The sequence below is a fragment of the Lichenostomus cassidix genome, unplaced genomic scaffold (genome assembly GCF_008360975.1).
Source record: "Lichenostomus cassidix isolate B80296 unplaced genomic scaffold, HeHo_3.0 HiC_scaffold_46, whole genome shotgun sequence".
Classification (NCBI taxonomy): Eukaryota; Metazoa; Chordata; class Aves; order Passeriformes; family Meliphagidae; genus Lichenostomus; species Lichenostomus cassidix.
Genome location: NW_028147597.1, coordinates 3731690 through 3802430, shown reverse-complemented (window position 1 = coordinate 3802430; position 70741 = coordinate 3731690). Strand labels below are relative to the sequence as shown.

Below are 70741 nucleotides of genomic sequence, written 5' to 3'. Positions count from 1 at the left end.
TTTGCAGCTTTTTCCTTATATCAGGTGTAGATTGGCCTACAAATATGTAAGCTAAATGAGACTGCTGCATTGGGGAATCCAAGTCCAAGTTTGTGTACTTCCGTGCAGCCTCTTTGAGCTTGTTCAGGAAATCTGTGGGGGTCTCAGTTAGACCTTGCCTAATTTCATATACTTTGGCCCAATTAATTGCTTTAGGAATAGCACATTTTAGTCTAATAACTATCCACTTTTGATACTGTTTTAATTTGGCCATTTCCTCTGGCACATTGGGATCCCAACCTGGATCTATCAAAGGAAAAATATTACCAACAGGTCCTTGAATGGTTCCAGCTGCAATTTGAGTTTCCACAGCATTTACAGCAGCCTTGATAACCATTTGCTTTTCTGTACTATCCAGTACCTCATCTAACATTACATTCAGGTCACTCCAATCTGGGTTTTGTGCCTTGATAGCTAATTTAAACCGCATGGCTACTTTCTCTGGATTGTCTCTGTATGTTTCAACTGATTCTTTCAATTGTCGGAGTTCTCTGAGGGAAAAAGGAGTTTTGATATAAACCATCCCCTGATTCCCGACAGCCTGCCTTAGGGGTGCTTCCAGGACAGGCTCCCCCTTGCTTGAGTCATCCGTCTTAGATCTGGTACGCTTTGCCACTGGACTGACAGCTCCGATAGCTTCCCGGGCTATTTTCCCCCTTTTCTTCTCAACAGGTTCGCTGCCTGCAGCTTCAGCCTCCGTTTCCCCTTCTTCTTCTGAGCTATCTGCATCTGCACTGGATTCATCTGACTCACGCTTGATTTGGATTTTTTCCTTCTCAGCTCTAGTGGAGCTGTGGAGGGGGTGCCGCCCGCCACCCCCCTTTTCCCCAGTCTGCGAGGGGCCAGCGGTAGACGTGCTTCCCTCTCCGTCCCGGTCAGTCCCGGTTCCACCCTTCCCTCCACCCCGGTCCCTCCCTTTGCCTCTGCCCCTGCTTCCACCCCTGTCTCCACCCCTGTCTCCGCCCCTGCTCTCGCCTTCATTCTCGTCATCAGACCGCTCCGGGGATGGTGGCAGGGGGGGAGGAGGCGGCCACACCTCCTCTCTCCCCCGTGCTGTATCAAGTAAGTGAAGGGGAGGAGCAGACGGCCAGGATGGCAGTGGGGGAGGAGGAGGAGGAGGGAGAGGAGGAAGACGGGGGAGGAGAGGGGGCACTGGCCCCTGTTGCGGCTGGGGTGATGCTCCCCTTCGTAAATTTGGTGCCACCAAGTCTGTGTCTGTCATGTCTATCTCCTCATCTTTTGTCGGAGGCTGCTTCTGTCTATCTTTCTTCTTTTCTAATTTTTGCAAAGCCATCTCAAAGTGGTTCTTTTTCATTTGCTTATACGTTTTTTCTCGATTTAGAAATATAGAAAACAATTCTGCATATCTTAACTCCTTAAACCTGCCCTGAACTCGGAGTTCACGAGTAACTTTGTAATAAGTTCATTATCTAAACTGCCTAACCGAGGTCATTTACTCCCCCCTTCCAGCTTCAACGCAGGCCACACCCACAGTGAAAGTCTAGTTAATTCACCAGAATGTAATTCAACACTTTGTACTGTCAGCATATTCCAGCTTTTTAAAATCAAACCCAATGGGGAATCCTGCGGGATGTTTGGATTGGTAGATAACACACCGCCCATTCTCTTACTTATAAACAGAAAGAAACAGTAGGATAAAGTTTCTAACCTATAAATTAGCACAGAACTAGCAGAGCAAAGAAAGCAAGCCTGAAAACCACGCGTGTTCAGCTTAGAAACCCTGGTGGGATTCGAACTTCTGTTCGAACCCACACCCCAACCTGTGGGCTGCAGCCCCCTCTGAGCCACAGCCCCCTGTGAGCCCTATGCAGCTCCCTGTGAGTTTTACGAGGAGCGTCCCCCTCTTCTCACAGTCCCCTCACCCTGTGGGAGCAGAGCGGTTAAAAAGCCCCCTTTATGGCCCCCCTGGCCACGCTCCCACCCTCGGAGATCTCCCGACTGCTAGCAGTTATCTATAAAACCATAAAACAACCCCTTTGATCTTACCTCTCCAGCTGTGTTCCTGCAGTCTTGGGAAACTCCCGGATTCCGATTCTGAAATCGCTGCCTCTCTCCCCAGTGCCGGCAGTGGGAGATGCGGCGGGGTGTTCTTCGGTCCAAAATTGAAAACCGGGTTTCCTGCTCCTGGCTGGCTCGCCAGAACTGATGCCTTAAATTGCTAGGAAAAATTTTAGATGCAGACACACAGTATGGGATAGGGGTTTTACCTTGGTTTAATAGGATCCCAGATGCGCACCTGTTGGAAAACGCAGTTTTCCAGCAAAACTCATGCTAACTGAGCAGAGTTGAGCAAGGCTTCAGTAATGTCAGGCCTCAGTAAAATTCCAACAAGCTGCAGTGGTTTGTTTGCCTGAGAATGTTCTGTGGGAAGAATGCCATGAGAAAGATTAGGAGTCAGGAGTGTTATGAGAAGAATAAGGGAGTTAGCAGGAGGATCCCTGAATGTGTGAGAACAGCTGCAGGTGTGCGTGTGTATCTATAATTAGAAATATCTGTAACAGTATATAAGTCTCTCGTTTGGTGAAATAAAATGGAGCTTACTTTATATCTCATATTGAGACTGCCTGTGAGTTCCCTCTCGTCGTTTCTCTTTACGCACCGACGAACAAGCCAGCTCCAAAGGCCAGCCAAAAAGCCCCCCGCCCAAAGCCCCCATATACAATTTATGGACAGCCTAGATTAGAATACCTATCTAAAATTGTCCAATAAGAAGTCTAACACATGAAGTAACTGCCCCCTTATTAAAATTGCCCTCCCCCCAAAAGATTGCTACTTCGTTTACAAAAAATATGTCTCAGTGGTGGGGGCCCTCTTCAAGGTTGTGCGTCATGCTTTTGAGATTGAGGGTTTGTTTCGTCTTCCCAAAGGATTCTGAGCAGGGCAAGGGGTACTAGGGTGATAGAATGCAGGGTTAAGATACAGGGAGTAAAAAGTACAGGAACGGGGAAGCGTAAAAGGTTATATATAAAGGATATATATAAAAAGAGAGTATAAAAGTAAAATAAAAAATCCAAAAACCCATCAGGCATCACTGCTGGCCACACCATTCCTGATCCAGGCCACGTGCCATTGACCTCCTTGGCCACCTGGGCACACTGCTGGCTCATGTCCAGCCTGCTGTCCATCAGTGCTCCCAGGTCCCTTTCTGCCTGGCCACTGTCCAGCCACTCTGTCCCCAGCCTGTAGTGCTGCAGGGGTTGTTGTGGCCAAAGTGCAGGACCTGGCACTTGGTCTGGTTAAATCTCACATTTTTGGATTTGGCCCCTGGATCCAGCCTGTCCAGGTCCCTCTGCAGAGCACTCCTGCCCTCCAGCAGATCCACACTTGCAGCCAGCTTGGTGTCACTACTGTTCCATGTGGTCCTAAAGTGTAACAATGGTCTCTGTGATTCCTTGAGGCTCTGTAGTTTCACAATCCCTTGCTTCCCTGGGCTCATCAGAGTCACAAAGGCCCCTTGGTTCCATGAGGTCTCACTGTGCAGCAAAGTTCTCCTTGCTTCCATAGTTTCACAGTGGCCTCATGGTCCCATGGGTCCCAAGGTGTCAAAATTGTTTCCTTTATTCCACGGGTCCCGGCAGTGTAGCAGTGGTCCCTTTTTTATACAAGGTCCTACACTCACACTCATCTCTTTTGTTCCATGAAGCCCCCCAGAGTAACAATGGCTACTTGGTTCCATTGCGCCTCACAGCATCACAATGGCCACATTGTTACAAAAGACCCCACAATGTCACAATGGTCATCTTGATTCCATGAGGCCCCATGGTGTCACAGTGATCCCCTGGCTCCATGCGGCCCCAGAGTGCCACAATGGACTCCTTGGTTGTGCAGTGTCACAGTGGATCCCTGGTTATACAAGATCTTGCACTGTCACAATGGCCCCTTAGTTCCATGTGGCCCTGCAGTGTCACAAGAGTCCCCTTTGTTCCATAAGGCTCTGCTGTGTCACCGTGGCCTCAAAGTTAAAAGAGGCCCTGCAGTGTCACAATGGCTCTTTGGTTCAACAAGGCCCCACAGTGTCACAGTGGCCTCCATGATTCCACGAGGACCTAAAATGTCACAATGGCCCCTTAGCTCTATGGTGCCATGCATAATGCACTGTCACTATGGTCCTCTTAGTTCCACAAGGCCCCACAGTGTCACAATGGCCTCTTGCTTCCCTGGGGCCCTGCAGTGTCACAATCATCACAGAATCAAACAGGTTAGAGAAGACCATTCAGATCATCAAGTCCAACCTGTGACCCATCAGCCCTTTGTTACCCAGACCATGGCATCGAGTTCCACATCCAGTCTTTTCTTAAACACCTCTGGAGATGTTGACCCCACCATCTCCCTGGGCAGCCCATTCCAATGACCAATCACTCTTTCGGTGATGAACTCTTTCCTAATGTCCAGCCTGAAGCTAATCCTGATATCTGGGGTCACAGGAACTTGATCCTACACCCTGTGCAGCATCTGTTCCTTGGGTCAAAATCTGTCTGCATGGCAAGGCCCAAGGAGTGCTGGGCAATGGAATCACATCCAGGGGTGTCCCCAGGGCTCAAGATTGGGGCCACTTCAGTTAAATCTCTTTATTGCTGATCTGGATGAGGGCACCGAGGGCACCCTCAGTCAGTTCCCAGGTGACCCCAAGCTGGATGGGAGTGTGGCTATGCTGGAGGGCAGGAAGCTCTGCAGAGGGATCTGGACAGGCTGCAGCCATGGGCTCAGGACAATTGGATGAGGTTCAGCAAGGCCAAGGGCAGCGTCCTGCCCTGGGGTCACAACCACACCAAATCCACCTGGACACAGACACTCAGCGGGGAACTGTCCAAGGCCAGGGGGCTGTGGCACAGCAGGGACACCCCCAGGGCACCCCTGGCCACCTCCAGCTTGGTCACAGCGAACTCAGCACTGCCAAGGGCAGGGATGGCCCTGGTCACCCTCAGGAACACAATGGTCACCCCCTTTGCCCACCCCTTTTGCCCACCCCTCACCACAGTGTCCCCAAGCCCTGCAGGTCCCACAGTGCCCAGGGGGTGGGATGGGGATCTGCCCCTCCCGGGGTGATTCTGTCACCTCCCTTCCCCTGTCACCTCTGGCTCGGGGCTGCTCAGGGGACCCGGCACCCCCTGATGGCCCCGTGGCACTAGTTTGCCACGTCCCCCAGGAGCCGGGAGAGGTCACCTCCCTGCAGAAGGAGTGCTGGGCATCCTCCCTCAGCCGGGAGTGGCCATCGAGGAGAGCCAGGAAGGAACGAGCCTCCTGCAGTGTGGGGAACTCCCTGTCCTGTGCCAGGCGTGGGGACAGCCCCATGTCCCCCCGAGTCCCCCGGGGTGCCCAAACCCCCCCAGCTCACCAGCACCTGCCTGTCCACCCTGGGGAGGGTGAGGAGCTGGTTCTCCTCTGGGCTGCTGATGGCAGCGATGTCGGGGAAGTCGCACAAGTGCTGACGCTTCTGTGGGGACACCGCCAGGGTGACACCACCGTCACCCATGTCCCCACGCTGTGGGACCCCTGCCACAGCCACCGCCAGCACCTCGGAGCTGCCTGGGACAGGAGGCAGAGGTGGCTGGCAGGGTGTCACCAGGGATGTCAGACAGTCCCCAGGGATGATGGGCTGTGTCCAGGGATGTCAGAATGTCCCCGTGGGTTTCAGGCTGTCCCAGTGGCTGCCAGACTGTCCTGATGGATGCCAGGGTGTCCCCAAGGATGTCACACAGTCCTCATGGGTTCCAAGCTGTCCTGATAGATGCAAGGCTGCCCCATAGCTGTCACAATGTCCCCATACTGCCAGACTGTCCTGATGGATGCACGGCTGTCCCCTTGGGTGCCAGGCTGTCCAGTGGCTGCCAGGCTGTCCCCAGTGATGCCAGGCTGTCCCTAGTGATGCCAGGCTGTCCCTATGGGTTCCAGGCTATCCTGACAGGTGTCAGGCTCTCCCCAAGGATGCCACACTGTCCTCATGGGTACCAGGCTGTCCAGTGGCTCCCAGGCTGTCCCCAGTGATGCCAGGCTGTCCCGTGGGTGCCACACTGTCCCACCAGCTCCCAGCTCACCTGCTGTGGCTGCAGATCTGTCCAGGCCTCTGGTGCTCCTCCTTGGCAAAGGGCAGCATGTCCAGCACTGCCAGGCTCAGCCCCATGGCCATGCAGCCCCTGAGGAAATCCCTGTGGGACTGGGAAGGGCACAAGGCTTGGGGGATTCTCCCATCTCCTGCTGTGCCAGGACACCTGAGGCACCCCAAGACCCCTGGTCTGTGCTGGTATCCTCTTCATGTCCCAGTGCCCACGTGAGTCACATCCTGCCCTGGGCTCTGGTTTCCTGCTGCTTCCCTGGCTCTGTCCCTGGGCATGTCCCCCCCAGGGGACACAGTGACCCCATCTGGGCATCCTGGGGTGCCCTGTGCCCACTGTGGGATGGCCACGAGCAGCTCCAGGTGAGCCAGGTAAGAGGATCCACATCCCCCAGGCACTGGTGGGTGCTGGAGGATCTCGTGCCCAAAGCAAGGACCCTGAGCCATTGTTGGGATTCAGAGCTCACAGCCAGGAGCCCCTGTTGAGAACAAGCACAGAACCCCAAGCCCAGAACCAGGACCTCCAGGGAACAGATGCTGCAGAGGGTGTTGGATCAAGTTCCTGTGACCCCAGAATATTGGGATTAGTGCAGCTGTAGCTCTGCACAAGAGAGCTCTTCATCCACTTTCTCTCTTTTCCTCCCTCTGGCCATGCAGGGAGCTCATGACTTCAGTGTGTGACTCGTGTGTGCAAAGAGCAAATCTGGACAGAACTGGGGCAGGGAGGGTTTGGGGGCATCTTGGGATCTGTGCTGGGCACAGAACGTGTTTTCCATTGGTCTGAGACTGCCTGCTATGGAAAGTGGATTTAATATCCTGCAGACTTTGTTTGTTTGTTTTGGTTTATTTGGGTTTTTTTTTGTTTGTTTGTTTGTGGGGTTTCTGTTTGTTTTTTGGGTTTTTTTGGTTTTTTGGTTTTTTTAATAGAGCTCTGCATTCCTTTGGTTCAGTTTGCTGACAATAAATGAACATCCCTCTGTGTCTCAGGCAGCTCCTTCTCCAAGGAAAGCAGCTGGGAGTTTGTGCCAAGGAGCTGAAAGCTGCAGGTGCAGCCTGGAGTGGAGGAAGGTGAGATTTGCACAAGGCTGCTCTGAGTCCCAGGGCTTGGATGAGGGAAATGGTGGGGTGGGTGTTAGGGACAGAGTCTGATTGATTGTCAGCCATAAAGGGTCTTGATGTTCATATCTATTCAGACTGCATTAGGAGGTGCTCTGGATCAATATCAATTGGAAATTGTTGATACTGATTCGCCCCAATCGAGCCCAGAGACACTTCAGAGACCAAGTCAGAGCAGTGGGTATTTGCTTTATTCAGTGCACCAGGTGTGTGGGGAATTCTCTCCTCCAAACACACACCTCAGTAGCTCCAAAGGCACACTGTTGTCGGTAAAATTCATGAATATTCATTACATTCCCCAGGATAGGAGTGGTTATGCAAATTACTTCTCATAAGTCATTAATATTATTAGTGATTTCTTGTGCTCAGTTTCAAAAGGATTCCTTTTGCCCCCTTTTATCTTGATAAGATTAAGGGAATCCACAAGGCCAGAACTGTTATCAGCCTTCAGCCCTGGACGGGCGCCGTGCTGGTGGAAGGGCAAAAGATCAAAGAAATAAGGATGGTTGAAGTGTAAATATGTAGGATTTTGTAGGTCTGTAGGATTTAGAGCCTGAAGGATTAGAGGGTCTGTTTGTTGGTTTTGGACGGTCGGGACAGAGAGGAGAGATCTCTGCAGTCAGGTCTGAGAGCATGGGGTTTGTTGTGAAAGTGTGGGTGTAGGAGAGCTGCCAGGGGCTGCCAGACACAGCCCAGAGCAGCTCAGAGCAGTGAGAGAGAGAGAGAGAGATGCCAAGAGAGCGAGCTGCTGTTTACAATACAATAAATCATCCTCTGTGTTGAATATTCTAATTCTCCTTAACCAATCTAGAACAAGCTACAAACCCTACAACATTTACACACAACCTATAAGAATTATCACATTACCCTATGGGGTTATATTTTAAACCCTAAAAACTGCTTTTTGGCCCCTCTGCCATCAGGCAGGGTCTGCTCTGACCCTTGGAGCTGTCTGCAGGCAGAGGGGATTGTTTCACCAAGAAGGGGATTACCTCCAGTCAGCCATACCATTGTTTTCTAGCTGTTCAGGAACTCAGAGCTTGTCTTCATTTCAATCTCCATATTCTCAGCATCTTTTGCCAGGTAATCATATTTATAAGGCTTTCCTATTCCATCTTCCCCAACAGCAGGTGACAATGGCAGTGAACAGATTGACAGGCAGGGCACTGGGGGACAGAGTGACGTCATCAGAGTGACGTCATCAGAGTGACATCATCAGCAATCAGCGCAGGTGACAATCACAGTGGAATGGATTGCTGCAGGTCACTGAGAGGGGACAAGGTGACATCAGGGTGGCATCGGGGTAGCATCAGGTGGCATCAAAATGGCACCAAAGTGGGAGAAAATGGCATTAAAGTGACAAAAAATGGCACCAAATGGCAGTAAAAGGCATCAAAAGGCATCGAAGTGACACCAAATGGCAGTAAATGGCAGCAAATGGCACCAAAGTGGCACTAAATGACAACACATAGCAAAACATTACACTAAAGTGACATTAAATGGCACTAAATGGCACTAATGTGGCAGAAAGTGACATTAAGTGGCACCAAATAGCTCTAAATGGCATTAAAGTGACACTAGATGGCACCAGATGGAGCCAAAGTGACACTAAGTGGCACCAAACTGACATCTAGTGACACTAAATGGTGTCAAAGTGGCACTAAATGGCACTAAATGGGACCAAAGTGACACTAAATAGCACCTGAGTGACACCAAATGGCACTAAATGACACCAAGCAGCCCCTGGGCACACAGTGACATCACCGACCAGCACAGGTGACAATGACTGCAGAACGGATTGCTGCAGGTCAGTGAGGAGACAGCAGGTGACATCAAAATGGCACAAAAATGGGGAAAAATGGCATTGAAATGAAAAAAAACTGCATTAAAGTGACAAAAAATGGCACCAAATGGGACTAAAGTGACACTAAATGGCACCAAAGTGGGAGAAAGTGGCATTGAAGTGGCAAAAAACAGCACCAAAGTGGCAAGAAATGGCACTTAATGGCATCAAAATGGCATCAAATGGCACCAAAGTGGGAGAAAGTGGCATTGAAGTGGCAAAAAATGGCACCAAAGTGGCATTGAGGTGGCACTTAATGGCATTGATGTGGCACTAAATGGCATCAAAGTGGCATCAAATGGCACCAAAGGGGTACCAAATGGCATTAAACTGATAAAAATGCATTAATTTTTTTTAAATGGCATTAAAGTGACAAAAAATGCCATTTTAAGTGGCAGAAATTGGCCACAAGTGGGACCAAAGGGACATTAAATGGCACCAAAGTGATACTATATTGCACTAAATGGGACCAAAGTGGCACTAAATGACACTAAGTGGCACTAAAATGGCAAAAAGTGGCACCAAAGTGACATCAAATGGCACCAAATTAGCACTAAATGGCACCAGAGTGACACTAAATGGCCTCAAATGGCACTAAATGGTATTAAAGTGGCACTAAATGGCACTGAAGTGACACTAAATGGCACTAAAGTGACACCAGGAGTTATTAAATGGCACCAAAGTGGCACTAAATGGCACTAAAATGACACCAAATGACATCAAAGTGACATCAAATGGGACCACAGTGACACTGAATGGCACCAGAGTGACACCAGGGGTCATCAAGTAACACCAAATGGCACTAAGTGGCATTAAAGTGACACAAAGTGGCACCAAGTGACACAAAGTGGCACTAAATGGCACCAAAATGGCACTAAATTGCACTAAAGCGCAGCAAAGTGGCAAAAAATGGCACAAAATGGCACTAAATGGGACCAAAGTGACACTGAATGGCGCTGAAATGGCACTACATGGCATTAGTGACACTAGATGGAACCAAATAGCACTAAAGGGCAGCAAAGTGACACTAGATGGCGCCAAAGTGACACTAAATGGCACCAAAGTGACAAAAAATGGCATTAAATGGCACCAGAGTGGCACTAAATGTCACTAGAAGTCACTAAAGTGACACTAAATGGCATCAAATGGCACCAAAGTGGCACTAAAGGGACATCAAGTGACACCAAAGTGGCAAAAAGTGGCACCAAGTGACATCAAATGGCACTGAAATGGCATCAAGTGGCACTAAAGGGACACTAAATGACACCAAATGGCACCAAATTGTCACCAAATGGCACCAAAGTTGCATCAAAGTGACACCAAAGTGTCCCAAACACCCCCAATGTCCCCAAATGTCCCCTTTCCCCCCCAAAACTCCCCAATTTCCACTCAAAACTTCCCAATTTTCCAGCACATTTCCCCCAAATATCCCCATTTTCCCCAATTTCCCCCAAATTTTCCCAATTTTCCCTAATTTATTCTCATTTTAACACCAATTTCCCCAAATTTTTCCCATTTTCTTCTATTTCCCCCATTTCCTCTCAATTTAGTTCCCTTTTTCCCCAAAATTCCCCCACTTTCCCCCAATTTTCCTAATTTATTTCCCATTTTTCTCAATTTTCCCCAGTTTTCCCCCAAATTTTCCTTTTTTCCCAATTTTTCCCCAATTTTCCCCATTTTCTCAATTTTCCTCCATTTTCCCACAATTTTCCCCATTTCCCCCCAAAAATTCCCCAAATTTTACTCCTTTTTCCCCATTCTATTTGCATTTTTCCCCATTTCCCCCAAATTTTCCCCAAAATTTCCCAAATTTCTCAAATTCATTCCCCAAATTTTCCCCAATTCCCCCAAATTTTCCCCAAAAAATCCCCCAAATTTTCCCCAAATTTTCTCAGAATTTTCCTTCAAAATTCCCCCAAACTTTCCCAATTTTTTCCAAAGTTTTCTCCCAAACTTCCCCAAAATTTCCCTCCAAATTCCCCAATATTTCCCCAAATTTTCCCCCAAACTTCCCTAAAATTTTCCCCCAAACTTCTTTGAAATTTCCCAAATTTTCCCAAAATTTCCCAGAATTTTCTTTAAAAAATCCCCAAACTTTCCCCGTTTTTTCCCCAAATTTTCACCCAAACTTCCGGAAAATTTCCCCAAATTTCCCTCAAAGTTCACCCCAATTTTTCCCCAAAGTTTCTCCCCATATTTCCCCTCAAATTTCCCCCATAGTTCTCCAAATTTTCCCCAATTTCCCCCAAGTTTCCCTAAAATGGCCCCAATTTCTCCCAAGTTTTCTCCCAAATTTCCCCAAATTTCCTCAATTTCCCTCAAATTTTCCCAAAATTTTCACCAAAATTTCTCCCCAGCCTTCCCCAAAATTTTACCCAAATTTTTCCCCATTTTTCCCCAAAATTTTCCCCAAATTTCTCCCCAAACTTCCCCAAAATTCCCCAATTTCTCTCAAATTTTCCCAAAATTTTTCTCTGAACTTCACCCTCAATTTCCCCAATTTTCCCCCCAAAATTTTCTCCCAAACTTCCCCAACATTTTCCCCCAATTCCCCAAAATTTCGCTCAAACTTCCCTGAAACCTCCCCAAAATTTCCCCCAAATTTCCCTCATTTCCCCCAAGTTTTCTCCCCAAATTTCCCAGAAATTCCCAAAATTTCCTCAAATTTTCCCCCAAAATTTCCCCAAAATTTTTTCCCAATTTCAAATTTTCCCAACATTTCCCCCAAACTTTCCTCCATTTTCCCCAAAATTTCTCCCCAAACTTCCCCAATATTTCCCCCAATTTTCCCCAAATTTTTTCCCCAAACTTCCTCAAATTTTCCCAAAATTTCCCCCAAAATTTCCCCCAAAATTTCTCCCATTTTCTTTAAAAACATCCCGAAACATTCCCCAATTTTCCCCAAAATTTCCCCAAAACTTCCAAAAATTTCCCCAAACTCACACAAAATTTCCCCAGTTTCCCCCAATTTGCCCCAAAACCTCCCCAAAATTTCCCCAATTTCCTCCAAAATTTTCCCCTCAAACTTCCCCAAAATTTCTGCCACTTCTCCCAAATTTTTCCCCAAAATTTCCCCCAAATTTTCCCATTTAACTCCCAAAATTCCCCCAATGTTATCCCAAATTTCCCCCAACGTCCCTAATGTCCCCAAATCCCCCAATGTGTCCCCAATGTCCCATTAATGTCCCCAACATCCCCAATGTCCCCAGTGTCCCCAATGTCCCTGTGATCAATCCATGTCATCATGTTGGCTTTTCGCAAAGATCCCAATGGATACTCTGTGTATTGTTTGAATTCTTTTCTTACAGAGGTAGCCTGGCTGGGAAAAGTTGCTGTGCAATGATGACTAAGGTCTTTCTTTCTAGTACCAGCTGAGTTTAATAGCAGTAAAATAGCTGTTCTGGTTGGATTCGAATGCTTGAAGTGTCTGCTTGAACTGGATCCCATCCCCCGGCCGGACCCTGCCTCTGACACTGCAACTATCAGCTCCTGGCGCTGCAGGAACCACAATCTGGGAGTGAGAACAGATCAGTGACAGACGACTGCGCATGCTGCCAGGAGGCGGATCAGTTCCCAGAACGTGCAAAAGAGTTTGGAGAGAAATAGGAATATGTGTAACTGTTTATGAATATGCATTAGGCTGAAGGGTATGGAAAGGGTGTCTCTGTCCATTCCAGGGGTGCTTTTCTGGCTGAATGCCAAAGCACCCAGCGCTGACCTTTTGCTTTTATCTGTCCCCTATTGTCTTTTATTAAACCTTTTTAATCCTAACAGGAGAGTGAACCTCGTTTTTCACAGTTCACTGGAATAAACTTACGAGTTTGGGTTTTCATTGGACAGGTTGTTTGGCAATAATAGCCTCTTTAATTCTCTGTCTTGTCCTTTTCAAAACAGTTAAAAACAGTTAAAAACGTTAAAAGTAAACCAAAACAAGTCATGGTTTCCTTAGCTTTATCCACAACCTCAGTAAAAACAGAAGGGGCACATGTGGGGTTGCAGAGGAAGAGGCCCCCATGATCCCATGAGAAACCAAAGAACCTGAAAGGATGCAGAAAAGTATTGATCAGCACAAGATCTGAAGCAGATCAGCAGATTCTTTCTCTCTCCTGGAAAGAATAACAAGCTGTATTGAGAAACTGTGAAAAGGCTGAGAAAACAACTAAGAGAGAACTTATCACACTGAAAAGTATATCTACTGTATGGCTTTGTAATAAAATCAGAATTTGCATACAGTGAGTGATTCTCATTCCTACGCTAAATGGCACCACGACTTTCCATGTCAAACCCTGCAGGGCAGGGACAGCTCTTGTGGCACAATCCCTCCTGGCCAAGGACACAGTGCTGGGAAGGTCTTTCTATGCCAGCAAAGGAAAGCTCCTGGCTCAGGGTCACCTTTCCTGCTCAGCCAGACACCCCAAGTTCTCCAGGAGCAGAAGAGAATTCCAGCATTCCCACAGGCTGTGTGATGTCATAGCATGGACTGTGACATCACAGGGCACCTGTATGACATCACAGAGCAGGCTGTTACATCACAGGGCAGATGAATGGCATCACAGAGTGGGCTGTGAGGTCATGGGACAACTGTGTGACATCACAGAGCAGACTCTGACATCATAGAGGCAGGCTATGTCAAATCACTGGGCAGCTGTGTGACATCAAAGGGGGCTGTGTTAGGTCACTGGGTAGGTTAATGTCTTGGTTTAAAAACAGATGTGTGCCCAGGAAGGTGGGAACATTTCTGGAGTGGAAAGATAACGCCCTCCCTCCACATTATCGCTTTGTGATAACAGGACATCCTTGTCAAATATATGGAAAAGGAACAACAGTTCTTCACTAGCAAATATATACATATATAGAACAGAACAGAACAGAACAGCAACAACCGAACAATGCAGGAGTTTCCCACCCGTCAGGCCTCACTTTCCCCTTTGGTGCAGTTCTGGCCAAGCCCGGCAGGGGGCGCTGCAATGACTCGCGCAGCCGGCAGGGGGCGCTGCGGTCCCGGGGCAGGACCTTCCCAGGCGGTGATGGCACAGAAAGTGACCCGGCGGGGACAGCCCTGGCCCCAGGCAGCACCGCCCGCGCTGGCTCCGGGCTCCGGGCGGCAGGGGAGCAGGGAGGAGCAGGCAGGCTTTGGTGGCAGAGCTGAAAACCCCAGGGCAGCAATACCCGGGGCAGCCACACTCACTCTGTCACCCATGTGGCTGCTCCTCGATGGAAGGGGAAGGGGAAGGGGAAGGGGAAGGGGAAGGGGAAGGGGAAGGGGAAGGGGAAGGGGAAGGGGAAGGGGAAGGGGAAGGGGAAGGGGAAGGGGGGGGGGGGGGGGGGGGGGGGGGGGGGGGGGGGGGGGGGGGGGGGGGGGGGGGGGGGGGGGGGGGGGGGGGGGGGGGGGGGGGGGGGGGGGGGGGGGGGGGGGGGGGGGGGGGGGGGGGGGGGGGGGGGGGGGGGGGGGGGGGGGGGGGGGGGGGGGGGGGGGGGGGGGGGGGGGGGGGGGGGGGGGGGGGGGGGGAAGGGGGGGGGGGGGGGGGGGGGGGGGGGGGGGGGGGGGGGGGGGGGGGGGGGAAGGGAAGGGGCTGCCCCAGCCCCACAGGGTCCCTCCTGAGCTCACACCTCTGGCAATGTCCCCTGACAGGAGGTCTGGGGGCAAAACTGACAATTCCCAGCACAAACAGCCATGGGATACCCTGAACACCATGAACCAACCCCTAAGACAGGGTTGGGGCTGATGGGATTTGGTGTTGGATCTGTTGGGACTTTGTATTGGATCCGTTGGGATTTGGACTTGGATCTGATGGGATTAGGGATTGGATCTGATGGGATTTGGGGCAAAAAGGGCAAATTCTGGGTGAAAACGGAAGATCCTGACAGATCGCAAGGGAAGGAAGCTCCTCCCAGTCATTCCTCAACTGCCCTGAACCAGAGGCATTTATTGATGGCTCCCGAAGATTCCCGGAGATTCCTGGAGATTCCAACCTACTCCAGAGGCTCCTCCAGCACTGGCCAGAAGTTCTCGTTGCTTGTCCTCATTGTCTTTGGCCTCACAGGGCTGGGCGGGGGCTCCTCGGGATCAGGATCCTCAGGAATGCTGCAGTCAGAGCTGGATGCTGACAGCACGGCGATCACTGGTGTTTGGAAGATCCAGGGATCCTGAGGACTGATCAGCTTGGATTTCTCCTTCTTCTTCACCTCTTCCCCATCTCCTTCTCCTCTTCCTCCTCCAGCACACAGAGTTTTGGCTGTGCGTGTCCAGCGCTGGCGCCGAGAGCAGCCCTGGTGCTGTCTGGCCTTTGGAATCTCAGGATGATCCCTGGAAGGATCCAGTGGGAAAGGTCATCCTGAGCTGGGGGACACTGGATTTTCCCCAAGCCTTTGGCCTTACCTGTCTGGGGACTTTTCTGACTTCTTCTTTCTTCCCTTGGTTTCCAACTTTTCTGACTTTTCCGGCTTTTCCTTCATCCTTTTGGATACTGACTTTTCTGACTTCTCTTTTTTCCCCAATGCAGTTTCTGACATTCCCGATTTCTCCTTCCTTCCCAATTCTGTTTCCAACTTCTTTTTCCCCAATTCAGTTTCTGATTTTCCCAATTTTTCCTTTCTCCCCAATTCGGTTTCTGATTTTCCCAACTTTTCCTTTCTCCCCAATTCAGTTTCCAACTTCTTTTTCCCCAATTCGGTTTCTGACTTTCCAGACTTCTTCCCCAGCACCATTTCTGACTTCCTCTCTTTCTGCTTCTTCCCCTGAGTTTTCTGGTTTTCCAGAGTCTCTTCCTCAGGTTGTTCCTCTGCTCCCGATATTCCAGAAAGTGCCTCTGGAACCAGGAAAGTGACTCCATGTTGGAGGTGACGTCACTTGTCCCATTTCTTCCCTTTGTTTCCACATTTCTTCCCTTTATTTCCACATTTTTTTTTTCTTCTTCCCCTTTTCCCACACGTTTCTCTGCTCTTTCCCGTTGCTTTCCACCATTTCTTTCCCACTTTTTACCCATTCCTTTGCTTTTTCCCTCATTTCTTTATCCTTTCACTCTCATCCCCCTTTGCCCTTTCCTCAATTTTTTTCTGTTTTCATTGTTCCTTGATTTTTCCCCAATTTCTTTCCTTTTTCCCATTTCTTGGCTTTATTATTGCCAGAATTTCCTGTTTTCTTCATTTTTTGCTGTTTTCCCTCTTTTCTTTGATTTTACACAATTTCTTTCCTTTCCCTCCACTTCTTTTCTTTATTAACCCAATTAATTTCCATTTTCCAATTTTTTTTGCTATTTTTCTCCCTTTCCTTTATTTTCCTCATTTTTTTGCTATATCCCAAAAATTGCCATTACCCCTTTTTTTGATATTTTATAATTTTTCTTGATTTTCCCCCAATTTCTTTCCTTTCCCCTGATTCCTTTACTTTATTATCCCAATTAATTCCTGTTTTCCCCTTTTTTTTGCATTTCCCCCATTTCTTTGCATTTTCCCCCATCTTTTAAAATTTTACCTTTTCCATCTCTCCCAATTTTCCTGCCTTTCCCATCTTTCCTGATCTGTGGCCCCAGTTCCTGCCTGGGCTGTGGGATCTCCTTGGGGAGGTTCTGGAGGCTCTGTAGCAGCAGCACCCTTGGAAGTGGTGCCTGGACCATTTCCCTCTGGAACCTGGGGAGGGAACTCCAGATCACCCCAGAATCACCCTGGAATCACCATGGTTTTCCCCAAATCCAAGATATTTCCCTCTCAATTTGCCACATTTTCCTTAATCCACCTTGTTTTTTCCCAAGTCCACCATAGTTTCTCCAAAATCTACCACATTTTCCCCAAATCCATGTTGCTTTTTCCTTAATCGACCCCACTTCTCAGAAATCCACCATAGTTTTCCCCAAATCCACCCCATTTTTCCCAAATCCACCATTTCCCCCAAAATCAACTTGGTTTTTCCCCAAAGCCACTATGTTTTTCCTAAATTCCCCCTTATCCCCAAATCCTTCATATTTTCCCCAAATCCATCTTGTTCTTCTCTAAATCCAACACATTTTCCTTAATATACTGTTTTTCCCCAAATCCACCATTTTCCCTAAATCCACCATGTTCTTCCCCCAAATCCACTTGGTTGGTTTTTTTTTCCCCAAACGCACCATGATTTTCCCAAATCCATCTTTTTTTTCACAAATCCCCTTTTTCCCCAAATCCACCCCATTTGCCCAAACCCACCACATTTTCCCCCAATCCCCTGTTTTCTCCCAAATCCACTGTATCTTCCCCAAATCTACTCTTTTCCCCAAATCCACCATATTTTCCCAAAATCCACCATCCCCCAGACCCACCCAGTGCAGAATTCCAGCCCCCTAAATCCATGGAATCCTGGAGCAGGTTGGGTCAGACCCTGTTCCGGTCCCACCCCGGTGTCCCCCCATTCCCAGAGCCCCAGGATCACCCCAGACACACTCGGGGAAGATGATGACAGAGCCAGACGAGGTCAGGGCAGCCACAGGGACCTCCCGGGGCACCACCATGTCCAGGAGCTCTGGGATCTGCAGTGGAGGAGAACAGGGATGGGACCTTCTCCATGGATTGGACCTTCTCCATGAGGATGAGGAACTCAGCATTAGAAGGCCCCAGAGATGGTGGGATCATCATGCATGAGGAACTCAGCATTGGAGGAGCCCCAAGATAGCTGGAGTTTCCTACCATGGATGAGGGCCTCAGCGATGGAAGACCCCAAAGATGAGAAACCCAACGTTGGAGGAGCCCAAAAAGGACCCCAAAGATGGTGGGACCTCCTTAACATGGATGAGGGAATGTTGGAGGAACACAAAGATGGTGGAATCTCCTCAACATGACCAAGGGACTTGAGGACCCCAAAGATGATGGGACCCCCTCGATTTGGATGAGGAACCCAACATCAAAGGAGTCCAAAGATGGTGGGATCTTCTCCCCATGGATGAGGAACTCAGCGCTTCAGAAGCCCAAAGAGGACCTCAAGGATGTTGGGACTTTCTCCATGTGGATGAGGAGGTGGTGAAGCATTGCAAAAATGGTGGAATTTCCTCAACATGGCCAAGAGACTTGAGGACCCCGAAGATGGTGGGACCTTCTCCCCATGGATGAGGGAATTTTGAAGGACCACCCCACTCTCCTCCCCCCATCCTCTCAAGCCCCTTACTTTGAACACTCCCTTCTGCAGGTTCTTCTTCCCAGTCACTGCCTCCAAAAAGCTGTGGTAGAACCTCATCCGGACCTTGCGCCACTCCACCAGCAGGACTCTGATGTCCCTCAGGGTCAGGGCCACATCCTCACCTGCCCCCAAGCACCGTGACAGGAGGGACATGGTGGCCTGGAGGGCACCCTCCACCCTGCGCCGGGGCAGCCCCAGCGCCGTTGCCACCGCGAATGTCTGGAGGGGATCCAGGTTCCCTGGGAGGACATGAAAAATGGGGGTTGGGGTGTCTTGGAGGGGGTTTGGGGTTTTCTCATGGGGTTTTGGGAGTTTCTCAAGGTTTTATGGGGTCTCGTTGTGGTTTTTGGGGTCTTCTTGGGGGTTTTGGGAGACTTTTTGTGATTTTATGGGATTTTCTCATGCTTTTATGGAGTCTTCTCATGGGTTTTGAGGCCCTCTTGTGGTTTTTTTGAGTCTTCTCCAGCGTTTTGGGGGTCTTCTTCTGGTTTTATGAGGTGTCCTTGTGAGTTTTGGCGTCTCCTCATGGGTTTTTGGGGTCTCGCTGTGTTTTCTTTTTTTATCTTGTCATGTATTTTTGCTTTCTCAGCAGGTCCTTTTGGGGTTTCCTCATGTTTTATTTTGGGTTTCCTCATGATTTTTTGGTTTCTCCTCACATCTTTCAACCTCAAACTCTCCATTTCCCACCCCATTCCTCAACCCTCCCACTCCAGCCATGTCCATCCCAAAATCCTCCCCTCTCACCAGGCAGGAATTCCCAGTCATCCATCAAATTGTGCCCCTGGACCAAATTCCTGGCTGGGCAAAAAATCGGCCTCCGCGTTGTCACCTCCATGTCCCCAACCCGTGCCTGCCAGGGCACCACAGCCAGGGTACCGAGGGTCGGGATCCGCACCCCCTGCAACTGCAGCTTTTGGGGTTTGGGGATCTGCAGCCCCTGCAAGTGGAATTTTGGGATTTTGGGATCTGCACCCCCTTGAAGCAGAATTTTGGGATTTTGGGATGAGCCAGAGGTGGCCTCGACCCCCGGGAGGGGACATGGGGGCAAGTCCAAGGTGACCTTTCTCTGCGGCAGGAGCTGGTCCAGGACAAAGTCAGCCACTGCATCCCAAATTTCCTTCCGCTCTGGGAATTGAGGGAAACTGAGTCAGGATCCTGACAGATCCCGACATTCACAGGGGTCCAGGGGGTGCCAGTACCTTCAGGGGTGGTGGCTAAGGCCACCTCTGTCCAACCCCAGAGTTTGACCTTGGTCCTCCTGGTGGTGGGAGGGCAGAAGCTCATTCTGCACTCCCTCGGGATTTGGGATTGGGATGTGGAATCGGGATGTGGAGTCTGGGATGTCCCACCACCAGACTGGCTCCCATTGTGTCCCCAGGACACTCTGTGACACCACTGGTGGTACCAGTGGTGGCACTGTGACCTCAGTGGGACCTCTGTGATGTCATGGTGACACCACAGGGACAGAGGCTGGGATATGGGGATGGGGGAGGAGGGGGGATGGGGGATGGAATATGGAATGGGGACATGGAATGGGGGACATGGGGGCTGTGGGATGGGGGTTGTGGGGAGGGACATGGGGGGTGTGGGACAAATGAGATGGGACATGGAATTGAGGACAGGGGATGGGGGATATGGGGGATCTGGGATGGGGCTCATGGAATTGGGACAGGGGGGATATGGGGGGTGGGGGATGGAGGATGTGGGATGTGGAACAAGAGGGACACAGGGGAACAGACATGGAAGGGGGATGTGGGATGGGGGCATGGAATGGCAGACAAGGGGCATGTGGGAGATGGGACATGGAATGGGGACATGGGGGATGGAGATGGGACATGGAATGGGGACCACAGGACGGGGACAGGGAATGGGGAACATGAGAGATGTGGGGGACATGGAATGGGGGAATGGGATGAGGGACATGGGTGACTTGGGGGATGGGGGAGATGAAATGTTGGACATGGAGTGGGGCCTTGGGGGATGTGGGATGGGGGACAAGGGAGACATGGGGGACATGGGGAACATGGGAAAAATGGGATCCATGGAAAGTGGACACGTGTCATGGTTTGTCCCTGGCCAAATGCCAGGCACCCATGACATCTACTCACTCGCACTCCCCTGTCACAGCTGGGCAGAGGAGAGGAACAAAAGTTAATACACACAGGGCTCATGAGTTGAGATAAGGACTGGGAGATGCTCCAAGGACAGAACAGGCTCCTCTTAAAGTTACAAAGTGAAATTTATTGCTAACAGAGTCTAAGCACAGCCCCTGGAGATCCATGGGGATGCAGAGATCCACCTGCAGCTCCTGGAGATCCATGGGGATGCAGAGATCCACCTGCAGCCCATGGAGGAGGAGCCCAGGCCGGAGCAGGGGGATGCCTGGGAGGAGGCTGTGACCCCTGCAGAGAGGGGCTCTGCTGCCCAGCTGGAGCAGCCTGTCCTTGAAGGACTGACCCCGTAGGAGAGTGACCCACGCTGCAGCAGCTTTGGGGGACTGTTGCCCGTGGCATGGACTCACATTGCAGCAGTTCACAGGGAGCTGCTGCTGGTGAGATGAACTCACATTGGAGAAGTTCCTGGAGAACTCTCCCGTGGGAGGAACCCCACAGTGCAGCAGGGGAACAACTCCTCTCCCTGAGCAGTGGGAGAAATCTCAGATGATGAACTGACCAGAACTGACCATTCCTGTCTCCCTGCTCTGCTGGGGGAGGAGATAGAGCTGGGCAGGAGGGAGAGGTGGGGGGAAGGCACTTTTAAGGTTTTATTTTACTTTTCCTGCTCTGATTTTGTCAGCAATAATTCAGTTAATGTCTCTAATTTGAGTCTGTTTTTCCCATGACCATATTTGATTAGGGATCTCTCCCTGTCCTTATCTCAACTCATGAACCCCTCGTTCTATTTCCTCTCCCCTGTGCAGCTGCAGAGGGGAGTGAGAGAGAGGCTTTGATGGGTGCCTGGCATCCAGCCAGCATCAACACACTACACCCTGTATCTTGTACATGTCATGTATACCTGAAAAATGTTTTGAAGAGAAAAACACATTTATTTTTTAAGAAAAAAACATATTTATTATGGCTTTCAGCCTTTGTAAGGTAACCTGGGGTTGTTTTGTTTGGTTTTGTTACTTCAGGCTTCAGACCCATTAATTGCAGCCTAACTGAAGATGTGTTTCATGGCATAGAATAGAAGAATCTACCACAGAGAATGAAGTGTCATGGTTTAAAATTAATTCTCTTTGGTTTGTGACTTGTGGTCCTTATAAACCCACTGTCCAAGGGCTGGGTTTGCAAGTTGGAGTGTGAAGCACAGGAAGTTTCTCTGGATAATGCTGCACCCCCATCTCTCCAGATGCAGAAATGGGCCAGAATCCAGCATTTTGAGTATGATTTTGGGCTCCTGGCCTTGCCCCAAAGGAGAGACGGGATTTTGCCTGCAGTGTCTACCTGGAGCAGAGAGAACAGGTGGGAAGTGTTTGCAGAGCCCCTGGGAGGGAATATTGGGGTTCCTGTCAGCAGGATCCTTGTGCAGCTCAGGCTGGGTGGGCAGCAGTTCCATCTGCAGCTTCCATGTGCTGCTCCAGCTGCTGCTGCTGGGGACTCTGAGGGAAGAGGCCATGGGAGGGATGGAAATGTTGCATGGACAACACCATGTCAATCCTTGCAAAAAGCCTTTCCAGTTTTCCCTTGGATCTGAGATTCCAGGGCCCACAGCTGGGCTTCAGAGTTCTACTGATTTTTATTTTTCAGGTTTTTGAACAGAGCTCTGAATTGGGCATCTCTTGTCATTTTTGCTGCTCTTCTGACCTGAAAAAGGATCTGTGCTCCTGTGAGCCACATCCTGAAGGGTGGTTGGCAACCATGGAATCCTCTGGGAAAGCACTTGATTGACTTGAGTGCCCTGGCTGGAAAGCTCAGCCTGAGGAAAGAACTGTTCCAGCTGCCTCTGTGTGTGTCCAGTTCCTCACAGCTGAGTCCCTGAACAGACAGACTGGTTTTTAGGGGTTTATCTTCTCCTGCTGTTTGCTTGGAGGTGATTTTGGCACCCTTTAGAACAACATCTGACCAGCTCCTGCCCCCATCCTGTTTTATTCTCTCTTCTTTAGAGTTGACCTGCTGGGTTTGACATGGAAATTGGTGGTGTCTCATTCTTCCCTCCACCATCAACTGTAACTTATATTAAACAGTGAAAACTGCCTCATTTATCTGGGGGGAGGACATGAGTGGAGAAAGTGAACAGGGTTTGTTTGCATGGGCCTTGTGACAGTAAAGAAAAATGAGGTTTGTCATTTTGGTGTGATGCTGTGTATTGGGGTTTGTGGGATTATTTTGTGTTGTTGTTATTTTATTAGTATTACTTAATAGTATTATACTTCTAAATCTTACATTATTAATTGTGACTGGATGTCTGTCAGAGGCTAAAATAGTTCATGCCTCAAACATTGATATAAAGTTTTGCTCATTATAACAAAAACTGTATAAAGAAACTACAATCAAAGAAGCCTCCCTGGAGATACCTGACTAGGACTTTGGACTGGAAGTCAAACTGCTGAGATTAGATTAAGGGAAACCCTATTGTTCATTCATCTCAGGCTGAGGGAAAGGAATGCATCCACAAAGGCCAAACCCACCAGCTGCACTGAGAATCATCCCTGGCTGAGTTTGGGGTGTGGGAGAGCACAGCTTACAGAAGCCAGGTTTGCACAGACTTCCCCCCCAGGTGAGAAGGAGGGGAGAGAAGGTTTGGGGTGTGTGGTGTAACCTCTGGTCACCCATGAACACCCATCCATCCTCTGTCACACAAACTGCCCAGCTGTGGAACCCCCAACCCCACAGACCACATCCATGGGACTTTCACGTGAGAGGAGCTGAGGAGAAGTCACAATCCATCAAAGACCCCCAAATGCTAGGCCTTGCACCACAGGAGTGCAGGTGATGCAAGCAGAGTCTGCTGCTAGAGACTGTCCCCTCCCCTGGGGGGACATGCCTGGCCATTGCCCCTGGCCTGAGTGTATATTAACCCATGGCATTCTGTGCTTTCTGGGGGGACCATCATCAGCAAGAAGACCAGCTGGAGAGGATCAATGCAACATTGTTGGGATCCACGAATGGTGATATTTTCTTTATTCTGTCTCTCTCACCCTCTTTCTGTCCCCCCCCCACCTCTTTTCCTACTTTTCCTTTTCTCTCTTTTCCTCTCTCTCACTCATATTTACTATCAAATAAAAACCATGCTATTGACTGGCATATGGTCTTGTTTGCACCCTAATTTAGGCAGAGGTATTTCCAAAGAACCTTAATAACTGGATCTTAAAAGGGCCTCGTGAAGCTAAGAGAACCATAGTGACACTGCATGGCACCATAGAGCCAAGGGGCCATTGTGAGACTGTGAGGCTAAATGGAACCAAAGAGTTAATTCTGACACAGCCAGGCCTTACATAACCAAGGGGACATTGTTATACTGCAGGGACTCCTGGAACTTGGGGAACAGTTGTGACACTGTGGTGCCTCAGGGAACCAATGGGCCATTATGATCCTGTGGGGCCTCATGTACCTCAGAGGCCACTGTGACACAGCAAGGCGTTGTGAAACTAAGGGGACAGTTGTGACACCGAGGGGCCACATGGAATCAAGAAGACTGTTGTTACACAGCAGGATCTTGTGTAACCATGGGTCCATTGTAACACTGTGCAACCAAGGAGTCCATTGTGGTACTCTGGGGCCTCATGGAATCAAGAAGAGCATTGTGACACTGTGTGACCTTCTGGACAAAAGGAGTCAATGGTGACACTGTGGGACCTCATGTAAAGATGGGGCCATTGTGACATTTGAGGGCTCCATGGAACAGAGGGGCAAATGTTACTCTGTGGGGCCTCGTGGAACCATGGAGATCACTGTGACACTGCAGAACCTCATAAAACCAAAGGGTCTTTACTACACTGCTGGGAGTCATGGAAAGAAGGAAACAATTCTGAAACCATGGTGCCCCATGGGACCAATTGGCCATTTTGGCCCTATGGAACCAATGAGACCATTGCTGCACTGTGAGACCTCAGGGAACCAAGGGGCCTTTGTGACATTCTGGAGCCTCATGGAATCCTGGAGACCATTGTGACACTCTAGAGCCTCATGGAACCATGCTGACAGCAGGTTGGCTGCAAGTATGAATCTGCTGGAGGGCAGGAGGGCTCTGCAGAGGGACCTGGACAGGCTGGATCCAGGGGCCAAATCCAACAATGTCAGCTTTAACCAGACCAAGTGCCAGGTCCTGCACTTTAGCCACAACAACCCCTGCAGTGCTACAGGCTGGGGACAGAGTGGCTGGACAGTGGCCAGGCAGAAAAGGACCTGGGGGCACTGCTGGACAGCAGGCTGGACATGAGCCAGCAGTGTGCCCAGGTGGCCAAGGAGGCCAATGGCAGCTGGCCTGGGTCAGGAATGGTGTGGCCAGCAGGAGCAGGGCAGTGATTCTTCCCCTGTACTTGGCACTGGTGAGGCCTCACCTCGAGTGCTGTGTCCAGTTCTGGGCCCCCAGTTTAGGAAGGACATTGAGGGGCTGGAGTGTGTCCAGAGAAGGGCAACAAGGCTGGGGAAGGGTCTGGAACACAAGTGCTGTGAGGAGTGGCTGAGTTTGGAGCTGGGGTTGTTTATCCTGGAGAAGAGGAGGCTCAGGGCAGACAAGGTGCTGTTAGGTCACAGTTTGGACTTGATCTCAAAGGTCTTTTCCAACCTCCTTGATTCTGTGATTCTCTGAAAGCACCCTTGAAGCAGCTGCAGGATGAGCCCTGGGCCTCCTCTTGAGAAGGTCCAGCAGCCCATGGCCCTCAGCTTCTCCCCACAGGCCCCAAAGCCCATCCTGTCAGTCCTGCAGAGCCTCTCCAGCTCGTCCTCACTGCCCCACAACAGGGAGCCTCACAGCCACACACAGCAGTCCAGATGTGCCCCCCTGGGCTGTGCTGCCTCTGGCAAGGGAACAGCACGAGGCACTGCAGGACCCTGCAGACAATTCATGAAGCACTTGTAGGATGATCCTGCTCACCAAGGGATGTTCCCATGGTGCCAAGTCAGGAACTGAAATGGGGAGTGGGGCCAGAGAGGAAAGGGCAAGCAGGGATGGGCTGTTTTCAGGAAAGGGGACAGGGATGGGCAAGAGGAAGAAATGTGGAGCAGGAAAGAGGAAAGAAAGCAAAGGTGAAGCAGAAGAAATGCTCAGGGCTGTTTGGGGGTGACTGCCAGGCAGCCCTGGCTCTGAGAAACAATGTCTGCAGTGGGACAGGAAAGTCACAGCTCATGTGAATAAACTTTCTGGCTGACTTCAGAGGTCACAACAAAGCTGAGTGGTTTCCCTCCCATCCCCAGCCCTTGCTGGCCCCCAGGGCTGATGGTGTTTGTGCTCACTCAGGTTCATCTCCCCACACCAACCCCATGGGGTGCTCACGCCTGCTGTGTGCAATGCAAACAGGGCTCCTGAGCCAGTGCTGCCGTGTCTCTGCCTGGAAGGATCAAGCAGCTCTGGGAGCTGGGGGAGAGGCCAGGGCTGCCAAGGGGGGATGTTGTTGGCAGCTCCATGAGGACGCTCTGGGACGCTGCCCTGGGCTGTCCAGCGCAGTGGGGATGGATCAGCCCCTGCTCTGCTGCTCCTTCCCGGCTCCCCCAGGGACCTTGCAGAGCCCCAGCCATGCTGTTTGCCCCCAGCCTGCCCACGGCCACCCTGCAGCTGCTCACGGAGCTTTTCTCTGCTCAGCATTGGCCTGGGCGTGTTCTGGAGAGAGCCTGGGCAAGGAGCCTCGAGCCCCCAGGCCCTGCCCTGAGGCGTCAGCTGTGCCCCAGCAGTGCCCATGGCCTGTCCCTGCTGCAGCCCCGGCACTGCCACCCCCAGCACTGGCAGCGACCCCGAGAGCACTCAGGCCCTACAGCAACACGAGGGCCAGCAGGGCAGCGGGGCAGTGGCACGGGAGCAGCACTGGCAACACCAAGTGCTGCTGCTCCTTGGCACAGCTGCTGTGCCACCCCTGATCTGCCCCAGCTCTGCACACAGACATTGCTGCTGCAGCTCCACGGAAGGGAACAAAAGGGGATCTCTGGTGAAAACTTGGCTGGGAGATGCTCTAATTTTTTTAAAGCAGCAGAGAGCACAGCACCTCATTGACACAGACTCTGGGTCTCGGTGAAGGTGGAGAGAAACAAAATGAGAAATGGCACAATGACTTTTATTTGTGGATGTTAATAAACTAAAACAAAAAAAAACCCCGACAACCGACCAACAAGAACTATTAAAGAAGACTCCTGTAACAAGTGATTTTTGGAAAGTGGCAACCAGTTTAATGTTTCTGAAATCGTCCAGCCATCAGTCTCCACACAGCAGCCTTGAGCTCCTGGTTCCTCAGGCTGTAGATGAGAGGGTTCAGTACTGGAGGCACCACTGAGTACAGAACTGAAACCATGAGGTCCAGCATTGGGGAAGAGATGGAGGGAGGCTTCAGGTAGGCAAAAGTGCCCGAGCTGATAAACAGGGAGACCACAGCAAGGTGAGGGAGGCATGTGGAAAAGGCTTTGTGCCGTCCCTGCTCAGAGGGGATCCTCAGCACAGCCCTGAAGATCTGCACATAGGAGAAAACTATGAACAAAAAACATCCCAGAAATAGAAAAGCACTACACAGGAGAATCCCAAGTTCCCTGAGTTTGGAGTGTGAGCAGGAGAGCTTGAGGATCTGTGGGATTTCACAGAAGAACTGGCCCAGAGCATTGCCGTGGCACAGAGGCAGGGAAAATGTATTGGCTGTTAGCAGCAGAGCATTGAGAAAGCCACTGGCCCAGGCAGCTGCTGCCATGTGGGCACAAGCTCTGCTGCCCAGGAGGGTCCCATAGTGCAGGGGTTTGCAGATGGACACGTAGCGGTCATAACTCATGATGGTGAGGAGGGAAAACTCTGTTCCAAGAAAGAAGACAAGCAGTAATACCTGTGCAGCACATCCTGCATAGGAGATGTCCCTGGTGTCCCAGAGGGAGTTGTGCATGGCTTTGGGGACAGTGGTGCAGATGGAGCCCAGGTCAGTGAGGGCCAGGTTGAGCAGGAAGAAGAACATGGGGGTGTGCAGGCGGTGGTTCCAGGCTATGGCGCTGATGATGAGGCTGTTGGCCAGGAGGGCAGCCAGGGAGATGCCCAGGAAGAGGCAGAAGTGCAGGAGCTGCAGCTGCCGTGTGTCTGCGAATGGCAGGAGGAGGAAGTGGCTGATGGAGCTGCTGTTAGACATTTCTTCACTCTGGGCATCAGGCACTGTCGAAAGAAGACATTGACAAGTTGGATAAAGTTCCTTGAGTCAATCCTATGCTATTATTTTACAAATACACTCAAAATTAATACTTTTTCTTTGGGGAACTTCCACTTAATTTTTTTATCTTTGAGCTTGCATTTGTACTGCTGAGTTAGTGCCCCTTTCTTAGAAGTGGCAGAAATCCTCATCTCCAGCAGTGTTCTCAGCCTGAACACTGGGGAGCCCAGAGGGAAAACACAGCTCCCTGTGCCCAATGCAGTCAGACCTGCAGGTCCCCACACAGGTGCCCTTTGCTCATTACACCTCCCTGCATTTCAGGGTGATTGTACTTAAAATGTGCTTGAAAAATAAAGCGGATTTTTGAAGCCTCCAGTTTCAAAATGTCTTTCTCTAAACTCTTGTCTCTTTCCCTGAGCAGCTGGACAGGGAGGGATACGAAGGGTGGCTCTGGCTCTCTGCTGCCTGGAGCTGTGCCTATTGGGAGCTGTTTCTCTGTGTCCAAGGCTTGTCCCTGCCAGTGCACCCACAGCCCAGCCCAGCCCTGGGGCTCAGCTCTGCCCAGCAGAGCCCTCCCAGCACAGGGCACTGCCCAGGGGCATCTCCCTGGCAGCAGCTCCTGAAAGGCAGGGCAGACAAACAGAGCTGCTGCAAGCCAAGGTGCTGCTGGTGCTGTCTGTAGGTATAGGAGGGTGAGGAGGCACTTTCTGAGGTAGATCTGAGGCAGATCTGCTGATCCCCAGTGGGACGGTGCAGGAGTCTCAGTGACAGATCCAAACCTGACAGCACCTTTCCCTTTGCTTTAGGAGAAAGCTGAGAGCAGCCCTGGCAATGCAGCAGAATCTCCACAGTATGCGGGAACTGCCCTGGTTGGAGTCACTCCTTGCAGCTACAGCTTCTCTCCATAGTCCATGGGGAGCTCCAGGCAGGCTGAGAGCTGCCCCTGGCAGGTGGCAGATCCCCTGCCCTGGCAAAGAGCCCTTAGGGCTGCAGGAGCTGCTCTGCAGGACAGCCCTGGGCACCCCTGGCTGCACCCCCACCTTCCCAGCCTGCAGCCATCCCTGGCAGCAGGAGCTGTCCTGCCCTGTCCCTCTGACGGTGCCCAGGGCAGCCCCGCTCTGCAGCACATCCTCCCCCAAACCAGAAACGGCAGCAGAGCCATCCTTACAGTCATATCAGTGCTGTCATGTGTCAGCTTTAGGAGATCCCTGCAGCCAGAGACTTACTGTGTCAGAAGCTGTGAAGATTTCTCCATGAATAAGCTCAGAATTGTCCTTCCAGTTGCTTTAAGCCTCTGTCTGCTTCACTCCTCTCAGGTACCTGCAGGCAGCACCCTCAGCCCTGCTGGGCTGGGAGAGAAACTGCTCCTCAGCAGAGCTGCCTTTTTGAGGCTTTTCTTGGTTGCCAGGAGCTCCCTCTGTGCCAGGAGCCCAGCCCAGCTCAGCAGCACAGCAACAGCACAAGGACTTTAATGAGCCTCTTGTGGATTTGGTGTTGTTTCCATGAGACTCAGTCCCTGAGAGAGTGTCTTCAAAAAACTTCTCAAGAACTCAAAGTCAGATTCAAACTTCCAAGTATCTCAAAGTTTCAATGTGTCCCACTAAGGGACACAACTGAGAAAGAGTCCCCAGGTTCCAGTCAGAGAACACTGGAGGCAGTGATGACAGCTGGGGACAAACAAGCCAAAGGTGTCTCTGATGCTGAGCAAACCTGGATGTGTTTCAGGAATGCAAAGGGCCAAGGCCTGAGCCCCAGCCCCTGGCAAGGCAGATCCTGTCCCTCCCTCAGTGCTCAGGGCTCTTCCCGGGGCACTGGCATGTGGGGATGTGCAATGCCAAGGGCAGGAGCATGGGGCAGCCCCTGCCAGGCTGCTGGGCAGGGACAAGGAGGCAATGAGGCCCTAGGGCTGCAAGGGTCACTTGTGTCCTCCTCATGGCCTCAGGGCCAGGGACAGCAGCCATGGCCAAAGTGCTGCACAAGTTGGCTCTGTCAGGGCCTTGCAGCTCCTGCACATCCCTCTGCCCTCTCCAGCCCAGGCTGTCCTACGCTGTCCATGCCCTGCGCCTCTGTCCCTGCAGGCTGTCGTCATCCCCCGGCTGCCCCACCTCGCTGTGCCTTCCTTTGCTGACAGCTCTGCGTCCTGCCTGCCTCTGCCTTGGCACACAGAGCCTTGGGCTTGATACCAGAAGGGTTAATTCAATTTTTACTGTGCCTGTGAATTTAAGCAGGGAAACAAAGCATGCCAGGTCTGCTTTCCCATCGAGGATGGTTGGAAGAGAAAAAGAAAACATCTGGCTCAAGGGTGCAGTGGCAGAAAAAATAAGGACTGAATCTGGGGTCTTGGGGCGGGTTTTATGGTAATGGGTAAATTGCAATACACATGAAGCCACTGTAGATAAACAACACACTTGTAGAATCATGAGTCCGTGTAAGGTTAGGAGTTATTCCCTCTTGGACCTCAGGCCTGAATAAATGATGCCCTCTTTAACACCAAATTAGTGTTGAAGAGTCTTCTTTGTATATTTCAGAGATTTGGTGGCAGCAGGGCCACACAGAACCAAGGAGTCCACTGTGACACTACAGGGCATCATGGAACCAAGGGTCCATTGTGACACAGCAGGTACGCATGAAACCACAGACGCCATTTTTACACTTTGAGGCCTTGCAGAACCGAAGAACCGTAGTGACACAGTGGGGCTAAATGGAACCAATGGAAACTATTGTGACACTGCAGGGTCTCGTGGAATCATGGAGACTATTATGACACTGCAGGCCTCATTGAACAAAAGGACCATTGTGACACTTTGCAGACCCCTGGAACCAAGGAATCCATTGTGACACTACCAGACCTCATGGAAGCAAGGAACCATTGTGACACTATGGGGCCATGTTGGGCCAAGGGGCAATTGTGGCACTGTGTGGCACAATGGAAAACAAGGAGACCACTGTGACACTCTGGGGCCTCATAGAACCAATGGGGCCATTTTGACACTGCAGAGCCTCATGGAACCAAGGAGAGCATTGTGACACTGCACAGCTTCACAGAATCAAGGAACCACTGTGTCACTGTGGAGGCCAATGGAACCAAGTGGTGCATTGTGGCACTGTTGGGTCCCATGGAACCAAGGAGCCATTGTGACAGTGTAGGGTGTCATGGAACTAAGGGGCCACTGTGACACTGTGGGAGTTGATGGAAACAAGGAATCCATTGTGACTTGTAGGGACCCCATGGAACCAATGATCCACTGGGATAATGTGGAGCCAAGCAGTCCATTGTAATACTGTAGAGCCTCATGGAATCAAGGAAATCATTGTGGCACTACGGAGCCCCATGGAGCCAAAAGGCCATTGTGACACTCATGGAACAATGGAATCCACTGTGACACTGTGGGGCCTTATGGAATGAAGGTGACCATTGTGACACTGCAGAGTGCCATGGAACCAATAGAATCAATTTTAACACTTCAGGGCCTTGTGGAAGCAAGGGGATCATTGTGACTCTGTGAGGCCTTGTAGAGCCAAGGGCCAGTGTGGCACTGCAGGGCTTCATGGAACCAAGGGGCCATTTTGACACTGTGGAACCAAGGAGACCATTGGGACACTGTGGGGCTTGACTGAACTGAGGAGAATATTGTGACACAGCAAGACCTTATGGAAACAAGGATCCATTGTGACAGCTGGGGTCTCATGTCACCAGGAGTCCAGCTGTGACACTGCGAAGCCAAGGAGGTCATTGTGACACTACAGGCCCCATGGAACCAAGGTGACCATTGTGACGCTAGGGGCATCATGGAACCAAGGGGCCATTGGGACACTGGTACCAAAAAATCAGTAAAAATAACAGAAACTCCTTAACACCAATGTAGCATTTGGAAGCAGCATTCTTGATTCGGCCAGATGCACAAGGAGATATATCCTCTGAAATACCATGCATGCTGAGTGCAGGAAAGTTCCTGTTGACAGACTGTATTTTATATACATATTCATTGATTGTCCCAGAAAAAACATACATGTGATAATAATTTCTCCAAAATCATTAACATCTTTTCCCTCCCATTTACACACGCATTTTTCTGCCCTTGGGGGTCACTTTGGGGGTCCCTGGTGGTTGGTGACCCCAAAGTCACACCTGACTGCCTGGTGAACTGGTAAAAATTGCCACAACTAGAGCTGGTCGCTTTCTAGTTCTCCTTCTTCCACAATGGGCATTGTGCAGATCCATGGGCCAGTGGTTTCTGAAGAATAAGCAATGTGTGAGCTCCCCAGGTGCAGATGGTTTTTCATCTGATAACATCTTCCTCATTACAGGAGGTGAAACTATAATATATTTTCTGTTTGTAACCCACCATCCCTCTTGATTCATAGTGGCTTTTATTGCATTTGCTAAACAGTGACTTTTGCAGGGTCCCACTCACCACCTACTCGATTTGGGGAGTCCCACTCCATCTTACCCTCCCTTCTCCCCATTCCCATCTACCCCATTCCCATCCTCTGATCACCCCGTAGCTCCTCATCCTGCAGCCTGGGGTGCTCCCAGCACCACCAGTGCCACCAGTACAGCCCAGCTATCCCCACTCGCCCCATCCCCAGTGCTGGGCAGTGCCCACAGCCCCAAAGCAGCCTTGCTGTGCCCTGGTTGTCCCCAAAGCAGCCTTGCTGTGCCCTGGGTGTCCCCAAAGCAGCCTTGCTGTGCCCTGGGTGTCCCCAAAGCAGCCTCACCCCAAGCGGCACTGGCAGCAGCAGTCCGCAGCAGTGTGGAGCTCGGGGGACATCAGCCGTGCCGGGCAGGGCCGAGCCCCACGGGAATTCCCTTGGAGCTTTCCTGAGCACAGAGGCCTGAGAGACCTTCCCAGGACAGACTCAGGCCAAGGAACCCTTGAGTCCCTCAGCCCCACATCGGTGTCTGCTGGAATTCAATCCCCCTCCCCATCCCACACCAGCCCTGCATTTCCCTCCTCCAGCCTTGGTCTCCAGCACAGCCAAGGAGGCTCTTTTGGCTCTGCACTTTTCCTGCAGCCACCAAGGCCAGCTGAGCTCTGCCTTTCCCACACTCAGCCCTGCCCAGCACAGGCAATGCCCAGCAATTCCTTGTCTGCTCCCGGCCTTGCTGGCACCCCCGGCAGCAGCTCCGTGGCCCCTTTGTGCCCCGCTGCCCCAGCCATGGTGCCACAGCCCCTTGTGCAGCCCAGCCCAGGCCAGGAGCACTCCGGGTGGGAACAACCCCTGTGCCGTGGTGCCCACAGCAGCCCCTGGGGCTCTGTGCCCCCATGGCCTCCCTGCTGGGCAGCCTCTCCAAGCTCCTGCACAGCCCGTGGCACCTGTGGGCCTTCCCAGCCAGCCCTGCCCCAGGCTCTGCCGGGCTCGGGGCCAGCAGAGAGGCCGAGCAGGGCTGGCCATTGCCGGGAACAGGCCCTGAGCCCCGCAGCAGGATGGAGCTGGGGCACAGCCAAACTCACCCGCAAACCTGGGCTGAGCAGCCAGGGCTGGCAACGGCTGGGGACAGAGGCTGGGCTGACAAATGTCCTGGGCCCCCTCCCTGCGCTGTCCGTGCCACCAAGGGCACAGAGCAGCCTCCTCTCTCGGCCACTTGCCTGTTTTCCATCCCTTCCCCAGGCCCTGGCTCTGCCCCACAAGCCCTGGGCTCAGTCCTGCCCCTGCACGCTCACACAGGCTGAGATGGACACTGATGGTTTCTCTGGCAGCTTCTCTCAGCCCAGCCCAGCTCCCTCCAAGCTCTGCCAGCTGCCCTGAGCTCTCTGCAGCACCAAGGGCCTCTCCCCAGCACAGCCCAGCCGCCTCTGGCCCCACAGCCCTGCTCAGGCCAGGCTGCTCTGGGCAGTGGCCCCACGGCCTCAGCCCCTCTGAAGGGCACAGCAGCAGCTGGAGCTGCCAGAGGACTCAGCCCCAGCCGTGGGGGAACGGGCTTGGCCAAAGGAAAGGAGGCTCCCTCTTGATGCCTGATGATTTTTGCCTTTTATTTTTCATATACCCTTTTATACATTTTTATACCTCTTATATACCTTCTGTATCCTCTATCCCCTTAACCTACATACTTGTAATTTTTGTAGTCTGATATTCTTCCTTAGATTTAAGGTTCTGCAAGGCAGAAAGCCTAAATATTTATAGTAAAAGGCCAGAGAGCCCTATGCTATCAAAAACTCTCTAGGACATATTTTGTAAACGGGGCTCTAGCCTCACACTGGTGGGTTTCTTTGGAATAGGGGGATATTACTTCTTTTGTTAATTTTCCTGTTGGGGAATTCTAGGCTGATATGCTAATTTGAAAAGTCTATAAAAATTTTATACACATTATATGGTGTGTGCATCTCAGCAGGTTCCACCTTGGAAGATCTGTGCACCTAGGTTCCTATTAAAATACCGAGGTAAAACCATTTCATCCCTTTAATCATGTCGCCTTCATAATTCTAAGACCAACTGAAAGGCAGCACTGTGTGCCCTGCTCTCCTGTCCAGGAGATGCTGAGAGCTCTGCAGCCCCTCCTGCCATCCCATCTGCCCAGATCAGCACAACAGCCCTGGCCTTGTGGCCATCAGGAGCTGTTCCTGCTCCAGGCCCAGGGCTCACCCAAAGCTGGGGCAGACAGAAAGCTGTGCCCATTGCTGTTCATTCCTGCTCTGATGAGGATGCATCCTCAGCAACTTGGAGGCTCCCTGAGGAATTTTACTACTCCAGAGGTTTCTTCTGTCTTCAGCTCGTCAGTTCAGGCTCCTTATCATTTCAAAACATCCTAAGAGGACAATCCTCTGGGAATCATTTATGTCTTCAATTGTTTTGTGGTTAATTAGACCAACTCCAGAAGTGTATTCAAAAGAAATACACTATATATAAAAACAATGAAGACAGACTCTTGGTCCTGTTTAGTTTTCTTTTCGTGTTCATACATTGTTATCAGCAATCTCCATCTGATATTGATCCCTAGCATCCCCTAATGCAGTCTGAATAGATATGAACATCAAGACCCTTTATAGCTGACAATCAGACTCTGTCCCTAACCCCCTCCCCACCATTTCCCTCATCCAAGCCCTGGGACTTAGAGCAGCCTTGTGCAAATCTCAGCTTCCTCCACTCCAGGCTGCACCTGCAGCTTTCAGCTCCTTGGCACAAACTCTCAGCTGCTTTCCTTGGAGAAGGAGCTGCCTGAGACACAGAGGGATGTTCACTTATTGTCAGCAAACAGTAGCAAGGGAATGCAGAGCTCCATAAAAGAGAGAAGTCCAGCCCAAGGAGTGCTGGGCAATGGAGTCACATCCAGGGGTGTCCCCAGGGCTCAGGATTGGGGCCACTTCAGTTAAATCTCTTTATTGCTGATCTGGATGAGGGCACCGAGGGCACCCTCAGTCAGTTGCCAGGTGACCCCAAGCTGGGTGGGAGTGTGGCTGTGCTGGAGGGCAGGAAGCTCTGCAGAGGGATCTGGACAGGCTGCAGCCATGGGCCCAGGACAATTGGATGAGGTTCAGCAAGGCCAAGGGCAGCATCCTGCCCTGGGGTCACAACCACACCAAATCCCTGGCCGTGCCCTGGCCCTGATCCCCACAGCCTGTCCTGTTTGCTTCATGCCTCCATTGCCAGGGACTTTGTGGGACAAGGGAGCTCTGCTCTGGGGATGGAGGGAGGTGCAAGTGCAACCACTGGAGTGGGAACCACAATTGATCAGGTTTGTGTCCTTTGGGGTCAGGAACTGGTGAGACTCAGAGGCACAGAAAGATTTCTCTTCATGGCCAATAGACAAAAGTTGAACAGGATACAATTTAATAACCATCACAGCTCTTCCCTCAGCTCTGTGTGATATCCCAGTAGCATCCGATGAGTCTACCATCCACAAGGGATTTCTGTAGAAAAGCAATTTTTAACAAAGTTGATGCTGTGATAGATATAAACACAATTAAGGTGTTGTATCAATATATGCTACTTGGACTGCAGGTAAAATAGCTCAAACAACGCCCTATTTGCAAGGCTGTCAGTGGTGGATGGAGAAGGGAGGTCAGGCTGCCTTTTGTGTTGAGGAAATGCTGAAACCAGCCTGACTCATTCTGTCTCCTCCTTCCTGGCTGAACATCCCTCTTTCCCCTCCCACCCATTGTCTTTTGTCTCCCACCAGCACCCTGGTGAAGAGCCTGGCTCTGTGTTCTCCATCACCTCCTCGCTGGCACTGCCAGGCTGGGATGAGGAGCCCCTCAGCCTTCCCTTCTCTGGCTGGACAAGCCCAGCTCCCTCAGCCTCTCCTCACAGCCAAAGGGCTCCAGCCCCACCTTGGAGGCTCTTCACTGACCCTGCTGCAGCTGCCAGACATCTTTCCTGCCCTGGGGAACACAAAGCAGGCCACAGTGACCTGGAGAATCCACGTCCTTGATGTCCTTCCTGGTCACACAGCCCCAGCCCCTTGTCCCCGTGTTTGGCTCTGGGGTTGATTTGTGGAACATCCTTTTGGGAGGCCGCAGCTCTGGGGGAAAAAAGGACCTGGGGGGACAGAGGACTCCACTCAGCAGGGGCAGCATGGGGGACTTCCCTGGGGGTGACTGTGAGAGGGGGCTGGGATGAAATGACCTCTACAGTGACCCTACACAGCTCCCTGTGATGTCACACAGGGTGGCTCTGTGATGTCACAAAGCCACCCTGTGATGCCACACAGCCACCTCAATGTCACAGTCTACCCTGGGATGTCACAGTCACCTGTATGGTGTTGTAGATGCTCGACAACCTCAGATAACACACTCTGTGATGTCATGTCCTCTCTGTGACCTCACATGACCCATTCTGTGATGTCACACCCTCCCTTTCTGACATCACAGCTGCTCTGTGGCTCTATGACACAGACCCAGTGGTGCTGCTATGACACAGCCCCCTCTGGGACATCACAGCTGGTGTGTGAACTCACAGCCCTCTCTGGAATGTCCCCCAGTGTCACCTTTGGGGCAGGATGGACAGGTGGCCTCCAGGCACATTTGGCCCCCTCTGCCTGCAGCCCTCAGTACCCAGAGGTGCTCAGCAGCTCCTGCAGGCTGCAGAACCTCCATGTCACCCCTGACAGCCACAAGTGTCTGTCCTTGTCCTGGCAGATCTGGCACCGCTTGGAATCCTGGCTGGAGTGAAACTGTGGAGTGACCGCAGGGCTCAGCAGGGCAGGGACCCCCCGGGAGCCCCCAAACCCCTCCTGCCCCGTGGGTGCCCACAGCAGCCCCAGGGCTGTGCCTGTCCCCATGGCACTGTCCCCATGGCACTGTCCCATGGTACTGTCCCATGGCACTGTCCCCGTGGGTGCCAGGGCTGTGTTTCCTTAATGGGGACAAGGCCCTGTGAAGTTCGAGCCACTCCAAACCCCAGGGGGTGCCGTGGGGGTCTCACCTGGACACAGACACTCAGCAGGGAACTGTCCAAGGCCTGGGGGCTGTGGCACAGCAGGGACAGTCTCGGGACACCCCCAGCCACCTCCAGCTCGGTCACAGCGAACCTGGCACTGCCAAGGGCAGGGATGGCCCTGGTCACCCTCAGGGACACAATGGGCACCCCCTTTGCCCACCCCCTTTGCCCACCCCTCACCACAGTGTCCCCAAGCCTCGCAGGTCCCGTGGTGCCCAGGGGGTGGGATGGGGACCTGCCCCTCCCGGTGTGATTCTGTCAACTCCCTTCCCCTGTCACCTCCGGCTCGGGGCTGCTCAGGCGTCCTGGCACCCCCTAATGGCCCCGTGGCACTGGTTTGCCACGTCCCCCAGGAGCCGGGAGAGGTCACCTCCCTGCAGAAGGAGCACTGGGCATCCTCCCTCAGCCGGGAGTGGCCATGGAGGAGAGTCACAAAGGAACGAGCCTCCCGCAGCGTGGGGAACTCCCCGTCCTGTGCCAGGCGTGGGGACAGCCCCATGTCTCCCCGAGTCCCCCGGGGTCCCCAAACCCCCTCAGCTCACCAGCACCGAGCTGTCTGCCGTGGGGAGGGTGAGGAGCTGGTTCTTCTCTGGGCTGCCCTCCAGGCTGACCACCTTCTCAGTGCTGATGGCAGCGATGTCATGGAAGTCACACAAGTGCTGGCGCTTCTGTGGGGACACGGCCAGGGTGACACCACCATCACCCATGTCCCCACACCATGGGACCCCAATACAGGCACCACCAGCATCTTGGAGCCACTGGGGTGCGGGAGGCAGAGGTTGCTGATGGGGTATAACGAGGGAGATGTCAGGCTGTCCCCATGGATTTCAGGCTGTCCCCATGGGTGTCACACTGTCCTCATGGGTGTCAGGGTGTCCAATGGCTGCCAGGCTGTTCCCAGTGATGCCAGCCTGTCCCATGGGTGCCACACTGTCCCCCCGGCCCCAGCTCACCTGACGTGGCTGTCAGGGGCTCTGCTGCTCCTCCTTGGCAATGGGCAGCATGTCCAGCACTGCCAGGCTCAGCCCCACAGCCACACAGCCCCAAATGAAATCCCTGTGGGACTGGGCAGGGCACAAGGCTTGGGGGTTTCTCCCATCTCCTGCTGTGCCAGGACACCTGAGGCACCCCAAGACCCCCTGCCATGTGCTCATATCATCCTCATGTCCCAGTGCCCATGTGAGTCACATCCTGCCCTGGGCTCTGGTTTCCTGCTGCTTCCCTGGCTCTGTCCCTGAGGCATGTCCCCCCCAGGGGACACAGTGACCCCATCTGGGCATGCTGGGGTGCCCTGTGCCCACTGTGGGATGGCCACAAGCAGCTCCAGGTGAGCCAGGTAAGAGAATCCACATCCCCCAGGCACTGGTGGGTGCTGGAGGACCTCGTGCCCAAAGCAAGGACCCTGAGCCATTGTTGGGATTCAGAGCTCACAGCCAGGACCCCCTGTTGAGAACAAGCACAGAACCCCAAGCCCAGAACCAGGACCCCCAGGGAACAGATGCTGCAGAGGGTGTTGGATCAAATTCCTGTGACCCCAGAATATTGGGATTAGTGCAGCTGTAGCTCTGCCCAAGAGAGCTCTTCATCCACTTTCTCTCTTTTCCTCCCTCTGGCCATGCAGGGAGCTCATGACTTCAGTGTGTGACTCGTGTGTGCAAAGAGCAAATCTGGACAGAATTGGGGCAGGGAGGGTTTGGGAGCATCTTGGGATCTGTGCTGGGCACAGAACGTGTTTTCCATTGGTCTGAGACTGTCTGCTGTGGAAAGTGGATTTAATATCCAGCAGATTTTTTGTTTCTCAAATGGAGCTGTGCCTTCCTTTGGTTCAGTTTGCTGACAATAAATGAACATCCCTCTGTGTCTCAGGCAGCTCCTTCTCCAAGGAAAGCAGCTGGGAGTTTGTGCCAAGGAGCTGGAAGCTGCAGGTGCAGCCTGGAGTGGAGGAAGCTGAGATTTGCACAAAGCTGCTTTGAGTCCCAGGGTTTGAGGGAGGGAAATGATGGGGAGGGGGTTAGGGACAGAGTCTAGTTGATAGTCAGGCATAAAGGGTCTTAATTTTCATATCCATTCAGACTGAATTATTAGGTCCTCTGGATCAATATCAATTGGAAATTGTGGATACCAACCTATAAACAGGAAAAGAAATCTGAAAAGGACAAATCAATTTGCTCTGCATTGTCTTTAAATGTGGTTATCTCACTTGGAATACACCTCTGAAATCTCTATAATTAACCACAAAAGAATTGAAGACTTAATTAAATAATTTCCAGAGCCTTGTCTTGTTAGTGTGTTTTGAAATGTTAATGAGCCTTTCTCACTGAATTCCTGACGTGAAGAGCTGAAGACCGAACAAGCCTCTGGAGTAGTAAAATTCCTCAGGGAGCCTCCAAGTTGCTGAGGATGCATCCTCATCAGAGCAGGAATGAACAGCAATGGGCACAGCTTTCTGGCTGCCCCAGCTTTGGGATGAGCCCTGGGCCTGGAGCAGGAACAGCTCCTGATGGCCACAAGGCCAGGGCTGTTGTGCTGATCTGGGCAGATGGGATGGCAGGAGGGGCTGCAGAGCTCTCAGCATCTCCTGGACAGGAGAGCAGGGCACACAGTGCTGCCTTTCAGTTGGTCTTAGAATTATGAGGGCGACATGATTAAAGGGATGAAATGGTTTTACCATGGTGTTTTAATAAAATCCTAGGTGCACAGCTCTTCCAAGGTGGAACCTGCTGAGATGCACACACCGTATAATGTGGATAAAATTTTTGCAGACTTTGCAAATAGGAATGTCTGTCTAAAATCCCCCAATAAGAAATGTAATAAAAGAAGTAAGGTCCCTCTAATCTAAAGACCTGCCCACCCCCCCCCAAATGAGGCTAGGGCCCTGTTTACAAAATATGTTCTAGAGAATTTTTGATAGCATAGGCCTCTCTGGCCTTTTACTGTTTGTGTTTGATCTTTCTGCCTTGCAGAACCTTAAATCTAAGGAAGAACATCAGACTACAAAAATTACAAGTGTGTCAGTAAAGGGGATAGAGGTATATAAAGGTATATGAAAGGCATAAAAATATATAAAAGGGAATATAAAAAATAAAAGGTAAAAATCATCAGGCATCAAGAGGGGGCCTCCTTTTCCTTTGGCCAAGCCCGTTCCCCCATGGCTGGGGCTGAGTCCTCTGGCAGCTCCAGCTGCTGCTGTGCCCTTCAGAGGGGCTGAGGCCGTGGGGCCACTGCCCAGAGCAGCCTGGCCTGAGCAGGGCTGTGGGGCCAGAGGTGGCTCGGCTGTGCTGGGGAGAGGCCCTTGGTGCTGCAGAGAGCTCAGGGCAGCTGGCAGAGCTTGGAGGGAGCTGGGCTGGGCTGAGAGAAGCTGCCAGAGAAACCATCAGTATCCATCTCAGCCTGTGTGAGCGTGCAGGGGCAGGACTGAGCCCAGGGCTTGTGGGGCAGAGCCAGGGCCTGGGGAAGGCATGGAAAACAGGCAAGTGGCCGAGAGAGGAGGCTGCTCTGTGCCCTTGGTGGCACGGACAGAGCAGGGAGGGGGCCCAGGACATTTGTCAGCCCCAGCCTATGTCCCGAGCCGTTGCCAGCCCTGGCTGCTCAGCCCAGGTTGGCGGGTGAGTCTGGCTGTGCCCCAGCTCCATCCTGCTGCGGGGCTCCGGGCCTGTTCCCAGCAATGGCCAGCCCTGCCCGGCCTCTCTGCTGGCCCCGAGCCTGGCAGAGCCTGGGGCAGGGCTGGCTGGGAAGGCCCACAGGTGCCACGGGCTGTGCAGGAGCTTGGAGAGGCTGCCCAGCAGGAAGGCCATGGGGGCACAGAGCCCCAGGGGCTTCTTTGGGCACCACGGCACAGGGGCTGTTCCCACCCGGAATGCTCCTGGCCTGGGCTGGGCTGCACAGGGGGCTGTGGCACCATGGCTGGGGCAGCGGGGCACAAAGGGGCCACGGAGCTGCTGCCGGAGGTGACAGCAAGGCCAGCAGCAGACAGGGAATTGCTGGGCATTGCCTGTGCTGGGCAGGGCTGAGTGTGGGAAAGGCAGAGCTCAGCTGGCCTTGGTGGCTGCAGGAAAAGTGCAGAGCCAAAAGAGCCTCCATGGCTGTGCTGGAGACCAAGGCTGGAGGAGGGAAATGCAGAGCTGCTGTGGGATGGGGAGGGGGATTGAGTTCCAGCAGACACCGATGTGGGGCTGAGGGACTCAAGGGCTCCTTGGCCTGAGTCTGTCCTGGAAAGGTCTCTCAGGTCTCTGTGCTCAGGAAAGCTCCAAGGGAATTCCCGCGGGGCTCGGCCCTGCCCGGCACGGCTGATGTCCCCCGAGCTCCACACTGCTCTGGACTGGTGCTGCCAGTGGCGCCCGGGGTGAGGCTGCTTTGGGGACACCCAGGGCACAGCAAGGCTGCTTTGGGGACACCCAGGGCACAGCAAGGCTGCTTTGGGGCTGTGGGCACTGCCCGGCGCTGGGGATGGGGTGAGTGGGGATAGCTGGGCTGTACTGGTGGCACTGGTGGTGCTGGGAGCACCCCAGGCTGCAGGATGAGGAGCTACGGGGCGAGCAGAGGATGGGAATGGGGGAGATGGGAATGGGGAGATGGGGGGGTAAGATGGAGTGGGACCCCCCAAATCGAGTAGGAGGTGAGTGGGACCCTGCAAAAATCACTGTTTAGCAAATACATTAAAAGGCACTATGAATCAAGAGGGATGGTGGGTTACAAACAGAAAATATATTATAGTTTCACCTTCTGTAACAAGGAAGATGTTACCAGATGAAAAATCATCAGCACCTGGGGAGCTCACACATTGCTTGTTCTTCAGAAACCACTGGCCCATGGATCTGCACAATGTCCATAGTGCAAGAAGAACTGGAAAGTGACCAGCTCCAGTTGTGGCAATTTTTACCAGTTCACCAGGCAGTCGGTGTGACTTTGGGGTCACCAACCACCAGGGACCACCAAAGTGACCCCCAAGGGCAGAAAAATGCATTGGTAAATGGGAGGGAAAATATGTTAATGATTTTGGGGATATTATTATCCTATGTATGTTTTTTCTGGGACAATCAATGAATATGTATCTAAAATACAGTTTGTAAACAGGAACTTTCCTGCACTCAGCATGCATGGTATGTCAGAGGAGATATCCCCTTGTGCATCTGGCCAAATCAAGAATGCTGCTTCCAAATGCTACATTGGTGTTAAGGAGTTTCTGTTATTTTTAACTGATTTTTTGGTACCAGTGTCACAATGGCCCCTTGGTTCCATGATGCCCCTAGGGTCACAATGGTCACCTTGGTTCCATGGGCCCTGTAGTGTCACAATGACCTCCTTGGCTTCGCAGTGTCACAGCTGGACTCCTGGTGACATGAGACCCCAGCTGTCACAATGGATCCTTGTTTCCATAAGGTCTTGCTGTGTCACAATATTCTCCTCAGTTCAGTCTGGCCCCACAGTGTCCCAATGGTCTCCTTGGTTCCACAGTGTCAAAATGGCCCCTTGGTTCCATGAAGCCCTGCAGTGCCACACTGGCCCTTGGCTATTCAAGGCCTCAGAGTGTCACAATGATCCCCTTGCTTCCACAAGGCCCTGAAGTGTCACAATTGTTTCTGTTGGTTCCATGGCACTCTGCAGTGTCACAATGGTCTCCTTCATTCCATAAAGCCCCACAGTGTCACAGTGGATTCCATTGTTCCATGAGTGTCACAATGGCCTTTTGGCTCCACGGGGCTCTGTAGTGTCACAATGATTTCCTTGATTCCATGAGGCTCTACAGTATTACAATGGACTGCTTGGCTCCACATTATCCCAGTGGATCATTGGTTCCATGGGGTCCCTACAAGTCACAATGGATTCCTTGTTTCCATCAACCCCCACAGTGTCCCAGTGGCCCCTTAGTTCCATGACACCCTACACTGTCACAATGGCTCCTTGGTTCCATGGGCCCAACAGTGCAACAGGACATCACTTGGTTCCATTGGGCTCCACGGTGACACAGTGTTTCCTTGATTCTGTGCAGCTGTGCAGTGTCACAATGCTCTCCTTGGTTCCATGAGGCCCTGCAATGTCTAAATGGCCCCATTGGTTCTATGAGGCCCCAGAGTGTCACAGTGGTCTCCTTCGTTTCCATGGTGCCACACAGTGCCACAATTGCCCCTTGGCCCAACATGGCCTCATAGTGTCACAATAGTTCTTTGCTTCCATGAGGTCTGGTAGTGTCACAATGGACACCTTGGTTCAATGAAACCTGCAGTGTCACAATAGTCTCCATGATTCCACGAGTCCCTGCAGTGTCACAATAGCTTCCATTGGTTCCATTAGGCCCCACAGTGTCACAATGGCTCTTTGGTTCTGCAAGGCCTCAAAGTGTAAAAATGGCCTCTGTGGTTTCATGAGTACCTGCTGTGTCACAATGAACCCTTGGTTCCATGATGCCCTATAGTGTCACAATGGTCTCCTTGGTTCTGCAGTGTAAGAATGCCACCTTGGTCCCTTGGAGCCTCACAGTGTCACTATTGTGCCCTTGGTTCCATGAGGCCCAGCAGCATCAGAATGGCCCCTTTGTTCCATGGAGAACCACAGTGTCACTATGGTCCCCTTGGTTCCACAGGGCTCCCCAGTGTAACAATGGACGCTTGGTTCCATGAGGTTCCTCAGTGTCACAATGGTTTCCTTGTATCCTCAGTGTCACCATGGATCCTTTGTTCCATGAGGTTCTATAGTCTAACATGGTCACCTTGATTCCATGAGGTTTCCCACTGTCACAGTGGAGTCCTTGTTCTGTGAGGCCCTGATGTGTCCCAATGGAGCCATGATTCCAGGAGGTTCCATAGTGTCACCATGGTCTCCTTGGATCTGCAGTATAACATGGACCATTGGTTCCATGCAGCCCTGATGTGTTACAATGGCTTTTTGGTTCCATGCAGCCCCACAGTGTCACAATGGACCCTTGGTTCCATGATGCTTTTCTCTGTCACAATGTACTTTTTTTTGCTTCCATAAAGTTTCTCAGTGTCATAATGGTCTCCTTGGATCTGCAGTGTCACAATGGACAGTTGGTTCCATGGTGTCACACACTGACACAATGGTCTCTTTGGTTCTATGAGGTTCCATAGTGTCACAGTTGACTCCTTGGCTCTGTGTGGCCCTGCTGTCACCAAATCACTCAAATATCCAAAGAAGACTCCTTAACACTAATTTGGTGTTAAAAAGGGCATCATTTATTCAGATCTGAGGTCCAAGAGGGGATAACTCCTAACCTTACGTGGACTCATGATTCTACAAGTGTTTATCTACAGTGGCTACATGTGTATTACAATTTACCCATTACCATAAAACCCACCCAAGTTCCCAGATTCAGTCCATGTTTTTTCTATCACTGCACTCTTTAGCCAGATATTTTCTTTTTCTCTTCCAAATATCCTCTCTGGGAAAGCAGACCTTGCATACTTTGTTTCCCTGCTAGAAGTTCACAGGCACAGTAAAAATTGAATTAACCCTTCTGGTATCAAGCCCAAGGCTCTGTGTGCCAAGGCAGAGGCAGGCAGGATGCAGAGCTGTCAGCAAAGGAAGGGCCAGCGAGGTGGGGCAGCCGGGGGATGACGACAGCCTGCAGGGACAGAGGCGCAGGGCATGGACAGCGTAGGACCGCCTGGGCTGGAGAGGGCAGAGGGATGTGCAGGAGCTGCAAGGCCCTGACAGAGCCAACTTGTGAAGCACTTTGGCCATGGCTGCTGTCCCTGGCCCTGAGGCCATGAGGAGGACACAAGTGACCCTTGCAGCCCTGGGGCCTCATTGCCTCCTTGTCCCTGCCCAGTAGCCTGGCAGGGGCTGCCCCATGCTCCTGCCCTTGGCATTGCACATCCCCACATGCTAGTGCCCCGGGAAGAGCCCTGAGCACTGAGGGAGGGACAGGATCTGCCTTGCCAGGGGCTGGGGCTCAGGCCTTGGCCCTTTGCATTCCTGAAACACATCCAGGTTTGCTCAGCATCAGAGACACCTTTGCCTTCTTTGTCCCCAGCTGTCATCACTGCCTCCAATGCTCTGCTCTACCTGGAACCTGGGGATACTTTCTTAGTTGTGTCCCTCAGTGGGACACATTGAAACTTTGAGATGCTTGGAAGTTTGAATCTTACTTTAAGTTTTTGAGAAGTTTTTTGAACACTCTCTCAGGAAGTTAGTCTGATCTAAACAACTCTAAATCCCTAAGAGGCTCATTACAGTCCTTGTGCTGTTGCTGTGCTGCTGAGCTGGGCTGGGCTCCTGGCGCAGAGGGAACTCCTGGAAACCAAGAAGAGCTTCAAAAAGACATTTCTCCTGAGGAGCAGTTTCTTTCCCAGCCCAGCAGGGCTGAGGGTGCTGCCTGCAGGTACCTGAGAGGAGTGAAGCAGACAGACATAAAGCAACTGGAAGAACATTTCTGAGCTTATTCATGGAGAAATCTTCACAACCTCTGACACAGTAAGTCTCTGGCTGCAGGGATCTCCTAAAGCTGACACATGACAGCACTGATATGACTGTAAGGATGGCTCTGCTGGTGTTTGTGGTTTGGGGGAGGATGTGCTGCAGAGCGGGGCTGCCCTGGGCACCGTCAGAGGGACAGGGCAGGACAGCTCCTGCTGCCAGGGATGGCTGCAGGCTGGGAAGGTGGGGGTGCAGCCAGGGGTGCCCAGGGCTGTCCTGCAGAGCAGCTCCTGCAGCCCTGAGGGCTCTTTGCCAGGGCAGGGGATCTGCCAGCTGCCAGGGGCAGCTCTCAGCCTGCCTGGGAGCTCCCTATGGAGGGTGGAGTGGAGCTGTGGCTGCAAGGAGTGACTCCTGCCAGGGCAGGTCCTGCTGCTGTGCACAGGGTGCTGTGTGGGCCAGGGCTGCTAAGAGCTCCAGCTCATGCCTAGCTTCCCGCTGCTCTATAATTCCTCCCGCCCCGAGGGGCTGCAGAAAAGAGCTGGCCCAGGGGCTGGGCTGGGCACTGGCAGCACTGGCAGGGAAGGAGCCTGGGGCCACAGGAACAGCTCCCGGCTGGCACAATTTGGTCTGATGAAGTCCAACCCAGGACTGGTCCCTGTCCCCCATTCCCATGACCCACTGCTGCAGAGCAGAGCAGAACTGACTCCTCAGTGTGCATGGGCACAGCCACTGCTTGTCACAGCAACAGGGCCAGATCTCAGCAGAGCTCCAGGCATGGGGCTGGAGGAAGAGCTCTGAGAAAAGGGAAATTGGGTGGCACAGTGTGGGAGGGGCAGGGCTGGGAGAAAGGGCTTGGACATTGCTCAGGAAAGTCTACCCTGACTTGTCACTGTCCTTTTCTCCATGAACAGGTCCCCATGGCCAAAAACTAAAATGTCCAACAGCAGCTCCATCAGCCACTTCCTCCTCCTGCCATTCGCAGACACGCGGCAGCTGCAGCTCCTGCACTTCTGCCTCTTCCTGGGCATCTCCCTGGCTGCCCTCCTGGCCAACAGCCTCATCATCAGCGCTGTAGCCTGGAACCACCGCCTGCACACCCCCATGTTCTTCTTCCTGCTCAACCTGGCCCTCACTGACCTGGGCTCCATCTGCACCACTGTCCCCAAAGCCATGCACAATTCCCTCTGGGACACCAGGGACATCTCCTATGCAGGATGTGTCACCCAGGTCTTTTTCTTTGCCTTTTTCATTGCAGCACAATTTGCCTTTCTAACCATCATGAGCTATGACCGCTATGTGTCCATCTGCAAACCCCTGCACTATGGGACCCTCCTGAGCAGCAGAGCTTGTGCCCACATGGCAGCAGCTACCTGGGCCAGCGGCTTTCTCTATTCACTGGTGCACACAGCCAATACATTTTCCCTGCCCCTGTGCCATGGCAATGCCCTGGGCCAGTTCTTCTGTGAAATCCCACACATCCTCAAGCTCTCCTGCTCACACTCCAAACTCAGGGAACTTGGGCTCATTGTGGTTAGTGCCTGTTTGGTATTTGGTTGTTTTGTGTTCATAGTTTTCTCCTATGTGCAGATCTTCAGGGCTGTGCTGAGGATCCCCTCTGAGCAGGGACGGCACAAAGCCTTTTCCACGTGCCTCCCTCACCTGGCTGTGGTCGCCCTGTTCCTCAGCACTGCCACTTTTGCCTACCTGAAGCCTCCCTCCATCTCCTCCCCATCCCTGGATCTGGCAGTGTCAGTTCTGTACTCAGTGGTGCCTCCAGTACTGAACCCTCTCATCTATAGCCTGAGGAACCAGGAGCTCAAGGCTGCAGTGTGGAGACTGATGAAGGCACACTTTCAGAAACATTAAATTGCTTGCCAGTTCCTGCAAATCACTTGTTATAGGAATAATCTTTGATAGTGCTTGTTGGTTTGGTTGTGGGTTTTTTTCCATTTCTTTTAGTTTTTTAATGTCCAGAAATAAAGGTCATTCTTTGTGCCATTTCTCATTTCATTTCTCTGTACCTTTGCTGTGGCCACAGTCTTTGTCAGTGAGGAGCTGTGCTCTTGGTGGCTTTAAACAAACTAAAGAATCTCCCAGCAAAGTTTCCACCAGCGATCCTCCTTTGTTCCCTTCAGTGGAGCTGCAGCAGCAATGTCTGTGTGCAGAGCTGGGGCAGATCAGGGGTGGCACAGCAGCTGTGCCAAGGAGCAGCAGCACTTGGTGTTGCCAGTGCTGCTCCCGTGCCACTGCCCCGCTGCCCTGCTGCCCCTCGTGTTGCTGTAGGGCCTGAGTGCTCTCGGGGTCGCTGCCAGTGCTGGGGGTGGCAGTGCCTGGGCTGCAGCAGGGACAGGCCATGGGCACTGCTGGGGCACAGCTGACGCCTCAGGGCAGGGCCTGGGGGCTCGAGGCTCCTTGCCCAGGCTCTCTCCAGAACACGCCTAGGCCAATGCTGAGCAGAGAAAACCCCCGTGAGCAGCTGCAGGGTGGCCGTGGGCAGGCTGGGGGCAAACAGCATGGCTGGGGCTCTGCAAGGTCCCTGGGGGAGCCGGGAAGGAGCAGCAGAGCAGGGGCTGATCCATCCCCACTGCGCTGGACAGCCCAGGGCAGCGTCCCAGAGCGTCCTCATGGAGCTGCCAACAACATCCCCCCTTGGCAGCCCTGGCCTCTCCCCCAGCTCCCAGAGCTGCTTGATCCTTCCAGGCAGAGACACGGCAGCACTGGCTCAGGAGCCCTGTTTGCATTGCACACAGCAGGCGTGAGCACCCCATGCTGTTGGTGTGGGGAGATGAACCTGAGTGAGAACAAACACCATCAGCCCTGGGGGCCAGCAAGGGCTGGGGATGGGAGGGAAACCACTCAGCTTTGTTGTGACCTCTGAAGTCAGCCAGAAAGTTTGTTCCCATGAGCTGTGAGTTTCCTGTCCCACTGCAGACGTTGTTGCTCAGAGCCAGGGCTGCCTGGCAGCCACCCCCAAACAGCCCTGAGCATTTCCTTTGCTTCACCTTTGCTTTCTTTCCTCTCTCCTGCTCCAGATTTCTTCCCATTGCCCATCCCTGTCGCCTGCCCTGCAAACAGCCCATCCCTGTTTGCCCTTTCCTCTCTGGCCCCACTCCCCATTTCAATTCCTGACTTGGCACCATGGGAACATCCCTTGGTGAGCAGGATCATCCTACAAGTGCTTCATGAATTGTCTGCAGGGTCCTGCAGTGCCTCGTGCTGTTCCCTCGCCAGAGGCAGCACAGGCCAGGGGGACACATCTGGACTGCTGTGTGTGGCTGTGAGGCTCCCTGTTGTGGGGCAGTGAGGAGGAGCTGGAGAGGCTCTGCAGGACTGACAGGATGGGCTTTGGGGCCTGTGGGGAGAAGCTGAGGGCCATGGGCTGTTGGACCTTCTGAAGAGGAGGCCCAGGGCTCATCCTGCAGCTGCTTCAAGGGTGCTTTCAGAGAATCACAGAATCAAGGAGGTTGGAAAAGTCCTTTGAGATCATCAAGTCCAACCTGTGACCTAACACCACCTTGTCTGCCCTGAGCCTCCTCTTCTCCAGGATAAACAACCCCAGCTCCAAACTCAGCCACTCCTCACAGCACTTGTGTTCCAGACCCTTCCCCAGCCTTGTTGCCCTTCTCTGGACACACTCCAGCCCCTCAATGTCCTTCCTAAACTGGGGGCCCAGAACTGGACACAGCACTCCAGGTGAGGCCTCACCAGTGCCGAGTACAGGGGAAGAATCACTGCCCTGCTCCTGCTGGCCACACCATTCCTGGTCCAGGCCAGGTGCCATTGGCCTCCTTGGCCACCTGGGCACACTGCTGGCTCATGTCCAGCCTGCTGTCCATCAGTGCCCCCAGGTCCCTTTCTGCCTGGCCACTGTCCAGCCACTCTGTCCCCAGCCTGTAGTGCTGCAGGGGTTGTTGTGGCCAAAGTGCAGGACCTGGCACTTGGTCTTGTTAAACCTCATATGGTTGGATTTGGCCCCGGGATCCAGCCTGTCCAGGTCCCTCTGCAGAGCCCTCCTGCCCTCCAGCAGATTCAGACTTGCAGCCCACCTGCTGTCAGCATGGTTCCATGAGGCTCTAGAGTGTCACAGTGGTCTCCAGGTTTCCATGGGGCTCCAAAATGTCACAAAGGCCCCTTGGTTCCCTGAGGTCCCACACTGCAGCAATGGTCTCATTGGTTCCATAAGGCCAAAATGGCCAATTGGTCCCATGGGGCACCACAGTGTCAAAATTGTTTCCTTCATTCCATGAGTCCCCACAGTGTAGCAATGACCCTTTGGTTTTATGAGGTCCTGCAGTGTCACAGTGATCTCCATGGTTCCATGAGGCCCCACAGAGTAACATTTGCCCCTCTGTTCCATGAAGCCCTCAAATGTCACAATGGTCCCATCTTTACATGAGGTCCCACAGTGTCACAATTGACTCCTTTTGCCCAGAAGGTCACACAGTGTCACAATGATGTTCTTGATTCCATGAGGCCCCAGAGTATCACAATGGACTCCTTGGTTGCACAGTGTTACAATGGACCCATGGTTACACAAGATCCTGCTGTGTCACAATGGTCTTCTTGATTCCATGTGGCCCCGCGTTGTCACAAGTGTCCCCTTAGTTTCACAATGCCTTGCTGTGTCACAGTGGCCTCTGAGGTACATGAGGCCCCACAGGATCATAATGGCCCATTGGTTCCCTGAGGCACCACAGTGTCACAACTCTTCCCCAAGTTCCAGGAGTCCCTGCAGTATAACAATGTCCCCTTGGTTATGTAAGGCCTGGCTGTGTCAGAATTAACTCTTTGGTTCCATTTAGCCTCACAGTCTCACAATGGCTCCTTGGCTCTATGGTGCCATGCAGTGTCACTATGGTTCTCTTAGTTTCACGAGGCCTTGTTAAGATCCAGTTATTCAGGTTCTTTGGAAATACCTCTGCCTGAATTAAGGTGCAAACAAGACCATATGCCAGTCAATAGCATGGGTTTTATTTGATTGTAAATATGAGAAAGAGAGAGGAAAAGAGAGAAAAGGTAAAGTAGGAAAAGAGGTGGGGGGGGGACAGAAAGAGGGTGACAGAGATAGAATAAAGAAAATATCACCATCCGTGGATCCCAACAATGTTGCATTGATCCTCTCCAGCTGGTCTTCTTGCTGGTGATGGTCCCCCCAGAAAGCACAGATTCCCATGGGTTAATATACACTCAGGCCAGGGGCAATGTCCAGGCATGTCCCCCCAGGGGAGGGGACAGTCTCTAGCAGCAGACTCTGCTTGCATCACCTGCACTCCTGTGGTGCAAGGCCTAGCATTTGGGGGTCTTTGATGGATTGTGACTTCTCCTCAGCTCCTCTCACGTGAAAGTCCTGTGGATGTGATCTGTGGAGTTGGGGGTTCCACAGCTGGGCAGTTTGTGTGACAGAGGATGGATGGGTGTTCATTGCCTCTGACCAGAGGTTACACCACACACCCCAAACCTTCTCCCCCCTCCCTCTCGGCTAGGGGGAAAAGTCTGTGCAAACCTGGCTTCTGCAAGCTGTGCTCTCGCCCACCCCAATACTCAGCCAGGGATGATTCTCAGCACAGCTGGTGGCTTTGGCCTTTGTGGATGCATTCCTTTCCCTCAGCCTGAGATGAATGAACAATAGGTTTCCCTTTATCTAATCTCAGCAGTTTGACTCTCAGTCCAAAGTCCCAGTCAGGTATCTTCAGGGATGCTTCTTTGGTTATGGCTTCTTTGTGCACTTTTTGTTTTAATGAGCACAATTTTATATCAATGTTTGAGGCATGAACTATTTTAGCCTCTGACAGACATCCAGTCACGATTAATAATGTAGTATTTACAAGTATAATACTAATAAGTAATACTAATAAATAGTAACAACAACAACACAAAATAATCCCAACAAATCCCAATACACAGCATCACACCAAAATGACAAACCTCATTTTTCTTCACTGCCACAAGGCCCATGAAAACAAACCCTGTTAACTTTCTCCACTCATGTCCTCCCCACCACATAAACGAGGCAATTTTCACTGTTTATTACAAGTTACAATTGATGGTGGAGGGCAGAACAGGGAGACACCACCAATTTCCATGTCAAACCCAGTAGGTCAACTCCAAAGAAGAGAGAATAAAACAGGATGGGGGCAGGAGCTGGTCAGATGTTGCTCTAAAGGGCCCCATAACCATTGCCAGGCAAACAGAAGGGGAAGATAAACCCCTAAAAACCAGCGTGTGTGTTCAGGGACTCAGCTGTGAGGAACTGGACACACACAGAGGCAGCTGGAACAGTTCTTTCCTCAGGCTGAGCTTTCCAGTCAGGGCACTGAAGTCAATCAAGTGCTTTCCCAGAGGATTCCATGGTTGCCAACCACCCTTCAGGTTTTGGCTCACAGGAGCACAGATCCTTTTTCAGGTCAGAAGAGCAGCAAAAATGACAAGAGATGCCCAATTCAGAGCTCTGCTCAAAAACCTGAAAAATAAAAATCAGTAGAACTCTGAAGCCCAGCTCTGGGCCCTGGAATCTCAGATCCAAGGGAAAACTGGAAAGGCTTTTTGCAAGGATTGACGTGGTGCTGTCCATGCAGCATTTCCATCCCTCCCATGGCCTCTTCCCTCAGAGTCCCCAGCAGCAGCAGCTGGAGCAGCACATGGAAGCTGCAGATGGAACTGCTGCCCACCCAGCCTGAGCTGCACAAGGATCCTGCTGACAGGAACCCCAATATTCCCTCCCAGGGGCTCTGCAAACACTTCCCACCTGTTCTGTCTGCTCCAGGCAGACACTGCAGGCAAAATCCTGTCTCTCCTTTGGGGCAAGGCCAGGAGCCCAAAATCACACTCAAAATGCTGGATTCTGGCCCATTTCTGCATCTGGAGAGTTGGGGGTGCAGCATTATCCAGAGAAACTTCCTGTGCTTCATACTCCAGCTTGCAAACCCAGCCCTTGGACAGTGGGTTTATAAGGACCACAAGTCATAGACCAAATAGGATTAATTTTAAACCATGACACTTCATTCTCTGTGGTAGATTCATCTATTCCATGCCATGAAACACATCTTCAGTTAGGCTGCAATTAATGGGTCTGAAGCCTGAAGTAACAAAACCAAACAAAAGAACTCCAGGTTACCTTTCAAAGGTTGAAAGCCATAATAAATATGTTTTTCTCTTCAAAAATAAATGTGTTTTTCTCTTCAAAACATTTTTCAGGTATACGTGACATGTACAAGATAGAGGGTGTAGTGTGTTGATGCTGGCTGGATGCCAGGCACCCATCAAAGCCTCTCTCTCACTCCCCTCTGCAGCTGCACAGGGGAGAGGAAATAGAACGAGGGGTTCATGAGTTGAGATAAGGACAGGGAGAGATCCCTCATCAAATATGGTCATGGGAAAAACAGACTCAAATTAGAGATATTAATTGAATTATTGCTGACAAAATCAGAGTAGGAAAAGTAAAATAAAACCTTAAAAGTGCCTTTCCCCAACCTCTCCCTCCTGCCCAGCTCTATCTGCTCCCCCAGAAGAGCAGGGAGACAGGAATGGTCAGTTCTGGTCAGTTCATCATCTGAGATTTCTCCCACTGCTCAGGGAGAGGAGTTGTTCCCCTGCTGCACTGTGGGGTTCCTCCCACGGGAGAGTTCTCCAGGAACTTCTCCAGTGTGAGTTCATCTCACCAGCAGCAGCTCCCTGTGAACTGCTGCAATGTGAGTCCATGCCACGGGCAACAGTCCCCCAAAGCTGCTGCAGCGTGGGTCACTCTCCTACGGGGTCAGTCCTTCAAGGACAGGCTGCTCCAGCTGGGCAGCAGAGCCCCTCTCTGCAGGGGTCACAGCCTCCTCCCAGGCATCCCCCTGCTCCGGCCTGGGCTCCTCCTCCATGGGCTGCAGGTGGATCTCTGCATCCCCATGGATCTCCAGGAGCTGCAGGTGGATCTCTGCATCCCCATGGATCTCCAGGGGCTGTGGATGGATCTCTGCATCCCCATGGATCTCCAGGAGCTGCAGGGACACAGCTGCTTCACCATGGTCTTCACCAAGGGCTGCAGAGGAATCCCAGTTCCAGTGCCTGGTGCAGCTCCTCCCCTCCTCCTTCACTGACCTTGGTGTCTGCAGAGCTGTTCTCCTCACATGTTCTCACTCCTCTCTTCTCTGGTCACAATTACAACTGTGCAACAACTTCTTGGTTATTTCTTTCTCCTTAAATCTGTTACCACAGAGGCATTACCACCATTTGTAATTGGCCCAGCCTTGGCCAGTGGCATGTCCACCTTTGGAGCCACCAGGGATTGGCTCTGCCCAACATGGTGGAAGCTTCCAGCAGCTTCTCACAGAAGCCACCTCTGTGGCCCCCCTGCCACCAAAAACCAGGTCATGGTACCAAGGGGCTGTTGTGACACTGGGGGCTGCATGGATCCAAGGGGCAAAAGTGACATTGCACAGCCTCATGGAACCAAGGAGACCACTGTGACACTTCAGGACCTCATGGAATCATGGAGACCTTTGTGACACTGCAGGTCCCCACTGAATTGTGGAGTCCATTAAGATACTACAAGGCCTCATAGAATCACTGAGACCATTGTGACACTGCAGAGTGTGTTGGTTTTGCTTAGCCCAGAACTTCAGCAAGGTATCTTTAGCATCCAGGGGAAATTTAAAACCTTAAAGGCTGTTGTGGTAGGTCTGAAGAAGTGGCTGAAGGGCTGGGAGCAAATGCACCCCTGTGTTCATGAGTCGGTTTTGCTTAGCCCAGTTTTATCTAGTGGGTGGGGGGGAAGCACATAGATAGCTCCTGTGTGTTCTGTGTGAATGTTCTGGAAGCTTTCACCGTGTCCAGTAGAACCAATCTCTGATGGCTCTGAAGATGATGGACATGCTGCTGGCCAAGGCTGGGCCAATTAGAGAGGTTTGTTACACCTCTGTGAAAACATATTTAAGAGGAAATCAAAACAATGTGAGCACACCTTCTTTTTAGCCAGACAAAGAGGAGAGGGTGAGAATATGTGAGGGGAAAACAACATGGAGACGCCAAGGTCTCAGTGGAGAAGGTGGGGGAGGAGGTGCTCCAGGCACCGGAGCTGACAATCCTCTGCTAGCTGTGGTGAAGACCATGAGGGGAGCAGGTTGTCCCCCTGCAGCCCATGGAGTCCACAGGGGTGCAGAGATCCACCCACAGCCCGTGGGGAGGTGCCCACGCCAGAGGAGCAGGTGGATGCCTGGAGGAGGCTGTGATCCACTGGGAGTCCCAGTGGAGAGAGAGGCTTTGCTCCTGAGATGGAACAGCCTGGCCTCGGAGGGCTGCACCCTGTGGAGGAGGGACCAAGGCTGCAGCAGTTTTGGGAGGACTGTCTGCCCGTGGGAGGAGCTCATATTGCAGCAGGTTCAGGTGGGCTGCTGCTTCTGGAGGAGTTCACAGAGAGCTGCCTCCTGTGGGAGGAACCCCATGGCTACACAGAGGAAAAAACTTCTCCCCCTGAGCAATGGAAGAAGATCTCAGTGATGAACTGACCAAACCCCCATACTCTGTCCCCCTGTGCTGCTGGTGGGGAGGAGGGAGGGGGTGAGCAGGGAAACAGTGTATTTGAGGGTTTTTTTTTACTTCTCATTGTCTTCCCTCTGACTCTGTTAGCAATAAATTTCACTTTGTAACTTTAAGAGGAGCCTGTTCTGTCCTTGGAGCATCTCCCAGTCCTTATCTCAACTCATGAGCCCTGTGTGTATTCACTTTTTTTCCTCTCCTCTGCCCAGCTGTGGCAGGGGAGAGCAAGTGAGTAGATGTCATGGGTGCCTGGCATTTGGCCAGGGTCAAACCACAACACATCCACTTTCCATGTCTTCATTCCATGTCCCCATCCCATTTTTCCCATGTTCCACATGTTCCCCATGTGTCCCTTGTCATCCATCCCACATCCCCCAAGTCCCCACTCCATGTCCACCATTTCATCTCCCACATCCCCCAAGTCACCCACGTCCCTCATCCTATTCCCCCATTCCATGTCCCCCATATCCCCCATGTTCCCCATTCCCTGTCCCCGTCCTGTGGTCCCCATTCCATGTCCCATCTCCATCCCCCATGTCCCCATTCCATGTCCCATCTCCATCCCCCATGTCCCCATTCCATGTCCCATCTCCCACATGCCCCTTGTCTGCCATTCCATGCCCCCATCCCACATCTCCCCTTCCATGTCTGTTCCCCTGTGTCCCTCTTCTTCCACATCCCACATCCTCCATCCCCCACCCCCCATATCCCCCTGTCCCAATTCCATGTTTCCCATCCCAGATCCCCCATATCCCCCATCCCCTGTCCTCAGTTCCATGTCCCATCTCATTTGTCCCACACCCCCCATGTCCCTCCCCACAACCCCCATCCCACAGCCCCCATGTCCCCCATTCCATGTTCCCCATTCCATATTCCATCCCCCATCCCCATATCCCAGCCCCTGTCCCTATGGTGTCACCGTGACATCACAGAGGTCCCCTTGAGGTCACAGTGCCACCACTGGTATCACCAGTGGTGTCACAGAGTGTCCTGGGGACACAGTGGGAGCCAGTCTGGTGGTGGGACATCCCAGACTCCACATCCCGATTCCACATCCCAATCCCAAATCCCGAGGGAGTGCAGAATGAGCTTCTGCCCTCCCATCACCAGGAGGACCAAGGTCAATCTCTGGGGTTGGACAGAGGTGGCCTTAGCCACCACCCCTGAAGGTACTGGCACCCCCTGGACCCCTGTGAATGTCGGGATCTGTCAGGATCCTGACTCAGTTTCCCTCAATTCCCAGAGTGGAAGGAAATTTGGGATACAGTGGCTGACTTTGTCCTGGACCAGCTCCTGCCGCAGAGAAAGGTCACCTTGGACTTGCCCCCATGTCCCCTCCTGGGGGTCAAGGCCACCTCTGGCTCATCCCAAAATTCTGCTTCAAGGGGGTGCAGATCCCAAAATCCCAAAATTCCACTTGCAGGGGCTGCAGATCCCCAAACCCCAAAAACTGCAGTTGCAGGGGGTGCGGATCCCGACCCTCGGTACCCTGGCTGTGGTGCCCTGGCAGGCACGGATTGGGGACATGGAGGTGACAACGCGGAGGCCGATTTTTTGCCCAGCCAGGAATTTGGTCCAGGGGCACAATTTGACGGATGACCGGGAATTCCTGCCTGGTGAGAGGGGAGGATTTTGGGATGGACATGGCTGGAGGGGGAGGGTTGAGGAATGGGGTGGGAAATGGAGAGTTTGAGGTTGAAAGATGTGAGGAGAAACCAAAAAATCATGAGGAAACCCAAAATAAAACATGAGGAGACCCAAAAAAGACCTGCTGTGAAAACAAAAATACATTACAAGATCAAAAAAAAAACCACAGGGAGATCCCAAAAATCCATAAGGAGATCCAAAACTCAAAAGGACACCTCATAAAACCAGAAGAAGACCCCAAAATGCCCAAGAAGACTCAAAAAAAACATGAGAGGGCCTCAAAACCTATGAGAAGGCTCCATAAAAGCATGAGAAAATCCCATAAAATCACAAGGAGCCTCCCAAAACCCCCAAGAAGACCCCAAAAACCACAACAAGACCCCATAAAACCTTGAGATACTCCCAAAACCCCATGAGAAAACCCCAAACCCCCTCAAAGACACCCCAACCCCCATTTTGCGTGTCCTCCCAGGGAAGCTGGATCCCCTCCAGACATTTGCTGTGGCAACAGCGCTGGGGCTGCCCCGGTGCAGGGTGGAGGGTGCCCTCCAGACCACCATGTCCCTCCTGTCACGGTGCTTGGGGACAGGTGAGGATGTGGCCCTGACCCTGAGGGACATCGTAGTCCTGCTGGTGGAGCGGCGCAAGGTCCAGATGAGGTTCTACCACAGCTTCCTGGAGGCAGTGACTGGGAAGAAGAACCTGCAGAAGGGAGTGTTCAAGGTGAGGGGCTTGAGGGGATGGGGGGAGGGGAGTGGGGTAGTCCTTCAAAATTCCCTCATCCATGGGGAGAAGATCCCACCATCTTTGGGGTCCTCAAGTCTCTTGGCCACGTTTAGGAAATTCCACCATTTTTGCAATGCTTCACCACCTCTCCATCCACATGGAGAAAGTCTAAACATCCTTGAGGTCCTCTTTGGGCTTCTGAAGCACTGAGTTCCTCATCCATGGGGAGAAGATCCCACCATCTTTGGACTCGTTTGATGTTGGGTTCCTCATCCAAATCGAGGGGGTCCCATCATCTTTGGGGTCCTCAAGTCCCTTGGTCGTGTTGAGGAGATTCCACCATCTTTGGGCTCCTCCAACATTCCCTCATCCATGTTAAGGAGGTCCCACCATCTTTGGGGTCCTCTTTGGGCTCCTCCAACGTTGGGTTTCTCATCTTTGGGGTCTTCCATCGCTGAGGCCCTCATCCATGGTAGGAAACTCCAGCTATCTTGAGGCTCCTCCAATGCTGAGTTCCTCATCCATGATGATCCCACCATCTCTGGGGCCTTCTAATGCTGAGTTCCTCATCCCCATGGAGAAGGTCCAATCCATGGAGAAGGTCCCATCCCTGCTCTCCTCCACTGCAGATCCCAGAGCTCCTGGACATGGTGGTGCCCCGGGAGGTCCCTGTGGCTGCCCTGACCTCGTCTGGCTCTGTCATCATCTTCCCCGAGTGTGTCTGGGGTGATCCTGGGGCTCTGGGAATGGGGGGACACCGGGGTGGGACCGGAACAGGGTCTGACCCAACCTGCTCCAGGATTCCATGGATTTAGGGGGCTGGAATTCTGCACTGGGTGGGTCTAGGGGATGGTGGATTTTGGGAAAATATGGTGGATTTGGGTAAAATGGGGGATTTGGGGAAGATACAGTGGATTTGGGAGAAAACAGGGGATTGGGGGAAAATGTGGTGGGTTTGGGCAAATGGGGTGGATTTGGGGAAAAAGGGGATTTGTGAAAAAAAAGATAGATTTGGGAAAATCATGGTGGATTTGGGGGAAAAACATAGTGGATTTGGGAAAAATGGTGGATTTGGGGAAAAACAAAGTATATTAAGGAAAATGTGTTGGATTTAGAGAAAAACAAGGTGGATTTGGGGAAAATATGATGGATTTGGGGATAATAGGAAATTTGGGAAAAATATGGTGGCTTTGGGGAAAAGCAAGGTGGATTTGGGGGAGAACTATGGTGGATTTGGGAAAAGCATCATTAATTTGGGGAAAACTTGGGGCATTTGTGAAAAATTTGGTAGATCTGGGGAGAAAAACCAAGTGGATTTTGGGGGAAATGGTGGATTTGGGAAAAATGGGGTGGATTTGGGGAAAACTACGGTGGATTTCTGAGAAATGGGGTGGATTAAGGAGAAAACAACATGTATTTGGGAAAATGTGGTCAATTTTAGGGAAGAAAACAAGGTCGATTTGGGGAAATGTGGTGGATTTAGGGAAAACTGTGGTGGATTTAGGGAAAACTATGGTGGATTTGGGAAAAAACAAGGTGGATTAAGGGAAGTGTGGTGAATCGAGAGGGAGATGTCATGGATTTGGGGAAAACCATGGTGATTCCAGGGTGATTCTGGGGTGATCTGGAGTTCCCTCCCCAGGTTCCAGAGGGAAATGGTCCAGGCACCACTTCCAAGGGTGCTGCTGCTCCAGAGCCTCCAGAACCTCCCCGAGGAGATCCCACAGCCCAGGCAGGAATTGGGGCCACAGATCAGGAAAGATGGGAAAGGCAGGAAAATTGGGAGAGATGGAAAAGGTAAAATTTTAAAAAATGGGGGAAATGCAAAGAAATGGAGAAAAAGGAAAAAAAAAAAAGATGAAATAGCAAAAAAAATTTTTGAGAAAATGGGAATTAATTGGCATAATACAGTAAAGGAATGGGGGGAAAGAAATAGGGGGAAAAGCAAGAAAAAAGAGAAAATAGCAAAAAATGGGTGAAATGGGAATTTTTGGGATAATAAAGCAAAAAAAAAGGGGGAGTCAAGGAAAGGGGGAAATAGAAAAAAATAGGGAAAATGGAAATTGATTGGGTTAATAAAGAAAAGTGGAGGGAAAGGAAAGAAATTGTGGAAAATCAAAGAAAAGGGAAAATAGCAAAAATGAGGAAAATGGGAAATTTTGGGCATAATAAAGCAAAGAGACAGGAGAAAGGAAAGAAATTGGAGAAAAATCAAGGAAAAATGAAAATAGAAAAAAATGAGGAATGGGCAAAGGAGGAATGAGAGTGAAAGGGCAAAGAAATTAGGGAAAAAGCAAAGAAATGGGGAAAGAGCAGTGGAACAGGGGGCGGGGGGAAAGGGGAAGAAATGTGGAAATAAAGGGAAGAAATAGGACAAGTGATGTCACCTCCAACTTGGCTTCTCCTTCCTGGTTCCAGAGGCAGCTTTTGGGATATCAGGAGCAGAGGAACAACCTGAGGAAGAGACTCCAGAAAACCAGAAAACCCAGAGGAAGAAGGGGAAAGAGAGGAAGTTGGAAACGGAGCTGGGGAAGAAGGAGAAAAAGTCAGGAAAGTCAGAAGCCGAACTGGGGAAAAAGAAGTCAGAAACTGAACTGGGGAGGAAGGAACAACTGGGAAAGTCAGAAACTAAACTGGGGAGAAAAGAAAAGTTGGGAAAGTTGGAAACTGAATTGGGGAGGAAGGAACAATTGGGAAAGTTGGAAACTGAACTGGGGAGAAAAGAAAAGCTGGGAAAGTCAGAATCAGAACTGGTGAGGAAGGAAAAACTGGGAAAGGCTGAAGCTGAAGAGAGGAGAAAAGAAAAGCTGGGAAAGTCAGAATCAGAATTGGGGAGGAAGGAAAAATTGGGAAAATCGGAAGCTGAACTGGGGAGAAAAGGAAAGTTGGGAAAGTCAGAAACTGAACTGGGGAAAAACAAGTCAGAAACTGAATTGGGGAGGAAGGAGAAATCAGGAAAGTTGGAAACTGACTCGGGGAAAAAGCAGAAGTCAGAAAAGTCAGAATCCAGAGGGATGAAAGAAAAGCCGGAAAAGTCAGAAAAGTCGGAAACCGAGCAGAAGAAGAAGTTGGAAAAGTCCCCGGACAGGTGAGACTGAAAGCTTGGGGACAATCCGGTGTCCCCCAGCTCAGGATGACCTTTCCCATTGGATCCATCCAGGGATCATGCCGAGATTCCAAAGGCCGGACAGCACCAGGGTCGCTCTGGGAGACAGCGCTGGATGCGTACAGCCAAAACTCAGTGCGCTGGAGGAGGAGGTGGAGGAGACAGGGAAGAGGCGAAGAAGAAGGAGAAATCCAAGCGAATCCATCCTCGGGATCCCTGTAGCTTCCAAACACCAGTGATCACTGTGCTGTCAGCATCCAGCTCTGACTCCAGCATTCCCGAGGATCCCAATCCCTAGGAGCCCCACCCAGCCCCGTGAGGCCAAAGACAATGAGGAAAAACAACCAGAACTTCTGTCTGGTGCTTGAAGCACCTCTGGAGTAGCTCAGAATTTCTGGGAATCTCCAGGAATTTCCAGGAGCAATCAGTAAATGCCTCTGGTTCAGGGCAGTTGAGGAATGACTGGGAGGAGCTTCCTGCCCTTGTGATCTGTCAGGATCTTAGTGGTTTTCACCCAGAATTTGTCCTTTTTGCCCCAAATCCCAGTGGATCCAAGTCCAAATCCAACTGGATCCAATCCAAAATCCCAACGGATCGAACACCAAATCCCATCAGCCCCAACCCTCTCTTGGGGGGTGGTTCATGGTGATCGGGGTATCTCATGGCTGTTTGTGCCTTCCCCTTCCCCTTCCCCTTCCCCTTCCCCTTCCCCTTCCCCTTCCCCTTCCCCTTCCCCTTCCATCGAGGAGCAGCCGCATGGGTGACAGAGTGAGTGTGGCTGCCCCGGGTATTGCTGCCCTGGGGTTTTCAGCACTGCCACCAAAGCCTGCCTGCTCCTCCCTGCTCCCCTGCCGCCCGGAGCCCGGAGCCAGCGCGGGCAGTGCTGCCTGGGGCCAGGGCTGTCCCCGCCGGGTCACTTTCTGTGCCATCACCGCCTGGGAAGGTCCTGCCCCGGGACCGCAGCGCCCCCTGCTGGCCGCGAGAGTCACTGCAGCGCCCCCTGCCGGGCTTGGCCAGAACTGCACCAAAGGGGAAAGTGAGGCCTGACGGGTGGGAAACTCCTGCATTGTTCGGTTGTTGCTGTTCTGCTCTGTTCTGTTCTGTTCTGTTCTGTTCTGTTCTAGATATGTATATATTTGCTAGTGAAGAACTGTTACTCCTTTTCCATATATTTGCCAGGGATCTCCTATTGTCACAAAGCGATAATTTGGAGGGAGAGTGTTATCTTTCCACTCCAGAAATGTTCCCACCTTCCTGGGCACACATCTGTTTTTAAACCAAGACATTAACCCACCCAGTGGCCTAACACAGCCCCCTTTGATGTCACTCAGCTGCCCAGTGATTTGACATAGCCTGCCTCTATGATGTCAGAGTCTGCTCTGTGATGTCACACAGCTGTCCCATGACCTCACAGCCCACTCTGTGATGCCATTCATCTGCCCTGTGATGTAACAGCCTGCTCTGTGATGTCATACAGGTGCTCTGTGATGTCACACAGGTGCTCTGTGATGTCACAGTCCATGCTATGACATCACACAGCCTGTGGGAATGCTGGAATTCTCTTCTGCTCCTGGAGAACTTGGGGTGTCTGGCTGAGCAGGAAAGGTGACCCTGAGCCAGGAGCTTTCCTTTGCTGGCATAGAAAGACCTTCCCAGCACTGTGTCCTTGGCCAGGAGGGATTGTGCCACCAGAGCTGTCCCTGCCCTGCAGGGTTTGACATGGAAAGTTGTGGTGCCATTTAGGGTAGGAATGAGAATCACTCACTGTATGCGAATTCTGATTTTATTACAAAGCCATACAGTAGATATACTTTTCAGTGTGGTAAGTTCTCTCTTAGTTGTTTTCTCAGCCTTTTCACAGTTTCTCAATACAGCTTGTTATTCTTCCCAGGGGAGAGAAGGAAGCCTGCTGATCTGCTTCAGATCCTGTGCTGATCAATACTTTTCTGCATCCTTTCAGGTTCTTTGGTTTCTCATGGGATCATGGGGGCCTCTTCCTCTGCAACCCCACATCTGCCCCTTCTGTTTTTACTGAGGTTGTGGACAAAGCTAAGGAAACCATGACTTGTTTTGGTTTACTTTTAACATTTTTAGCTGTTTTGAAAAGGACAAGACAGAGAATTAAAAAGGCTATTATTGCCAAACAACCTAGTCCAATGAAAACCCAAACTCGTAAGTTTATTCCAGTGAACTGTGAAAAACGAGGTTCACTCTCCTGTTAGGATGAAAAAGGTTTAATAAAAGACAATAGGGGACAGATAAAAGCAAAAGGTCAGTGTCGCTGTTGAGCAGCTAGCAGAGTAATGAAGGCACCAGTTCTCAGTGGCAAGAAGGAATGGCCTTTATTGTTTTGATTTCATCATATATATAGAGTTCTCAAAAGTCACCCAGATTGGTCGGTCAGAAGCCTTCCCCCAGGCCTGATTGGCCAGGCCTGCACTGCCCAAGTTCTGGGACACTGTTCCAACAACATCCAAACTTTATTTATAAAACACAAGAAGAATTCTCATGGGAAAAGCCTGTGCTAGCCACAGGTCAGCACTGGGTGCTTTGGCATTCAGCCAGAAAAGCACCCCTGGAATGGACAGAGACACCCTTTCCATACCCTTCAGCCTAATGCATATTCATAAACAGTTACACATATTCCTATTTCTCTCCAAACTCTTTTGCACGTTCTGGGAACTGATCCGCCTCCTGGCAGCATGCGCAGTCGTCTGTCGCTGATCTGTTCTCACTCCCAGATTGTGGTTCCTGCAGCGCCAGGAGCTGATAGTTGCAGTGTCAGAGGCAGGGTCCGGCCGGGGGATGGGATCCAGTTCAAGCAGACACTTCAAGCATTCGAATCCAACCAGAACAGCTATTTTACTGCTATTAAACTCAGCTGGTACTAGAAAGAAAGACCTTAGTCATCATTGCACAGCAACTTTTCCCAGCCAGGCTACCTCTGTAAGAAAAGAATTCAAACAATCCACAGAGTATCCATTGGGATCTTTGCGAAAAGCCAACATGATGACATGGATTGATCACAGGGACATTGGGGACACTGGGGACATTGGGGATGTTGGGGACATTAATGGGACATTGGGGACACATTGGGGGAAATTTGGGATAAAATTGGGGGAATTTTGGGAGTTAAATGGGAAAATTTTGGGGAAATTTTGGGAAAAAATGGGGAGAAGTGGCGGAAATTTTGGGGAGATTTTGGGGAAGTTTGAGGGGAAAATTTTGGGGGAAATTGGGGAAATTTTGGGGAGAAATTTGGGGAAAATTGGGAGAAATTGGGGAATTTGGGGGAAATTTTGGGGAAATTTGGAGGGAAATGGGGAAATTTGGGGAAATTTTGGGAAAATTTTGGGGAAGTTTGGGGGAAAATTTTGGGGAATTTTGAAAGAGAATTTCTGGGAAAATTTGGGGAGAAATTGGGGAAACTTCAGGGAAGTTTGGGGGAAAATTTTGGGAAAATTTGAGAGAAATTGGGGAAATTTTGGGGAAGTTTGGGGGAAAATTGGGGGAAACTGGGGAAATTTTGGGTTAGTTTGGGGAAATTTTGGGAAGTTTGGGAGAAAATTTTGGGAAAAATTGGGGAAAGTTTGGGGATTTTTTAAAGAAAATTCTGGGAAATTTTGGGGAAAATTTGGGAAAATTTGGGAAATTTTCGGGATGTTTGGGGAAAATTTTGGGGAAATTTGGGGGAAAAATTTGGGGGAAATTGGGGGAGATTGGGGGAAATTTTTGGGGAAAATGGGAGATAGTTTGGGGAGAATGTTGGGAAAATTTGAGGGAAATTGGGGAAGTTTGGAAATGCTGGGAAATTTGAGGGAAATTGGGGAAAAATTTGGGGGAAATTTTGGTGGAAAATTTGAGGGAAATTTTGGGGAAATTCTGGGGAAATTTGGGATAAAACTTGGGGGAAATTGGGGGAAATGAGGGAAATTTGGGGGAAATTTTGGGGAAGTTTGGGGGGAAATTTTGGGTGAAAATTTTGTGAAAATGTGAGGGAAATTGAGGAAATTTTGGCGAAATTTGGGAGAAAACTTGGGAGAAATTGGGGACATTTTAGGGAAATTTGGGGGCAAATTGGGGAAAATTTGGACAAATATGGGGGAAATTTGGGGAGAAATTTTGGGGAAATTGGGGTGAAATTTGAGGGAAATTGGGGAAATTTTGGGGAGGTTTGGGGGAAAATTTCAGAAAGAAATGGGAAAAATTGAAGGAAATTTCTGGGAAAATTTGGGGGAAATTTGGGGGAAGTTTTGGGGAAATTGGGGAAATTTTGGGGAAAAATGGGGAAAATTGCATATAGAATGGGGAAAAAGGAGGAAAATTTGGGGAATTTTTGGGGGAAAATGGGAAAAATTGGGGGGAAATGGAGGAAAATGGGGAAAATTGGGGAAATTGGAATAAAAGGAAAATTTGGGGGAAAACTGTTGGAAAATTGGGAAATAAATGGGGAAAATTGGGGGAAAATAGAGGAAAATTTGGGGAAAAAATCAGGGAAATTGGGGGTAAAATAAGAATAAATTAGGGAAAAATTGGGAAAATTTGGGGAAATTGGGGAAAATTGGGGGAAATGGGGTAAATTGGGGAAAATGGGGAATTTGGGGGGAAAGGGAACATTTGGGGACATTGGGGGTATTTGGGACACTTTGGTGTCACTTTGGAGCCATTTGGTGACAATTTGGTCCCATTTGGTGACTTCTAGTGGCATTTGGTGACAATTTGGTGCCATTTGGTGTCATTTAGTGTCCCTTTAGAGCCACTTGATGCCATTTCGGTGCCATTTGATGTCACTTGGTGCCACTTTTTGCCACTTTGGTGCCACTTGATGTCCCTTTAGTGCCACTTTGGTGCCATTTTTGACCTTTTTGTTGCCATTTAGTGCCACTTTGATGCCACTTGATGCCATTTAGTGTCACTTGAGTGACTTTTAGTGACATTTAGTGCCACTCTGGTGCCATTTAATGCCATTTTGTCACACATTTAGTGTCACTTTGGCGCCATCTGGTGCCATCTAGTGTCACTAACGCCATTTAGTGCCATTTAATGCCATTTCGTGCCATTTCAGTGCCATTCAGTGTCACTTTGGTCCCATTTGGTGCCATTTAGTGCCATTTTTTGCCACTTTGCTGCCTTTTAGTGCAATTTAATGCCACTTTGGTGCCATTTGATGTCACTTTGATGTCACTTGGTGTCATTTTAGTGCCATTTAGTGCCACTGTGGTGCCATTTAATAACTCCTGGTGTCACTTTAGTGCCAGTTAGTGTAACTTCAGTGCCATTTAGTGCCACTTTAATACCATTTAGTGCCATTTGAGGCCATTTAGTGTCACTCTGGTGCCATTTAGTGCTAATTTGGTGCCATTTGATGACACTTTGGTGCCACTTTTTGCCATTTTAGTGTCACTTCAGTGCCATTGTTGCCACTTTGGTCCCATTTAGTGCAATTTAGTGTCACTTTGGTGCCATTTAATGTCCCTTTGGTCCCACTTGTGCTCAATTTGCCACTTCTAAACCATTTTTTGTCACTTTGATGCCATTTTTAAAAAATATTAATGCATTTTTTATCAGTTTAATGCCATTTGGTACCACTTTGGTGCCATTTGATGCCATTTTGATGCAATTTAGTGCCATTTCTTGCCACTTTGGTGCCGTTTTTTGCCACTTTTGTGTCACTTTAGTGCCATTTGATGTCACTTTGGTCCCATTTGGGGCCATTTTTTGCCACTTTTATGCCATTTTTTGTCACTTTAATGCAATTTTTAAAAACATAATGCATTTTTTATCAGTTTAATGCCATTTGGTACCACTTTGGTGCCATTTGATGCCATTTTGATGCCATTTAGTGCCATTTCTTGCCACTTTGGTGCTGTTTTTTGCCACTTCAATGCCACTTTTTCCCACTTTGGTGCCATTTAGTGTCACTTTAGTCCCATTTGAGGCCATTTTTTGTCACTTTAATGCAATTTTTTGTCATTTCAATGCCATGTTTTCCCATTTTTGTGCCATTTTGATGTCACCTGCTGTCTCCTCACTGACCTGCAGCAATCCGTTCTGCAGTCATTGTCACCTGTGCTGGTCGGTGATGTCACTGTGTGCCCAGGGGCTGCTTGGTGTCATTTAGTGCCATTTGGTGTCACTCAGGTGCCATTTAGTGTCACTTTGGTCCCATTTAGTGCCATTTTGTGTCACTTTGACACCATTTAGTGTCATTTGATGTCACTTTGGTGCCATTTAGTGTCACTTTGGCTCCATCTGGTGCCATCTAGTGTCACTTTAATGCCATTTAGAGCCATTTGGTGCCATTTAGTGCCACTTAATGTCACTTTGTGCCACTTTAGTGCCACTTAGTGCCATTTAATGTCACTTTAGTGTAATTTTTTGCCATTTGTTGCCATTTAGTGCCACTTTGGTGCCATTTACTGTCGCTGTGGTGTCATTTGGTGGCATTTGCTGCCATTTGGTGCCACTTTGATGCCATTTGATGCCATTTTGATGCCATTTGGTGCCATTTTTTGTCACTTTAATGCCTTTTCCCCCACTTTGGTGCCATTTTGATGCCACCTGATGCTACCCCGCTGCCACCCTGATGTCACCCTGTCCCCTCTCAGTGACCTACAGCAATCCATTCCACTGCAATTGTCACCTGCGCTGATCGCTGATGATGTCACTCTGATGATGTCACTGATGTCACTCTGATGACGTCACTCTGATGACGTCACTCTGTCCCCCCAGTGCCCTGCCTGTCAATCTGTTCACTGCCATTGTCACCTGCTGTTGGGGAAGATGGAATAGGAAAGCCTTATAAATATGATTACCTGGCAAAAGATGCTGAGAATATGGAGATTGAGATGAAGACAAGCTCTGAGTTCCTGAACAGCTAGAAAACAATGGTATGGCTGACTGGAGGTAATCCCCTTCTTGGTGAAACAATCCCCTCTGCCTGCAGACAGCTCCAAGGGTCAGAGCAGACCCTGCCTGATGGCAGAGGGGCCAAAAAGCAGTTTTTAGGGTTTAAAATATAACCTCATATGGTAATGTGATGATTCTTATAGGTTGTATGTAAATGTTGTAGGGTTTGTAGCTTGTTCTGGATTGGTTAATGAGAATTAGAATATTCAACCCAGAAGATGATTTATTGTATTGTAAACAGCAGCTCGCTCTCTTGGCATCTCTCTCCCTCTCTCTCACTGCTCTGAGCTGCTCTGGGCTGTGTCTGGCAGCCCCTGGCAGCTCTCCTACACCCACACTTTCACAACAAACCCCATGCTCTCAGACCTGACTGCAGAGATCTCTCCTCTCTGTCCCGACCGTCCGAAACCGACAAACAGACCCTCTAATCCTTCAGGCTCTAAATCCTACAGACCTACAAAATCCTACATATTTACACTTCAACCATCCTTATTTCTTTGATCTTTTGCCCTTCCACCAGCACGGCGCCCGTCCAGGGCTGAAGGCTGATAACAGTTCTGGCCTTGTGGATTCCCTTAATCTTATCAAGATAAAAGGGAGCAAAAGGAATCCTTTTGAAACTGAGCACAAGAAATCACTAATAATATTAATGACTTATGAGAAGTAATTTGTATAACCACTGCTATCCTGGGGAATGTAATGAACATTCATGAATTTTACCTATAACAGTGTGTCTTTGGAGGTACTGAGGTGTGTGTTTAGCGGAGAGAATTCCCCACACACCTGGTGCACTGAATAAAGCAAATACCCACTGCTCTGACTTGGTCTCTGAAGTGTCTCTGGGCTCGATTGGGGCAAATCAGTATTAAAAATTTCCAACTGATATTGATCCAGAGCACCTCCTAATGCAGTCTGAATAGATATGAACATCAAGACTCTTTATGGGTGACAATCAATCAGACTCTGTCCCTAACCCCCTCCCCACCATTTCCCTCATCCAACCCCTGGGACTCAGAGCAGCTTTGTGCAAATCTCAGCTTCCTCCACTCCAGGCTGCACCTGCAGCTTTCAGCTCCTTGGCACAAACTCCCAGCTGCTTTCCTTGGGGAAGGAGCTGCCTGAGACACAGAGGGATGTTCATTTATTGTCAGCAAACTGAACCAAAGGAAGACACAGCTCCATTAAAAAAAAAAACAAACAAACCAAAAAACAAAAAAAACCAAAATACAAACAAAAACCCACAAACAAACAAACAAAAAAACCCAAATAAACCAACCAACCAACCAAACAAGTCTGCTATATATTAAATCCACTTTCCACAGCATACAGTCTCAGACCAATGGAAAACTCGTTCTGTGCCCAGCACAGATCCCAAGATGCCCCTAACCCCTCCCTGCCCCAATTCTGTCCAGATTTGCTCTTTGCACACACGAGTCACACACTGAAGTCATGAGCTCCCTGCATGGCCAGAGGGAGGAAAAGAGAGAAAGTGGATGAAGAGCTCTCTTGTGCAGAGCTACAGCTGCACTAATCCCAATATTCTGGGGTCACAGGAACTTGATCCAACACCCTCTGCAGCATCTGTTCCCTGGAGGTCCTGGTTCTGGGCTTGGGGTTCTGTGCTTGTTCTCAACAGGGGCTCCTGGCTGTGAGCTCTGAATCCCAACAATGGCTCAGGGTCCTTGCTTTGGGCACGAGGTCCTCCAGCACCCACCAGTGCCTGGGGGATGTGGATCCTCTTACCTGGCTCACCTGGAGCTGCTCATGGCCATCCCACAGTGGGCACAGGGCACCCCAGGATGCCCAGATGGGGTCACTGTGTCCTCTGGGGGGGACATGCCCAGGGACAGAGCCAGGGAAGCAGCAGGAAACCAGAGCCCAGGGCAGGATGTGACTCACATGGGCACTGGGACATGAGGACTATATGAGCACATGTCAGGGGTCTTGGGATGCCTCAGGTGTCCTGGCACAGCAGGAGATGGGAGAATCCCCCAAGCCTTGCAGCATGCCCAGTCCCACAGGGATCTCCTCAGGGGCTGCGTGGCCATGGGGCTGAGCCTGGCAGTGCTGAACATGCTGCCCATTGCCAAGGAGGACAGACACAGGCCTGGACAGATCTGCAGCCACAGCAGATGAGCTTGGGGCTGGGGGGACAGTGTGGCACCCATGGGACAGCCTGGCATCACTGGGGACATCCTAGCATCCTTGAGGACAGTGTGACATCCTTGGGGACTGCCTGGCAGCCATCAGGAGAGTCTGGGAGCCACTGGAAAGCCTGTGTCAGGCTCTGGGGGTCGGTTTGTGGAACATCCTGGGGTGAGGCTGCAGCTCTGGGGGGAAAAGGAACCTGAGGGGACAGGGGAATCCACTGTGCATGAGCAGCAGGGGGAACTTCTCTGGGGGGGACTGTGAGAGGGGGCTAGGGTGGAGTGACCTCCCCAGTGACCCCACACAGCCCCCTGTGATGTCACAATCGTTCCAAGTCTCTTTGCAGAGCCCTCCTACCTTCCAACAGATCAACACATGCTCCCAGCTTGGTGTTGTCTGCAAATTTACTGATAGGAGATTCAAAACCCTCATCAATGTCATCAATAAAAATATTAAACAAAACCAGCCCCAGCACAGGTCCCTGAGAGACACCACTGGTGACTGGCCACCAAGTGGATGTGGCACCATTCCCCACCACTCTCTGGGCTCAGCCATCCAGCCAGTTCTTAACCCAGTGAAGAATGCACCAGTCTGAGCTGTGAGCTGCCAGCTTTTCCAGGAGTTTACTGTGGGAAACAGTGTCAAAGGCCTTGCTGAAGTCCAAAGAGACAACATCCACAGCCTTTCCTGCATCCAGCAGGCAGGTCACCTGGTCATAAAAGGAGATCAGGCTGGTCAAACATGACCTACCCCTCCTAAACCCAAGCTGGCTAATCCCCCGGCCATGCTGTAAGTGCTGTGTGATGGCACTCAAAATAAACTGTTCCATGACCTTACTGGGTACTGAGGTTTGACTGATTGGCCTATAATTTCCAGGATCCTTCCTCCTACCCTTCTTGTAAATGGATGTCACGTTGGCCAGCTGCCAGTCATCTGGAACCTCACTGGTGAGCCAGGATTGTTCATAAGTAATGGAGAGCAGCATTGCAAGCTCATCTGCCAGCTCCCTCATCACTCTGGGATGCATCCCATCTGGTCCCATAGATTTATGAATATCCAAGTGGCTCAGCAGTTCTCTGACTGCTTCCTCCTGGATAACAGGGGGACCATCCTGCTCCCTGACACCATCTACCAGTGCAGGACAGTTGTCCTGGGGACAAACTGTTTTTCTGATAAAGACCAAGGCAAAGAAGACGTTCTTCTCTGGACACACTCCAGCCCCTCAATGTCCTTCCTAACCTGGGGGCCCAGAACTGGACACAGCACTCGAGGTGAGGCCTCACCAGTGCCGAGTACAGGGGAAGAATCACTACCCTGCTCCTGCTGGCCACACCATTCCTGATCCAGGCCAGCTGCCATTGGCCTCCTTGGCCACCTGGGCACACTGCTGGCTCATGTCCAGCCTGCTGTCCCATCAGTGCCCCCAGGTCCCTTTCTGTCTGGCCACT

At 51.2% G+C, this 70741-nt stretch overlaps 2 protein-coding genes and 1 long non-coding RNA gene across 3 annotated transcripts; 1 reads left to right on the top strand and 2 right to left on the bottom strand.

The window, feature by feature from the left end:
- Nucleotides 1-15267: 15267 nt before the first annotated feature.
- Nucleotides 15268-16601, bottom strand: LOC146422009 (uncharacterized). The gene is made up of 3 exons (XR_014848430.1): nt 16546-16601; nt 15451-15880; nt 15268-15378 (listed from the first exon to the last, which is right to left on the bottom strand). It is a non-coding gene; the product is annotated as an uncharacterized LOC146422009 (long non-coding RNA).
- Nucleotides 16602-26536: 9935 nt separating this feature from the next.
- On the bottom strand, nt 26537-27469 carry LOC146422008 (olfactory receptor 14A16-like). Its single transcript, XM_085046881.1, has one exon. The coding sequence runs from the start codon at nt 27467-27469 to the stop codon at nt 26537-26539; it is 933 nt and encodes a 310-aa protein (XP_084903007.1).
- Nucleotides 27470-46171: 18702 nt separating this feature from the next.
- On the top strand, nt 46172-47104 carry LOC146422007 (olfactory receptor 14I1-like). Its single transcript, XM_085046909.1, has one exon. It carries the CDS (start codon nt 46172-46174, stop codon nt 47102-47104), a length of 933 nt encoding a protein of 310 aa, XP_084903035.1.
- Nucleotides 47105-70741: the final 23637 nt, after the last annotated feature.

What these genes read in the sequence shown, in the direction of transcription:
- LOC146422008 (XM_085046881.1), bottom strand. Translation starts at nt 27,469, where the DNA reads ATGTCTAACAGCAGCTCCATCAGCCACTTCCTCCTCCTGCCATTCGCA.
- LOC146422007 (XM_085046909.1), top strand. Translation starts at nt 46,172, where the DNA reads ATGTCCAACAGCAGCTCCATCAGCCACTTCCTCCTCCTGCCATTCGCA.